Below are 72,089 nucleotides of genomic sequence, written 5' to 3' on the forward strand. Positions count from 1 at the left end.
GGATGCTGAACTTCTTTGCCACTCGTATGGCAAAGATGAGGAAACTGAGGCAAACAGGATTAAATGACTTGCCCAAGGTTTCACAGTTAGATAGTGTCTAAGGCCATATTTGAACTCAGGTCTTCCTGACTCCAGGCCAAGCATCCCATCCACTCTGCCCCCTAGAGTCTAGATTACTTTCTGATGCTGTAAATTTCAGAGATTTTCTGACCTGTACTGGTAGAAAGAGTTACCTCTACCAATGAGATTAAGGGTGCAGTTCCTATTCTTCTCTCAAATTCATCATGAGCTCATCAAAATTACTACTAATGTAATATATATATATATATACACATATATAATTTATATATATGTTACATGCATATATAATTTTTATAAATTATATAGAAATATAATTTGTGTTTATGTATAGATTCTGTGCAACATTTCAAGTGTATCAAGACTCAATATTAAAGAATGATCCAAAAGTACCCTGGGGTATATTTACTATCTTAACTGTGAGTTTGACAATGGTTATCCTACTTGAGCTATGAAGAGCCTTAAGAATGAGCCTTCTGTCCCTCCTATCCCTAAAGGAGAAATGAAGAGAAGGAAAGATCTCCCTTAAGTAATAAGTTACCCTGGAAATGTGGTCACTGAAAAGGTCACTGGCTCAGTGATATCTAGAGGCAAGGAGGCTCGCCCTGGTCCCTGCCAGAGCCTTTGTGCCCAGCAGATTCAGTCAAGGAAATGCTCAGAGGGAAAAGGAGAGAAGAAAGTTCAGTGCTGCTGCTGCTGCTGCTGCCACCATGGTGCACCGCCTCTAGCCTAGACAAGATTTAGAAACAAACAAACAACACTATCACTCAACAATTTGATCATGACAGCAGGCATCAATTCAGAATGGCCACATAATTGGCCCAGTTGGACAAAACAACAGGGGTGACTCTCTTCCACTGTACTCTCCTATTCCTCTTTGGAGAGCATGTTTCCATCCCAATGTTTATTTCTGTTTTCTTAAAGTTTGTTTTACAATTTTGTCCACATTCCTTCTAAAAGCAGATATTAAGATAAAACTGTGGTCAATCCAGGGCAATCCTGGTCTGTGCGTATTTCGTTTGCTCAAAGGCAAATGATGCAATGAGGTGGTATACTACCAGGCCTGGAGTCAGGAAGACCTGCGTTCAAATCTGACATCAGACACTTATTAGCTGTCTGACTCTGGGCAAGTCACTTAACCCTGTTTACCTCAATTTCCTTTTTGGGTTATTTTGAGGATAAAATAAGATAATAATTGTAAATTACTTAACATAGTGTTTAAATGGTTAACCCCAGTTCACACATAGCAAGCATTAAACACATACATACACATATGTGTGTTTACTATATAATTACTATTTTTATCATCAAAGAAGAGGCTATGTTCAGCTACACACACACACACACACACAGAAAGAATATTCTGTTTCCAGATACAGAGTTCCATCTGGGAACTCAAGCTAATAAAAATAATTAGCATTTATATTGATCTTTAAGGTTTGCAAAGCACTTTACATATTATCACATTTATTCTTCACAACTCCATGAGATAAGTACTATTATTATGCCCAATTTCCAAATGGGAGAACTGACAGCTACAGATTAAATGATGAGCCCACAATCACTTATCTAGTGTAGGAGAACAGATTTGAGCTCAGGTCTACTTGACTCTGAGTTTAACTCTGTCCACAGAGCTACCTATCTGACTACAAACCAGGATGATTTTTATTGATAGCATATTTTTGGACTCCCCAAAAGTAGAATTTTAAATGAATCTGAGCCATTCTAAATACTCTTAAGTACATATTTGTCTTGGGGGAGGGGAAGGTTTGGTTAGAAGAACCAGGAGGAAATGTTTCTAGGAGGAAGTGACATTGAGCAACTCACCTCTCTTTGGTTCTCTTCTGAAGCAGATTAAAGAGCTCCATCCTCTCCCCAGTGTGCTCTGGGACAGAATAAAGATGATGAATGAAGGAAAAAGTCCTACCCAGAGGGACATATGAAAGGAAGTGTTGTGAGTATGCTTTACCCACAGCCAAGGTGGCGGGGAGTGGGGGGGGGGGGAGTGGAGGGAGGAAGTTGCTAGTTTCCCTCTTCAGCCAAAAAACTCCCTACCAAACCACTGCTAGATTAGTTTAATTTCTACATAAGGGAAGATGGCCAAGGAAGACAATCACGAAAAACCATAAATATTCCACCTGAATTAAGAAGTAAAGGCTTAGTTCAAAATAGCTTTTTAATGAAGTTTAAAGACTAAATGCACCTTGGGAAATAGCAGTACCTTTTGACACAGCACCATAGTACAAGCATAGTACCAAAAAGGGATTGGAAGGTAAAAAAAAGGGAGTCTGGATGTGATGTTGAAAAGATTTTCTCCCTTTAGAAAGCACACCCTACTTAGGTGAATTGGAGGAAGCTCTCCATACATCCAAGTTCGAAAGTTTTGGCATTGCTACAAGTAGGATGTCTCTTCCACATTAGTTGAGTTTTCTTAAAGTCTTGAGGTTCTGTAACTTATAGCTGAAGGAAAAGGTAGGCAAACTGAAGCCAAGGAATGTTATCCCTTTACCCTTGGGGACGCAGTTCAGTAAATGTTCTGGGGATGGCTCCAAGTAGGTCACAGTTCTTGGAGGAGGTAGAGAACCAAGTTTCAGAGGGAAAAGGTATCTTAGAGACTATCTTATCCAATTCCCTAATCTTAAAAATGATGAAACCCAAAGAAGTTATGGGTCAGGAACATAGCTCACGACTGATCCAGGGCTAGAAATCATGTCTTAGGACACTTATTTTGTTGCCCTGAAAAATGTAACTAGACCACGATACTCAATACTCTGTAGCCTTCTATACTTTCAGGATCAACACACACATGAAAGGTCCTGCTGGGATGGGGTTTGGGTCTGTCCTGGTTCTGGTTCAAATCTGGAAGACGATAATATGTATCCTGTGTATTTTAGAAACACTTTATGGTCATACACTGAAATTGCTTGGAATTGCTTTTCTCTTTCTTTCTTCCATTTACCTGGCTTTCCCTGACTTCCTTCAAGTCCCAACCAAAATCCTCACATTTAGAAAAAGTCTTTCTTTCTCAATCTCCCTTAATACTCATGCCTTCACTGAGCTGATTGTATTGTAGATAGCTTTTTGGTACATAGTTATTTGCATCTTCTCTCCCTGTTAGATTGTAAACTCTTTCAGAGCAGGCACTGTTTGTGTTGATTTTTCCTTTTCTTTGTATTCATCATACTTAGTACTGTTCCTGACACATGGAATGTGCTCAATAAATGATTGTTGATTTGACTTGAGACACTGACCTGCTCATTCAGAATCTGCCACTCCTCTTTCTTCTTTATTTCACCTTCCCTAAGGAATGATTCTCATTTCCTTCAGAAATCTTAATCATATATATTTTCATTACTGGATAGATAAATCCAGGACAGAGAGAGAGAGAGAGAGAGAGAGAAAGAGAGAGAGAGAGAGAGAGAGAGAGACCTTGAGGGCAGAAAACGTATTTTTTCCCACTTTCTTATCCACAGCAGAGAGATAGAACACAGGGTCTGGAGTCAGAACACCTGATTTCAAACCCAGTCTCAGACACTTACCATAATCCTTTGGAAAAGAAAATGACAATCCACTTCAGTATCTTTGCCAAGAAAACCCCATGGACAATTACAGTGTGCTTTGGTCACAAAGAGTGGCACATGACCAAATGACAAAACAATATATTAAAGGAAACTCTTTAAAACATTTAAAAATATGTTCACCACAGTCCCATATGCATATATAAATACATATGTAATATTTACATGTTTATATAAGCACATTTATGTGTATGTGTATATACACATATACGTATATGTGTATATGTGTATATACACATATGTGTATATACACATATGTGTATATACACATATATGTATATGTGTAAACATATATAATATGTGGGTATATGTACCTGTATCTATGTAGTTCTCTATATTGAGGGACAAGACCCAGAGGCTATCTATATGTGTATGCATATGTGTATACACACACATACATGTATATATGAAGCCTATATGAGTGGACACATATGAGGCTTTACCTCATATGAAGAAAAACACTTTAATCTCTAAAGATGATTGGTAGAGAAAATAGAAAGATAGGTAATATAGTTACGTATGCATATATACATATATGTAAATGTATAGGAATATATATGTGTGTGTGTGTGTGTGTGTGTGTGTGTGTGTGTGTGTGTGACTATGGTGAATGTACTAAAAACAATTTAAGGGTTTCCTTCAACGTGGCCTTTTTAACATATGATACAGCAATCAATAGTCAATATACATTAATTAAGAGCATACCAAGTGCTGAGCACTCTGCTGGGGACACACATGTGAAAAAGAAAGATAGTCTCTGCCCTCAAGGAGTTTATAATCTAATGGGGGAAACAATAAACAGAGGAAAGCTCAAAATCTTGGTCAGGGGGAGGCATAGTGGAGAAGTCAAGGAAGTGGAAAATGAGGAAATATCTCTCCTGTCTCCTCTCCTTTAATGGAATTTGAATATTTCCTAGTTCCAGTCTCACACAGAATGCCATATCACATATACTCTCTTGTTCCCAATAGCCATATTTCATAGATACTTAGAGACATTTATAAGATGATAGCTTCAGGGATAGAAAGGAACTTAGAGGCCTCTGAATCCAAGTCTGTCGTGTAACAGATGAGGAAACTGAAACGCAGAGAAAATAAGTGACTTACCCAGGGCCACCCAAAAATCATTGTTCGAGATGGCATTTCCTGACTTCAAATTCTGTGCCCTGTCCACTATAACATGCTTCCTTTCATGGTCTACTTGAAGTTAAAGTACAGCATGGTAGAATGGATAAGTCTGTAGTATTAATGTGATCAAAGATCTTCCCCACCCATTCAATAGGACTCAGGTGGGGCTAGGTGGGAAAGCTTGATTATATCTTTCTTTGTAAATAGGCCTAAAGCCTCTATTTACCAGGTACTAAGCTGATTTGGGCAGGAAGCCCTCAGGGACTTAAGGAGAGTTGCTAAGACCAGAGCCAATGGTATATACACTGAGTTCTAGTCAATCATGAATTCAGCCAATCAGAAACCTGAGTTCTAGTCAATCAGACACCTGCTAAGACTATATATAAGGAGAACCCAGAGTGTGAGGGAACTAGAATTGAAGAGGGACAGAACCGAAGAGAAGCAGAATTGAAAAGCAGACATCAAGAAAACATTGAGGCAATAGACATCAAGAGGGTGCTGAAGAGCAGACATTGACAGAACCAGCATCAGCAGAGCTGCAGAAGAGAGTGCTGAGCAGAGAGTTAGGATTCGTGAGTGATTGTTTACAGGAAGGCCCTAGCAGGGGGAAGGTTAAAGGATGGCTTGGTTCCTTGCTATAATACTGCATTATAATTTCCTTGTTGCAACATTGAGGTGGGCTTACTGGTTTTGGAATATATTTATTGCTATATTGAATTAGGGGTATTGGTCCTAGGATTGGATAGTCTGGTGTCTAAATAAATGTTATACTTTCTCTGCCTTCTACATCCTTGAGGTCATGAATCTTGCCTTACTAATACAAAGTCCCAGACCTTGGAGAAAGCAGGACTGGGGTCCATAACTGACCTCACACATTTGCTAGAAAGATCAGGGGACTCAGGGTTAAAAGCCATGGATTTGAATTATCTTTTTACTATTCATTAACTATGGGACTTCAATCAAATGACCAAATCTTTCTAAACCTGTAGACAAGCTATTTGCTCTATTTAAATACATTCAAAATAATGTGAAGATTAAAAGGAAACAATTGGAATTATTTAAAAATGCAAATTGTTTTAGAGGCTATTTATCTAAAGGAGAGTCAGTTTGAGAACATTTCAGTTTAAATATTACATGAATTGACCTGAGCTTAGAGTGGTAAATACGGAGCATCCAAGGAGCCAAAATGAGATCATTCCCCAGCAATTCTGAAATAGACGTTATTTGTTCTGATAGAAAGGTTAGACATAAGCAACGGTTTCATGGCTGCCATCTTTTTTTTCTTTAAAGAGGCTTTTTCAAGGTTGTCTTAAGGGAAAGGAGGTTAAGAGACAAAAAAATGGAATGAAATTATTCAGTCCCCAGAAGCAATAGAGGGAGGGCCTGTAATATATAGTAGAACTAAGGAGCCTTCTTACCATGAAGCACTTTTCAGAGATGTAAACAGAACAAGATTAGGATTTGCTTTCATCTTTGTACATACAGAAGAAATCTAGCTCAGACATAAGATCTTCCTCCATTTTCAGTTACATATTTCCTGTGCAAAAGTCCCTATGCCTTTTCTTTCACAAAGGCTATGTTAGCCTAATTGGATCTTCACTGTTGCATGGCAATCATTTTATTCCTCCCTGATTGGCTCACTTTCACTTTCTCCTCAGTAACTATTGCAAAGCCTCTTTTCTCTCTCCTCAAACTTACTATGCCAACTTCTACCCTACCTACCTTTTTTTAAAATATAGAACATCATCTATTCTGTTGTTTTTGGAGGAAAATAAGATAGAGGCTATCCAACATGAGCTTGTTCTCTCTACTACTCCATGCTTCAAAATTCCTCTTCATTATCCCCAATTCCTTCTTAGCTTTCAGCTGTGATGAGAAGGTGGTCCTTCTCCTTATCAAGGGTAACTGGTCATTTTGATTTTATCTGCTTCTGTATCCTTTAGCATCTTGCCTCCTGCATAATTTCCTTTCTTTCTCTAATCTTAAATATTTCCTCATGGACTGGATCCTCCCACTGCCTCACCAGATTACACCACCCTTAATCCTCAAAAAAAGCCCAGCAAAAAACATTCACGGGAGCTAGCAACCCCTCTAGCTCTCATTCTAGAAATCTTCACCACGTCCTGGCCAAATTCCTTGAAAGGATGATCTATATCATTGCCTCTGTTTTCCCATTGCCCACTCACCTGGCATGTAAACTGAAACTACTCATGCCAAAGTTAAAGGTTTCATAATGCTAAATCCGATAGTCTCATCAATTTTCATCGTATTTGAACTTTCTGCACTTTCTGATTTTATTGCATATTGTCTCTCCCTTTAGACTGTGAACTCTAAGAGTGCAGGGACTATGTGTTATCTTTCTTTCTATCCCCAGTTCTTAGCACTGTGCTTTGCATTCCATAGACCCTTAAAATAAAAATGTTTATTGACTGGCTGACTCCTGTTATCTGCCCTTGTAGGAAGATAAAATCACAGATTCTTGAATCCTTCAATCCTTCCATCTGCAAGTATTTTTAATCATTTACAATGGGCCAAGCACTATGCTAGGTAATGGAAATACAAGGACCACCCTTAAGGAAGGCTCAGAATGGTATGAATATATGTATTTATTAGTATCTAATTGATTAATATTATTATTTATTAATAAAGCCTAGACTCTCTGATGGTGGGATGTTTTTAAAAATAGCAGCAGGTTGATTAACCACAGACCCTTTCTACTTTCTCCCTCCTACCTTCCTTGGACCCTGAAATTGGTTCTCACAAGTTTCTTATGAACTATGTTAAGATTTTCTTTCTGGTTTTCATTCTAATTCAGTTGACCTATCTCTCCAGGATAAAATTGTTTTTGATGTTTTAAAGAAAACTCATTCAGAATCAATGTATTTGGGAAGTGGGGAAGTCATGAAACTTAGCATTACATTGACTCTACTCATCCAAGTGTTTTTGCTTTGTTTTTATATTGGTCATTGTACAGAGCTGATAGCACTAAATTTGATAATTTAAACTTATGTTTTGGTTGCTTCCATCTTTTATTCAATTCTGGCTTGTTAAAATGAAGCACCTTTTGCTGAAACTCAAAATTTGCTTGCAGAAAAAAAGACAGTATTATTATCACTATTATTGATGGCTAAAATAATTTATATTTCTCTTTGTTCCATGAGATTTATAAAAATGCAGATGTAGTGCCACAAGAAAGATAAATGATGAAAATGTTATCTATCAAGAAGAAAATAAATACATTGTGCAAGGGTATTTCCATGATGTAATATTCACTCTACCAAACATCCCACACATTGTAGATACTAACTAGTACCTCCAGAACAGATTGAAGAATGAGAAAGGAAAACAGGAAAGGAAGCAGACAGCTGGATTAGACAGTGCTATGAGTATTAGTGATGGGCAGACTTCAAAAGATTTGGAGGTTCAGTTTGGACAAGTGCCCAGAGATTCAAGCAAGGGCTTACTCCAAACCTTCCATAACTTCTGATTTTAAAAAGTGGGCTAAGGATCTTATGAGACCAGACTTTTTAGTCTCTAGTATTATGGAGTTTCTTACTACCAATACTATAAACATATATATGCATGAATAAGTAAGGAAAAATCAAAATTTTTGAAAATGAAAAAGTACGGTCAGTTCTATTAACGTAACAATAATAATAATAATAATAAGTATTCTATAATTTAACATTATGGTGTTTTTATGTTTTTACTGAAATCTTATTAGGGTAGCAACATTCCTGTGTGGACAGTCCCTTCACCAATGCACATCTGCCTCTAATTTCTAACTTGCAGATTTAAAAAGTTTTCTGGGACAATGAGAGGTTGCTTGTCTAGAGTCACATAGCTAGTATGTGTTAGAGACAGGACTTGAACACAGTTCTTTAGAACTTTAAGGCCTGACTTCTATCCACTATATCATATTGCTTCTTCTGATAATAATAATTACATAGGATATAACATAAATATTAAATGGAAAAATATGTGACTTTAGTCAGGACCATTTCTTCTAGATAAATGTAAAAAATGAGAAGGATGTGATTAATTCCAATTGTGATGATGATGATGATGATGATGATGATGGTGATGATGATTATGATAAACAGGACAGAACACTAATTAAATGCTCTTGGAACCACCTGAAATCACTTGATTGAAAAAAATAGTGATGGATGATGATAGGTATATACCATTAGAACTGTTGTGTGGAACCAATGGTGGTTTATCTTCAAGTAGGGCGTATGAAATGAACAAGATCTAAGAGTAGAATCATAAGACCCTCTGTGGGCAGCCTTCATAGAAACCTAGCCAACAATTTGTATTCCATTTGTGAAAAAGATAAAATAAGTCTCCATCTATGCATAGAAGGTTAAGAATAAAAGAAAAATGTCAGGACAGTTACTTGTCTCAAGACCATTTGCATCTGAATTTCATAGAAAAAGATGAGCATGAGTTGATGATGATAAAAATAAAGTGTCACAGAAATCAATTACTTCTCAATGACTTGTACATGACATTAACCTAATCAATTAATAAATGGGGCCATACCAAGTACTCATAAACTCTAAGCCATATGGAATAAAAGTTCTAAAAAATATAGAAATGTAGCTGAAGGAAAAAGAGCTATGTGGGAGCATGACAAATTGCGTATAATCTCTGTTCTCCAGACTCCTAGTGTTATCCCAAAATGCTTTTGGTGAGCCTACAGATGGGGGACGGGGCAGGAGTAAGGGGTGTCATATTATTCATTCAACTACAAAAAGCCAGCTGCATAAAAGACTACTGAATATTAACCAGTGAAGGACAGGAGTAGGATAGTGACTTGTCCTAAAAAAAAATTTCATTCCACTGAAAACAAAATGAAAAAAATTAAAATAGTAACAGCAGCAGCAGCAACGGTAGTAATTATAAAAAAGCATAGTATATTGGCTAGACAGCTGACCTTGGAAGAACTAAGTTTGTCATGCTCCTAATACATGCCAGGAGTATGGTTATTGGCAAGTGAATTGACTTCTTAAGGCTCTCATTTACCTTTCTAAGACAATAAGTTATAGAGTGCCTCACTCTGTAATCTATTTCTACCTGTAATATAAAAATGTTATGCTGGGAGCATCCCACGGCAATGAAATCATAGTTGAAGAAGAAGAGTCATGTCTAAATCATATGATTTACAATTAATCTTTCTTTCCTCACAATCACTTTTTGAGGCAGGTCAACAATTCTGTATGTATTAAATACATTTTTTTCTTAAGAAATATTGGAATGATACAAATTTCTTGTTAATACAGCTCTCTACATTGCATCCTGATCCAGATTGAAGGCATTGTTAGTGATAAAGCTGTTGTCATCCTCTCTGAGTATAGGTAAATTGTACATGCTAATTCTAAACTACTTACAAAGGCTTCCTCTCACTAGGAATTCTATATTAGTCTAAAACATGAACCATAGAAACCACATAAAACTTTGTAAATTGGAACCATGGATACAGTTAGTAGATCTAGAAGAGCTAAGAAGAAATCTGCGTGTGATTCTAACACAAAGATACGCTGAAGTCAGTTCTAACTACCTCTCAAAAGCTGATTGTTAAATCTTCAATGTGAGCATTTATACCTTGGAAATCAGCAATTATATAGTCATTTCTTGATTTAGTTTAATTGTCTTTGCTTAAGAAAGTGGAAGATAAGTTGCTAATAATTCACATTAAACTTAAAAGTGCATCCTACATACGTTTTTTCCCAGAGGGCTAGTTATGAAACATTTACTGGCAAAACACTTTCCTAATTCAAAATGCATCCTGGTTTTATTTCTCAAAGAATTCCACCATAAAGTGCCCAAATTCTCAGCCTCCCCATTGCTCTCAGAGGAAGCCCTGGATTTGCCAGCATCAGATTTGTGATCACTGGCAAACTTCTACTATGATATTTTTTCCACTACTGAACCATATTTCTCCTTGTATAACGTTTCTTCTTCATTTTTGAAAAAGACCAATGAAATTATGGGTCATGTCTTGACTTGTGCATGCATTGGATTTAAGTGAAGTAGAATTGCACAAAGCTGTCAGCCTCGCTCTCTCTTTCAGAGTCATGGAAGTCCAGTGGCAAGACAAAGTCAGTAGGACTAGTGATGGCCCGGGATGCAGTGGATCACGTTGGCATCTTCAACATCTAACCAAGTTCTAAGCACTCCACAGTGCCTGCTTCAGCCACCTTCATGGCCATTAGAACAAATTGTTCTCATTCACCCATTCCAATGCAGAAAGTCTTCACATGCTTGGTTGGACACCCCCCGCCCAATTCACTGGCAGATTTGTAGCCCATTCATTACCTTCAACCTGATTTAGCCTATTTTGCCAAGAGGGATTTATTGGGTGTGGCTGCTGCTTATGGTACACTTTCTTGGAGCCACAGGTGACAGTTGAGTAAAAGGGGGACTCTAAAGGTGAATGAGTAGCCCTGAAAAGGGTTTAGCAAGCCCTCACTCCAGGGGTATTAGTTTTCTGTGCACATCCATGGATGTTCATTGCATAGGTGATAACAGAAGTGGTCATATTTAGACTATGATCTTTTTCCTTACTCCCCACAAAAATTAGAGAATCTATGTTTTCTCAGTATTTTTCTAGGCAAGGCATGGTTCTATTACCCTTTAGAAAAGATGAAATGGGGTATTGACTGATTAATGACATACAGTAATCATGAAATACACAAGATAATGTTTTTCAGTGTGGTCCCTACAAGGCTGTCTCCTGACAGACTGTAATCTGTGATCATAGAGGAAGGGCTCAACTCAGAGCAATTTGATTTATGGATGTGTAGTTCCAGATAGTCCCCACAGCAGGACAGGTGCACAACTAAAATTCAAGCTATGTGCTATCACAGTGGGTTCTCTACAGCAGAGACACTGACTGGGGATAGCCCATCTGAGTTGTGTAAACAAACCCCTGTGGGGCCCTTTAAATGAACAACAGAACTTTCACACACACACACACTCACACACACACACACCCCTTTACCTTTAACAAAGAGTCTTGCCAATAAATAATGATATGTAACAACTATTGGCTCCGGGTGCACAGAAAATTGACCTTCAAGTTATCCTGACTCATTATATCCAAAATGGCACAAAGCTGCTTAACCTCCAGAAGACACCCATCACCTTATTATTGTTCACTGAAAATTTCAACATACACTTTGAACGAATCTTAAATGGCATTTTGGAAATATGCATGGACAATATCTTTTTTTTTCTTTTTTGGCACATTGGTCATGATTATTGCCAGAACAATTTTTCCCTTCTCAAAGTCAAAAGGGACTAAGTTAATAGAAGATTAAAAATTAAGAAGTTTCCCTATGACAATGCAAAACCAAAGGGATAGACTTTTTTTATGGTTCAGCTCTGGGACTTTCTATGGTGAGCCTTATTAGATATTTGAAAACTCATCTAATTATGGGTCTCCATACTCTCATTTATTTTTCAAATTTGTTAAAGTGAGCTTTTCTCTTTACTACTTGTTGAGTTTAGGCGATTTCCTAATAATACAATAACACTTTTAGAAATAAAAGCCCCAAAATGCATCCCCCCTGCAGTGGAAAGAGCGTTGAATTTAGAGGTCATGGGACCTGGATTTGAATCTTCACATACAGTGCTTGAATCTCAGACAAGAAAGAGCCTTGGTTCTTAGGCAAGTCACTCACCATCACTAAGACTTAGTTTTCTCATTCATAAAATGAAGGTGTGAGACTAGCTGTCCTTTGACGAGGTCCCTTCTAGATCTTTCTCTATGATCCTATATTCTGAGTTTATCTCTCTCCATCTCAGTTTTTCCATTACAAAGTATAAAAAACAATAGTGAACTAGATGATGTGTCCCTATCTTTCCTTCTACATAGAAATTCTGTAATTATATCATCTTACTATTTCAGCTAATGCTAGAGAATCTACACTAACAAGCAAGATGAATTCAATTTCAATTCAATTCAACAGGTGTTTCTTTCATTTGTTTGTTTTTTGTTTCGGCAGGGCGATTGGGGTTAAGTGACTTGCCCAAGGTCGCGCAGCTAGCACATGTGTCAAGTGTCTCAGGCCGGATTTGAACTCAGGTCCTCCTGACTCCAGGGCCAGTACTCTACTCACTGCATCACCTAGCTGCCCCTCAACAGGTGTTTCTTAAGCAACTACTATGTTGACTCACTCCTTTAAGATACTTATTCACTGAATGGGCATTACCTCAAAGTGAGAACCTGAAAAAACCTTAGCCCCAAAGGGCCAGGGTCTCCCATTGCATCCTAGGCCATGTCAACTTGTCCTGATGGATATCGGGCCCTGGAGGAGACAGTGAGGCTGTTGACCTTGTACAGCCCTCCCTCGCTCAAATCAAAATCAACTGCAAGTCAGGTCATCATCTCTCTGATGTCATGGTCCTCTTCAAGAACGAAGGATGAACACAACTATGTGAACTTCAGCTTGCTATACAACTGTGATAATACAGAGAAAACTGAAGCAAACTTTACTCTCCAAGTTACATTCCCTTTGGGGTGGGAGGGGAGGGAAAGAAAGTATATATACACAAATAAGTAAATTGCAAATGCCTACAATGTAAATATAAAGAAGTTTCAGAGGATCAGAAAAGGTCTTGTATCGGAGGTAGCTCTTGAGCTAAGCCTTGAGGGGGGCTATGGTGGAGGTGAGGATGGAATATTCTCCTTGAATGGTGGACAGTCTGCACAAAGGCACTGACATGGGAAACATATACATTATGCATAGGAAAGAAAAGAAACTAAGGTTAGCACATGCTTAAAGTTTTGCAAAGCATGTTGTAAATACTATCTCATTTGGCCTTCAGAATAACTTTGGAAGGAAGATTCTACTATTATCTCCATTATGTAGATGTGAAACTGAGGTTAGTTAACTTTATCAGGGTCAAATAGCTAGTAAGTGTCTGAGGATGGATTTGAAATTGGGTGTTCCTGACTTCAGGTCCAGAATTCCATTGATTGCGCCACCTAGTTTCCTAATATATACAGGTAATATGCATGCACAAACACATATGTGCACATAAGTATTCCATTAATGTAGTTATACAAAGCATACATATTCATATGCATGAATATGTAATGTATATATGTGTGTATATTGCATGTGTATATGTATTATATGTATGTGTGTTTGATATATACACATATGTGTGTATAAACACACACACACAGAATAACAAAGCAGGCCTCTGTAGAGTATGTGACAGAGAGCAATACAAAACTAATTTGGAAACGTAGGCTGGATCCAAAGCATCAGAGAACTTGATGTCTTATCCCAGAAGCACCAGAAACATATTAAAGACTTTTTGAGCAGGAGGTAATAGTGTTAGATGCTACAGCAATGTCATTTGGGTAGCTATATGGAAGATAGGTTGTAGAAGGAAGGAAGTGAAGTCCAGAAGAATCAGAAAGTTGTTGACATGGGCTAAGGAAGAGGTGCTGAGCATATGGACTAAGTTAGAGGTTGTGTCGATGGACAGCAGGGGGCAACTGTGAGTGATGCAGAGAAAGGACAGGTTAGACTTAGTCGCTGATTGGATACAGGGGCCTATGGGGAGGAACAGTTCATGTAACTTTCAGGTTACAAACCTGGGCGATCAGAAGGATCATGGTGCAAACAATACAAACAGGTCAATTTGGAGACTGGGAACAACATTGCCTTTTTTTAGACTACACTTAAAGTTTAATTAGCATAAGGACACCCTCAACCCCTCACCCCCATGAACAGACTTCTTCTACCAAAGTATGCAGTTTATACTGTTCAGAGGTACTTGGGAACAACAAGTGTTAAAGCACTGCTCTAGGCTCACATGGTCCATTTCTGTAAGAACAGAACTGGAAAACAGGTATTCCTGATCAGCCCTCTATGTATGTGAAATACACACAAGTTCCCTCAGGTAGGAGATTATATCTTCTATCATATGTTCTTACTTTCCTGAGCACCTAGCGTAATGCATCGAACAGTTGCACAAAGTGCTCAGTATATAACCTCTTAATTTAATTAAATTAATTCCTTTCAATCTTTCATTTTTTTTAAAAAAAAGTCTGAAATAGTAACATTTTCTCCATCACTTTATCTTTGTTTGTATTTATTTAGTATTTAAGTTTTCCCCATTCACAGCATGCCATCTTTATTGAGAAGCAACCATGGGATAATTGCTAAGAGAGTCGGCCTCAGAGTCAAGAAGACCCGAGGTCAGTTCTTGATGCTCATTGTCTTTGTGAAGCTGTGTGAGCTATTTAACCTCAGTGTTCCTGGCAACTCTCTAACACTAACCTGCTTAGTAGGTGCCCAGCTGTATCAGTGGAGGGAATTTCTTCACAGGGCATCCTCCATACAGATACAATCACAGGTCTGGTTCAAAAAACAAATAAACCTTTTGTCAAATCAACTAATACTTGAGGAATTCTTATTTTCTTTCATTTAGAGGTTTGCTCCCTATTATCATTTTTATTGCCATTGTTCAGTTTATTGCGTCCAAATCTTCGTGACCCCATGGACCATACTGTAAATGGGGCTTTCTTGGCAAAGAGACTGGAGTGATTTGCCGTTTTCCTCCTTCAGTGGAATAAGGAAAACAGAAGTTAAGTGACTTGGTCAGAGTCACAAGTCCAGTGTCTATGGCTGGATTTGAAATCAGGTCTTCCTGACTCCAGGCCCAGCACTCTATCCACTGAGCTACCTAGCTGCCTCCATCATCACTCTTACCCCTCCCTATTCTTGTTAGAAAGTCAAACAAGTAGAGAAGTACCCTAAAAGTAGGTGATTAGAATGGAAAAAGAGAAAAGAAGAATTGGTGGTCCACAAACTGGGTTATCATTCCCCTGAACAGCAGTGGGAAATGATTGTGCAGATCATCCATCCACTCATTCAATAAACATAATTCAATGCTAACTACATGGAATGCACAAAGACTGTGGTACTAAGGGGCCCTTCCAATTCTAAATCGTATGACTATAGGATTCCATGGTGGAAAGTGCAAATTATACTGTATTCATGCATCTTAACACCAGAGGAGATAGCCAAACAGTTGGTAACAAGGACAGTAATTCTGCCACATTTGTTTCTCTTTTCCTTTATTCTAACCTCTTTTATCTCCTTCTAAAGTTTAACATATTGAGAAACAAACCTTATCACAGAATAGTTTAGGCTTGTTTGGTTTCTTCAGTACCACATATTAACTAGTCAACAGGATTTAGATGCTTGAGGAAAATTCCCTACCCCACTCTTCAAATAGGAAATTACTTTGAAACAGGACCACCACGCTGGAATGCTCAGTTTTGCCAAAGACCAATAGCAATAGAATTACGGGTAATGCATTTTACCAAAATTTGAGCCATTACTTACACAGCAGCTTCAAATTTAGCAAGCAACAAAAAATTTCATACATAATGTTCTTATTAAATAAAGTATACAAACAGTATGAATAGCTTTGACAATTAGTATTAACAGGGTTGTAATTTCTGATTCCATATATTTTAATTAAGACACCAATAAATAAACCAGCAAGTGCATTTATTATTAGAACAAATTTCTCTTAAATTCCAATCTTAGCTTATTAAAAATATAATAAAAGACTTTTTTTTAGTTTAGTATGCAAGAATTAGATTGTTTGACCTCTCTTTTAATGACTTAATTAGCTGTACTAAAGCCCAGCTGGGCCTCTGCTGACAACATAGCTAGATATTTCAATCAGACTGTGTTATGGAGAATAAGTAATAAATGCTACCTTGTCGCCATCCAGTCCCAAACCAGAATGCATGCTGGTAATGCTAAATTTGATCAGTATGCCTCATATTTCAATTAGTCGTGGTCTGAATCACGAAAACTGTGTAATGTGTATGAATTCCTGATATCAGATACAGAGTTACAGGCTCCCACAGTTAGGACCCATTGAATTTGCTTTTATTAGCAGCCAATTAATGGCCAAAATCTGCATCGCTTTTAAAATTTATAACCCCTCTTCCAGCTGCATCCATGGCTTCTACTATACTATACACAATCAGATCCATATCACTGTCGCAAGGCAAACAGCTGCAAACTGTATTCTGTCTGCAGAAGTAAAAAATCCTTCCATACAGAAGCTTTTTTTAACCTCTTAGAAGTTCTTTTCAAAGCCCAGCAGCACCAGTCACTTTGCGACAATGAGCGATTTAATACAGAAAGAAAGAAATCTACACCAAGGTAACCTCTTGGGATGTGCTAGGTTTTCAAACGAATGAAACCCTATCACTTTGGCATCGCACAAGGGCAAGAAAAGCCACTTCTCCTGACCAAGGCTAAGAAAATATAAACATATAAAATCTGACCCTCATCCAAAGTTAACTCATTCAGGTCTAGGTAGTCATGAAACCAACATGCATGGCGTGACATGAGTTTAATATTCCAAGGAATGTATACAGATGAGCGGAACTTGAACTTGCATGTAAAAGCCATAGAGGGGTCCTTACCAAAAGGGGGTAAAATACTACACTGCTGCATCCCCCATAAAAGAAGGTTTTAACATGTACTGCAAGATTTCTAGACAATATTTTTAGGAACCAGACTCTCTGCTACGTGATATGGCAGGAAATTTTGGTGTGATCAGATTTGGTCTGAAAACATAGCAGCTTTCTGTACTGTTATTATCATGACTAAGAGCCTGCTCAAGGCATACAGGGCCTCGCATTATAATTTTAAGTCCCTTATCAAGTACAAAGTGCTTAGATTTTGTGCTAAAGTAGTTTTATTTTGGACACTGAATCATAAAACTGTTAAATCAGAAAGATGTGAAATGTTTTAAATTCTTCCTCTTTTTGTCCACTGGGTAGATGGGTGGGGGAGAGCAAAAGTTTATTTTCTTATCTTTTTAATTTAATAATAATAGTGGGCAAGATTGAGTAATACAGGTCAAAATAATTCACCTTCCTAAATGATGACAATCTGTCCACAGTACTGCAAGAGAAAAAAAAATCAAACAGAAACATTTACCCAATTGCCATAGATGTCAGTTTAAAAAATGTCAGAGAAAATGCTTCCATGTCTATTCAAAGACAATAAAATCTTTTCTTTCTTTGTTTTTTTTTTTTTACAAAATTCAACTGCTAATAACCAGCATTCTTTCTAACTGCTTAAATACTGCAGTAAGACTGGTAATACCACTGTGAAATCATAAACGAGTACTTCAAAGGTATTGTATCTGTTACAAATTTAATCTTCCTTGCTTTGTCACAACTGATTTCATCCCCGCAACTCTGAGATGTGGCATAACAACATTTTTGTTGTCCCAGACAACCTGAACCAAACTGTTAAATACCTGTCTGATGCCCCAGAATGATCCCTACAAGAGATGCCTGTGGAATCTCCAGCACTGGTCTGAAAAATCTGCAATTACTCTGTTCCACTTAGTAAAGAGAGAAACAAGTTGGTTTTACAATGTTGATGAAGCAATGGCATTTTAATGACAGAAACAGAAAACCTGGGCTACAATGCATAGATGGCCTACCCATAGAAACTCTTATTTTCCATGGAATAGAATATCAAACTTTTACTTTACATTAATTTATATATTAATTAGATTTCATGTTATATACTTATTTTCCATATCTGCAGAAATAGGGAATTCATTTGTATCACAACTCTAGGACAGAATAGGAAGTTGGAAGATGTGTGATAATTTCTCTCCAGATGCTAAAATATGTTTTCTTATTTTCCTGTGTAATAGCAGGTCCTGAAAATTACTTGGAAACCATTATTTTCCTCCCCCTCAGCTCTACTTGTAATTTATTATATAATATTTATATATGAAAATATTTAAAAAAGTTTTATTTTATCAGCACAGGAATGTTGCCAATAATTGCCTAATTGGCAAAGTTGTTGAAATGAGTGACTGATACAGATCACTGAAGTTTCAACGCAGCTTAGAGTTTAATCAGAAATACTAAGATAAAAGTCAATCTCTCAGGGCCGTTTTATTTTCACCTCTCGTAGAAGGATTTGGGGTCCATAAACTAATGCCTTATAATATACAATTAGTGCACACTGCACAACAGTTCAACCTTCCTTTTATGATGAATATGAAATTTCCTACCTGAGGTTTTTTGAAATATGTTTTGCATGAAGTAGTTTATCATAAACATATGACTAGTGTGTGATCGATTGGGTATGGCTGAAATTTTTTAATAGACAGTATTTAATTTGTAGATTTTATTTATAGAAAGACCAATCCTATACACACACACACACACACACACACACACACACACACACACACATATATATATATATATATATATATATATTTCTTGTGGAACTTGTAGCCTAAGCCAAAGATTGATATTCCTACTATGATACGTCACTATTATAAATGTCTGTGCTATGTGAAAATGTAAGCTGTAAATCTACAGGGAGATAAGCAGCTTAAAAGATGGTACAAAATCACTTCCAAAATATCTCCCAATAATTCCATTCAGGTTACTCTATTGAGTTAAACATGGATCTTGTTTATCAGAATCAGATGCAAAAACTCCACTTAGGGGGATATTAGAAAATAAAATGTTAGATTATCGAGATAGATTATCAAAGCAGGAAAGTAGCCTTATTTGAAAACACTTTGTATTTTTTTTCTTTAATATGCCATTCAGCTATTCACGTTCAAAGCTCAAATTAGTATAAGTTTTAATACATTGTGAAACTTGCATGGCAAACAGGCCATTACACTTGTATTAGAGATGCCCATATGCAATTCACTCATGTGACTTTTCTCTGCCATTCATGAATTATGCAGTTATCCCTAACTCATGAAAATGAAAGTGCATTAACTGCCCACTGCCATGTATTGTCTCTCCTGTGTCCTTGTGCGTACATTTCTATGGTCCATTATTCATTTTGTTTCTATGAGTGTGTAAATGTATGTGTGTAATACAAAAATTTTCACATGAAGGTGAATACAAACTGAATACTAGTTTGTGAATGTGCTTAGGTTTCATTATAAAGAATCAATTTTTAAAAATATACATGCATTGTTGATGCCACAATGGGAAAAAAAAATCTGATAAGGCTGATTTGAACAATAGAGTAAAATGTAACCTACATCTGAAGATGTTGGTCTATAAATTTGAAACAAAGCCCTAGTCAAATAAAAGCCATATAACCAACCACCTGCAGCCACTTAAATATTTGAGGGTTCTTTTTCTAAGCTTTGTGGCTAGTTAAAAATCATTCTATACAGCATTGATCGAAATCTAACTTGAAGGCAATTATGAAAATTTCTCACCTTTAATTTTATAAGCTTTTGTCTTTTCTCTATGGTACTTAAAAGACATTTAGATGACAGCAAATTACAACTTCAGAATAAAAGTAGGGCCATAACATACAATAGATTTTCCTGATGAAGATTTGAAAAATATATAATTTTATTTTATCAATGACTGGATTATTACAAGTTTTAAATGAGCTGAAAATTCTAAAAAAAAATATATACAACAATTTGTCAAATATCTGGATATTTCTTCAAATAGGCCTTGTTATTTTGTTTATGAGGTATGCATAATGATTTCTGATATAGGATACAGTAGGGATTTCTAGCATTTTATGTTGTGCCTAACATAGAGAGAATTGTACTTTTTGAAGTAATCCTTTGTAATAAAAAGGAATGAATTTTGTCAGATATATGGGTTTTTAACAGTGTGTAATAAAGGTTCTTAAAATGTTGCCTCAGGCAATGAAAGCAGGATTTGACTTCTTGAAGAAAACCAAAGTAAAATATTTTTTCCCACACTATAGAATCTAGTCATTATTTTTATTATAAATAATCATATTCTCATACTTGGCTTTTCTGGGAATAAATATGTGAGTTCAAAATTTCCAGTTCAACATCTCCATTTTAAAGTCACCCCTACACAAAATATGTTTAACCATTATATTTATAGAAAATGAGATATAGCTATTTTGTATCTCTGATCTTGAAATGTATTTGATAATTCCAATTAAATTTGTTATATTTTCTTTCCATATACAAGAAATCAATTGGCATCATTAATACACAGTACATATGAATAAAACATTTTGATACATTATATCTACGTAGGCATGTGTAAGTTCAAACAGAACATTCCTTCATATTTTCCTATTTCTTCTTTCTTTTTTTTTTGGTCTTTAAATCCTTTTTTTAAAAAATACTTTAACCTGTAAAAAGTATACCCAACAATTTTGAGGAAATCATTTTATGTTACATGTTTACACAATTGGTTTTAATTTAGTTAATTATCTTTTGTTATTTGCTTTATTTCTGTAGATAATAATTTTACATTGTCTAAATAGAGATTTCTAAAATGATGCCATTTCTAAAGAATGCTATTGAATTCTATATACTTGTGGCTTGTAATGGTTTATCTTTTTTCTATGGAAAAGCAATACATCTGAAAAGCTAAGGGGAAAATGACAGTTTGGGTGTTATTTTCAAATTCAGTGAGAATAAAAAACACAGAGGGGGGAAAATGTTCAAAAATCTCATTTATATTACTCAACAGATGCTATTTTTCCTGCCAAATGAATCTTAAAAATCAGTTCATTAGCTGCTGAAGTATAGCAGAGATATAATGTGTTAATCTCTGACACATAACATCTTTTATGCATATAAGCTTTCTTTAACAAAAAGCCTTTTGCCCAAGGAAATAAATACACTCAAGAATAATTTAAGATAAATGTAAGATTGCATTACCATCTAGTACATTCACTTAAATCACAAATGAGGTGTGACCAGCAGAAGGCACTGTTACAATAAATATATGTAGATACTACTCTCATTTACAAACTGGTTCAAAATTGAGATTAAAGTTCTGCTAACTTTTCTCAGTATTATTCTTGTTTCCCCTAGACACTCAACTCCTAAGTGTTCCTTGGATATAAAGCAGTTTACACAAGTGGCTAACATTTTTGGGAGGCTCCCTCCTTTGAATCAATTTCTTCAATAAATTAGCACATCTGAACTGTAATATTTCACTTTTGACCTATTCATTTCAAAAGAGAATTACATATTGGCACTTACCAGGTTTAATACTGCGTTTAGTGATCAATATTGTCAGGACCCTAGACTTCCACTGTTAGGTAGCTAGGTATTTCCTCCACAATAGGTCAGCCTACATAATTCACTTCCAAACAAGCTGCTAAGATCAGGCTGATTAACCTTTAGTGGTCTGATCATCATTCGGTAAATGGATGCCACCCTATTCTTTAAATGGAGCTATCCTAGATACCTTAAAATACCCATAATTAAATCTCTGCCCAACATACACTTAACAATGTTATTTAGCTTGTGTCAGTACACAAAATATCTTGAATGCCTCTCCAAGTTTACAAAATCCATGTTAAAGGGACCAGCATTGAAAAAAAATGTTACAGCATGTTTGGATTTTTGTATTTCAGAGTCCTGACTACTTTATCTGAATTACAGATTTAGAGCTTTGTTATGTGTGGTAGTTATGATAATATGATCACTAAAGGCACAGAGACAGGGAGACTCAAATCCCTTTGAAAATCCCTTTCTCTATTTCCTACAGCTGCTGCAGGAGTTTAATATCTGATCGAATGATGAAAAAGTACAGGCCAAACTCCAGTTTTAATAAAATTTTAACAGGTCTACATATAGTTATGAAAAATGTTATTTGCAATGCCAATTTTTAATAAAATTTTCTTAAACCAAAGAAAAAATCCCCAAGGGGAACCTGATATGAATGTGTTTTTTCATATGTACTATTTAAGGCTCTTTAAAGGTTATGAAAGTGACTGGTAAAGTAAGTTCTTTTATATACAAAAAACCTGAATGCACTCGCACTTTTGCATTTTAATCAAATAAATAAGCAAGGCTTTCAGTTTTGTATATGGGCTCAAAAACAAATATTATCACTTTACATAGATAGCTTTTATTGTTAGCAGTAATAATTCACATATTAAATAATAACCCCATTTTAAACAAGTCATAACCCTACTAACACATTTCATGCATTTCCTAGTCTGACTGCTCTGCTCTCAGAAATAACTCAGTTTAATACAAATTTTTGCATTTGGTAAATCACCTTTCATGTGACAAACAACAAATAATTTTGAAGTATCATTTAGTGTAATTTATTTATTTTTAAAAAGGGAGAAAGGATTACAGATAGGAATCATTCTACTATTCACCCTAAAAAATAACACCGTGTCATTTAATCCAAAATTTCACTTCAAAATTTTCTAGGAGTTTCCCTGTATGGTGTTTGAAGTTTAAAATAAATCACATGTCAAGTGTGGGTTATAATAGTCAGGACCGTCATATGTATACAGAACTGTAAATCCCTGTTTATCCTAATAATACTGCCTAGAAATAAAATCACAAGATAACAAGGCCTCCCCACCAAAGTAGTTCTATTTACAGGGTTTGTTCTTGACCAAAGAAATTTAGAAGCAACATGTTTACGATACAGTAGAAAGTTATATGTTTACTTTAATTTCCCAATAATAGCAAATGAAAAATGGAAAATATGCTAAACAGAAACAACAGATTCTACTATAATTTCTAAGATATGTAGATTGACTTTATTGTTAGAAACTTCGGGCAGGGCAACATTTGAGGATATTATATCCTCTCAATTATTTTCCAACCTCTTCTATTACTTCTGTGTGTTTCAGCATGTCTGATTGAAAATGTTGATGCTGGAATGTGCTTCTAGATATTACTGCTTAAACAGACGAAACACCAGTGAAAAATCAAGTTGAAAACTGATGGGCAAGGATCAATGATAGAGTGCCTATAATAAAAGTTAATATCCCTAAAATATACATATGTATGGGTTTTTCCCTAACATACTTAATTTGTTATAAAACAAAATAGATATAAGAACTATGCTTTTCTCTAAGGGTGAGGTTGTAGATTTTGCTTTACTCAAAACTTTTTGTCACCATAATGAATCTTGAAAGGGAACTGGAAATGTGTGAGTCTCTTGGTTCAAAATTCACTGTATTATTATTCTCTCACTTATAGACATAAAAATAAATTGCTGTTGTGCCAAAGTTGGTTGACCTGATTTTGTCACCTTACTTTTTCTTCTTTAGTTCCATTTTAAAGGATGTTTTGGGATGGGGGTGGGGAGGTCAAATTTCCAGTGACCCTAATCAGGGGATTTGAAAAATTTTGGAGGAATCAAGGTAACAAGAATGGATGAAAGAATAATTTATTGCTATGACTATCCCCCCCCTTGATTTCTGCATTGGGATTACTGTGGATTATCTCTATCCAAACCCTTTTTCCATATCCCTGGGGATACTAAGTGACAAGTATAAGAATTTAACTTTGAGTTGCAATTCAAAATCCTACTGTAAGGTCCATAAATTGCAGGTGCAATAAAGAATAAGCAATCATCCTAATTGTGACAGGGTATTGCCAAACATATTTTAAATTCACAAGCAAAGCACATTTTATATGCTTTGGGATATGTGTGTATACATACGTGTACATATATGTGAGTATATGTGTATATACACGTATGTATATATGTATACACATATATCAATATTTCAGAAATAAATATGTTTGTTTCCAAACAAGCAATCTTGCCTCCCAAAAGAGGCAGTTTTGACACACATTTAATTTCTCACATTTTGTAACATATTTCATAAATAAAAAGGGAAATCTGATTTTTTCTGGCAAAGATATAACATCTATCTCTTCAACAAATAATGTCTCTATAAGAAAGCATAAATCAATAATTTGATTTGAAAATAGATCAAGTACACAATGAAAACACTTTCTGTAACAAAAAAACCAACCCTGTGTCCTGTACATGCAGGATTCCAATAAGTATGCCAATAAGTATAGTAATTAATAAATATAATAAGGTATCCAATAAATGTAATTCCAACAATAAAAAAGAGAGTTTATGGGAATTACAATTATACTTTTTAATGAATAAAACTTTTTTTTTCCTTTTGTTGAAATAGAAATTGAGGTCTATAGAATTTAGTTTCCTTCCCTACTATCAGATGCTGAGAAATGTAATAATTCTATCATGGGAGTGTTACAAAATATAAGTATATAGATTAATGGCTACATAAAATAGCATTTATAAAATAAAGTCTGTGAGTAGATGTTGGAATGAATGTAAAAGTACCTTTTTTCAAAATTTATTTGTATAAATCATTTTGAAAAGTGATTTATAAGTGACTCTAACTAACATTGTCTCTCCTCTCCAATCTCCCAGCTACTAAAATACGGACTCGTTTTTTGAAGTTTATGCAAGGTACTCAAATTTGAGAATTTTTTAGCCACAAGCGGATCTTCATCTTCAAAATGCATTTAATATCCAAAATTTCAAATTCTTAGCTTAGCTTGAAAAATAGTATTTAATGATGCAAGGTAAAAAAAGGTAATTATATTAGAAAAAAACATAACACCACCAAACAGCAAAATAACATTTAGAATGAAAGATAAATATTCTATATTATATATATATATATATATATATATATATATATATATATATATATACACAGTATATTTGATTAGCTTAATGCTTGAAATGAACATCTCTAACTTTCATATCTCACCATAAACTTTTGGTAAGCAGTGGAAAATATAGAATTTTTAAAATCCATTTTTGATGGTTAAACCTTTTAAAGTTTATCTGCTAAAATTTTGAAATGGTGACCAAGAAAATACCAAACTCAGTTTGGGTTTCAGGTTCATGCATTTAACAGCTCACTGTCTCCTGTGAAAAATCAAACTTAATATGGTAAAACGTGTGAAGTGAGTAATATGATGTGCCTTTTATTCATGGGTATAGTATTTTGCCATTTTAGTGCATTTGCCCCCCCCAATCTATCATTGTTTCAGATGATTAATAATGCAAGAAGCTAGTAAAAGCCATGGTTACAGACTTCTGCTTTTATTGTTAATAAACTGGCCTTATTTAAAATTTAGCGAAAACATCGCATTTGCCAAATTGTATGTATTCTATAGTTTGTATGGAAACCACCTATCATATTTTTCAACCACAACTATGAGAGAAATGCAAGTCTGTTACTATTATTTTTTCCACAACTCGATAATAGGATGGGTCAAAATATTTACATTTTTTAACTTGGCATAAAAGATTCAACTAGAAAATATTTTAAAAATTAAGCTAACATATGAACACAAGAGAAAAAATTAATGCACCAAATAAGGTATATTTTGATTTTATTCATTAAAATCACACTCATTTTTTCTTGTATATATAGGAAAAATTTTAGAACAAATTATTCACAGGCATCAAAGACTTGCTGTAGGTACAAGGCACTGAAAAGTTCGTTAAGTAAAATTGTGCCCATGTACAGTTCTGTTCTTTTCCCTAACTTTGAATTACCTCCATTAACACTGATTTTCCCAGCCTTTGAGAGATTCAGTTTGGGGATTCAATTAGTGTTTCTTTCCCCATAACATTTTTTTTGTAGCAAGTATAACTTTTTCATGGCTACAAAATTTCCAAAAGTTTTATACTGTGTCTTCATTGTTCAAAAATAATTGCACCTGGCTGCTCTGATTTCAGAAAGTCAGTGCATTTATACACAAAGAAACAAATTCAGATGTGGCTATTCAGATCACAAAAGAATTCACAGATGATTTCTTGTAAACAAAGTGTTCTCTATTTAAGTGTTTGTTTATAGCTCTTTTGACAGAGAGGCTAGGACGGCAAAGAAAGTTGGAGCTCAAGTGCTTGGAGCCACAGCCAAATGAAGATTAATCAGAAAGAAAGATAAATCATCCACGGCATTAGAATGCAAGTTAAAGGTAATAAATGACTCAATTAGCAAAAATTTAATTTGCCATTAATTTTTCAGGGCAACATCAAAAATGTAAGAGGAACACCTGTAGACTGTCTTGTCTATAGAATTCCTTTAAGTCTTACATTTTAAATATGGATTCTTAGATGCTGAAGGATTCCAGGCTCTTCAGGTATGTACATATGGATTGCTTTAAAATGGAAGTAGTGGCAGAATGATTTCTCTTTACATCTGAGTATATATTTCCTGCTCCCAAGCTTAGTATCATACTAATTTAGACACCCTAGATCAAAGTTTCTTGGTCAGAATCTCTGGCATTTAGTTGTAAAATAACATGCAGAGCAGCAATGAGATGGAAAATAAAATTTATCATTGTTCATTATACAGCACATATATATATATGTATATATATATTTATATATACAGCAATAGAACCTATTACTCTACTATTAAAACACATATAAGTCTCTTACAAAATACAATCATTTACCCCTTTATGTTCAGATGCAGGATGAATAGCACTGGTGGCAGGCAGTGAAAGAGAGAGAGAGAGAGAGAGAGAGAGAGAGAGAGAGAGAGAGAGAGAGAGAGAGAGAATCTGTAGGAAACTTTGTCTTCAGTAGATGTCCCAGCTGTTACTAAATTCTAACTTCATAAGTTTGAAAAAAAAAGAACTCAGATGAAAAGGAGAACTGAACTTATAATAACAATAATCCGCTTAACCAGTTAGTTATTATAATGAGCAAAGTCCTATATTTTAGTCATTAGCCACTAATGACAACCTTTTTTAAAAAGGATTATTGGGTGAGTTTTTTGAATTTCAGTTTACTGAAATATAATATAGAAAACATGATTCAAATGGTAAGCAACTCCTAAGGTGATTGAAAAGAGGATAGTAGAGTTAATTGCCTTTAGTCATGAGGAACTTTTAAATACATGAATATCTCTATGCATCAATGTGCTTGTGAATATTTAATCTTCAGCTCCATTCAACAGAACAACAGTGTGGCTAGCCCTGTACTAGAAACAATGGGGGATAAAAAATATATTTCCACACCAGAGTCACTACCCTTCTGTAATTTATAATTTTATCTCTACATGCTGCTATTAACATGGGTAACTGGAAATGTATGGAATGCTGAAGCACAATGGGTCTTTTGATATTATCCAGTCCAATACTAGTTTTACAGATTAGGAAGCCAACATCCAGAGAGTTTTAGTGATTTGCCCATAGTCCCATGGTTAGTAGCATCCCATTAATTTTTTCAACTGAATCCAAATGATCATGCTCCTTTTTTGATCACCCGAAATGTAGCTTACATAAATAAAAGTAAATTCTAATGCAATATTTAATTTTTCACCTAAATATTTTGAAAAATAATTTAAAGCTCTGGAGTATCCTCTATATGTTGTATACGCAAAGAAGATCAGAATAGGTACCCCAAAAGACATCATTATTCTTTGTTAGACATTTGTCTTATTTTTTAGGAAGCTTTGAAATATAAATCTTTATACTTGTGAAATAAACACTGACAGTTTCATAATAAAGGAAAGTAGTTCAAAAGGGGAGAAATCTAAAAGGAAGGAGAAAAATGAATTTCTTATTTCAGCTCAATCATTTTTTAAAATGAAAGGTGGATTTAAATGTAGCCTTTAAATCAAGGCATAATACACCAAAAGAATGATATAAGACAAACACATGCATTAAAGGTGGCACACTTCAAAGTCAGAAGACAATTCATACCATTCTAAATCTTCCTTACTCCTCTGTTAGGACAGTTTCTTTTATTTCAACACCATTCCATCCCAACATTCCATCCCAAGGCTGAACATTCCATCAAGAGTGGTGATATGTGACACTATATTCAAGGTAAGACATTAGATTCACAGCCACATACACAAATAATATGAAAGCCACCCACTCTGTGAAGCAAAATGACAATTCAGATTTTTCTATGAAATTTTATTTTCTTGAAGAAGAATACAATGTTTTAAGACATACAAATCATTTTATAGCCTCTGTGTCCATTTGTCTCTGATCTTAATACTTAATTTACACATGTAGAGTTTTAATACATCCCGAATATTTGGAAAGTGACATACAGCCTGATTAGGAATGTTATAAATTATATGACAGGTGTCAAGATAGCAGCTTTGTTGTTGTTGTTGTTTGAAATGGTAGGACGCTATCCTAGATCTTTAAGTGAGGTTAAAAACACTATCCATCATAGGATTTGCAATTCATCACAAATGAAGCAACATGAAAAAAAAAACACATCAGTTTCTGTTTGATTTTAAATATCTGTTTATGATTGCTATTTCACATAATATCCCACTCTGGAATTTCAAACTTCCTTCCAGTAGATCTGGGTTTGAAAGAAGAATGTAGAACTAAATGACATATATACTTTTCCCTTGCATACGGCCTAGAGCTTTTGAAGGCAAAGAATTTTGCAAATCTAATCTAGTACATCTATATTTCCATATTAAGTAAAATTATCATAGGAATCATTACAATAACTTCATGATGCAAAAATGACAATTTTATGGTGAGACCTGGAGACATTCAGCTCTCATTTAAATTGACAATACACAATGACATGAAATCTTAGAAACTTTTTTGACCTCCAAATATATGCATGTTATTATGATTTGCAACCAAGCATTCCCTCTTTGCAATGAAAAGGGTCTTTTTTCCAATCAAAAGGATAATTTTGCTTTCCTATGGCATATGTGTGAGAAAAGTTTAAACAAAACTTGCCAAAAGTTGGATATTGTATAATTTTTTTAATATTTTGAACTGAATTTCAAAATTATGTGACATGTAAAAAGTCAAGATTAGAATGGATGTTTTTAATAAAAGCACGCACAATAGGTTTATGGGTTCTCTCATTTAAGTATATAAAATAAATTGTATATGACAATATTTCAAACGACGAATTATTTCATCAGTGTACTTACTCCCTCCACACCTTAATCACCCAAATGCTTGATTTTTGGTGGCCAAAAAAATCACTTGGTGGCCAACTTTCAGTGATGAGCTAAATGTATTAAACTTAATTAACAAATTAAAGTTATTATTTCATTTATAAATATATTAAGATGAGAACTCACTCCCCAATATAATGGTATAAAATAGTATTACATACAATTATGAATTACACTAACCATGCATTAACCATTTGCCAAGTCATGACTGAAGTGTTCTTGAGTGCCTCATAAGAGAGATGCTTATTCTTCTATCTATCAGTCAATAAGCAGCCAGTCACCTAGAATTTATTAAGCACCTACAATATACCAGGCACTTTGCTAAGCTCTGGAGATATAAAGAAAGGAAAAGACCATGCACTCAAGGAACTCATAATCTAAGGTGGGGTGTGGGGGGGTGGTGACAGGATTAGCAATCTGAAAACATCTATTTTCCAAAAAAATATATACAGAATAAATTGGGGATAATGAACAGAGAGAAGGCATTAGAATTAAGGTGAAGAATTAAGAAAGGCTTCTCATAGAAGTTTTAGCTGATGTAGGTTGTTTGTATGTTAAGTAGTTAAAAGGATTAGATTCCCCATCACCTAATTAACAAATATGAAAATACTTAGGCATTGAATTTAACAGAAATTTCTAGATCTGCAACATGGAGAGTTTGAACTAGATTGAGTCTGGTATTTCTTCTAGCTCTCATTCTAGAATCCTTTAAGATCTTCTGACCTATAATGTCCCTTAAAAATCTAGGATAGTACAAGCTGAAGTGCTTTATTATTAAGTTTAATGATTTCTGATTAGAGGAGCTTGCATAATTAGTTAAAACAGTGGTGGCTAAATGAAACACACACACGCAGAGCTAAAATCCTTTAGTTACTTTGGCCAATTAATTCATCTTAAGGAAGCAACTTCTTGATGTTGGTATTTTAGTTTATTCAGAGACATATAATTTGAAAAAAGTGATAATTTTTGGAATTAGAAAATACTTCCTACATTTTCAGTAATCTAGAACCTAACAAAGTTTTACCTGAATACTCTTTGCAAATCTATGCAAAAATTAATTTTGCTTAAAATATTACATTTTCATTTTCTACAAATTAAGAAGGCTAACATCAGACTCAACTAAATCAGATAATTTCCAGAGCATTTATAGATAAAATGAAAAGGAAGAAAACATAGACATGAAGTGAGCAAATTGGTAACCATATCCATATCTATTCTCATATTTAAAAACAATGGACTTAATAACTCAATACTGTGTTGTTTAAGAAAAAGCAGAGATGACACTTAAGAAAAACAAGACACTAAGAGGAGTTATACCAAACCAAATATCAACAGAAATCCACACCCTAGACCATATAGTTTCAGAGATATTGGGTATCTCTGCAAAGGTATTTCTAAGAGGGGAAAATCCCAAAAGAGAAGGGGAAAGATCAAAGACCACATCTTATCATAAAAAAACTGAAAGGAAAGGTATTAGCAACTATCAGTTCACTGGCCTACTTTCATATCTATTAAAAAACATTAATAGTTCCTCTTCATTCTCTTTCCTTTGCATGTGTTAAGAGCATCCAAGATTCCTCCATAAGATGTAGCAAGTGCAACATGTTAGCCAAAGATATGAAGTCAGTGTCATAGAAGATGGCTTGCACAGAATACATATAAAAAAGAATGGATAGGTTCTCTAGATTCTCCTGTAGGCTGATGATCTTGTGCTGATTTCTTCAAGCCCCAGTTCACAGAGTGGGATTCATCATCCCTCAAAACAGCAGTCCTTAAAAATGCTAAGCAATGCATATATGAAAAACAAAGTGGAGGAATAATTTACATTGCCTGATTATGCGGCATTCAGTTGGATAGAGAGGACATTGAGGTAAAACATCACATCAGTACACATAACCTAGATAGCTCCTGCAGATAACAACGAGGGGGCCCCAAAATTGAAGAGAAAAGCAGATTATATTTTGTTTAGAAACCTAGTTGTGGGGTCCTTTTAATCATTTCAACTTCTACTTCCCATAAAACAAAACAAGAGAATCTTTCTTTTCTTATACCTTCATATTTTTTCTTCCAGTGATGAACTCACTGCAGGTCACTAAAAATCATGGAAAACCACAAGCTCTGAAAAATTAAAACTGCAGAATAGCCAAAATGCAATAGAAAGATAACTTCTGAGGTTATGTCAGCATATGTAAGCACAATGAAACTAGGTTTTGGCATAATATGAGCTAGGTGGCACCTTGAATAGAGCACTGGTTTTGAAGTTAGTAAGAACTGAATCCAAATCCAGCCTCAGACACTTGATTGCTGTGTGACCCTGGGCAAATTATTTAACCTCCAACTTCCCTCAGACTCAGTTTTCCCATTTATAAAATAGGGATCTTAATAGCACCTCTGTCCCAGAGTTGTTGAGAAAACAAAATGAGATAACATTTGTCAACTGTTTTGCAAACCTTTACAGCTATATAAATGCTAGCCATTAGTATTATGGTATCTCCAACCTGAGACTGAGTAAAATACATTATAAAATACATGCCCACCTGATAAGGGAGGTAAATTAATCAGGAAGAAAGACTGAAGAATAATGATCCAAGTGTAATGTCTGAATCCACAAAAGATCAGAAGATCTAGAACAAGGCTTCTACTGCATTGAGTGGTTTCTCTGGGGGCAGTTTCTGGAAGGACAGAGGCAATAATTGCGCAGAATGGGAAGTATAACTAAGTTGTTAGCAGTAATATTTGGAAAAGTGCCCATATGGATGAAATCATAGCTCAGTTCAGATCCTGAAGCAAAAGCTCTAAGAAAATCAGATACCTGACACCTATTTTGAAAGAAAAAAAATGATGTTACTTTTATTGAGAATTAAAATCCCAGAGCATTATAAACCTTAGGGCATTATCAAATTTTGCTTTTATTATATTTTAGTTTTAAATGTAGAAAATATTACAATATATCTATGAGTGGATAGCTAATTGGAATCTATTTCTTCATTATTGTTATTACTATGAAATTAACAAGTGTTCTTTTTTCTCCTTCCTGCTCCCTTATCCATTGTGGGGTGGAGTTAGAGAAAGAACTATCAATATACTTGTAACAAATATTCACCTATTTTTAATCAAAATATTTTCTGGCTGAATTAATAGCTCACTTATTTCAAAGTATATTAAATATTTTGGCATATTTCATGTACTTAATATATCAAAGCATGGAGAGAACACTAAGCTTGTAACCCAAAGATCTGAGTTTGAAATATCAGCTCCTTATCACTAAAGTCAGGGTAGTACTTGCACCCCCATACTAAGGCATGTTATATCACAACAGAAAGTTGTATTTGGAGTTAGAGAATCAGATTTCAAATCCTAATCTTGTGTAAATCAAAACCTCTCTGGGCCTACATTTCTTCACCCATAAAAATAGACTAAATGAACTCAGCTCCAAAGTTATTATCCAAAGACTGTTGAAAATTAAGCATTTTGTAAACCCTTAAATTCTAGATGTGTAAGTTATTCCAATAAGACAATGGATCTGCAGTCTTAACAATGTGGGTATTCCTCCTAATGACATAAGTTACAAGTCATCTAGATTTGTCCATCCTACATGATGACTCTTTTCCATGCCTGACCATAAGTTTGGCACAATGCCTCCCCAAACATGCTAGGGATCTTCCTTAAGTTCTCCTGACATCACCAGTTTATAAATGGAGCATATGGCTTTCCACTGCTTAACACTTTCTCTTTTTCCCTTTGTTTTTGCAAAGGGCTTTCAATGATGCCAGATTACTTTCTAATGTCCTCCATTGTCTTGACAGCCTTAGCAAAATGAAGATGAAGCCACCTTAAGATAGCAGTACACCATCATTAACAGCTATCTGGCATCATCAGAAGATTAGTGTTGCAGAGATGAACTTTTATGGATGCAAGCAATGTGGGAATGTTGTGCAATTTCCCAAATGCAATTAACTTAGCTCCTATTCTCTCTCCTCCATCCTGACCATAACTCATTGTCCATCAGCACACCTGTTCAAAAACTGTAGATTCATAGACTACCTCAACATGCTGTTTTTTCTAAATATATATCACATTTTGGACAATGTGTTTTTTCATCTATTTTGTTTCTTCAATACTGATAGCTAGACTAATCTCTGCTGTGTTACCATGGACAAAATGGCACAATTATTCAACAAGTTGGCTATATTCACAAAACCACCCTCTGGAAAAATACAGATATTAGAATCATTCCTTTGGGTTCCATTTCTATTGACATAGCTATGTAAGTCCATTTCAGGCTGGGAAGTTTGTTTTTTTTTTTTTATTTAATTCAATAAGCATTTATTAAGTGTCTACTACATACCAAGGTTCAAATACGTGTTGGGAATACAAAGACAAAAATGAAAATAGAATCTTCCATAAAAGATTAGATTCTATTCTGATGAACACAATCATCGTTTCAAATTTAAATGGGAAGTAATTTATTCAACTAAATATCTTTAGAAATATACCTATACTTAATGGTAATGTATATAATTAGTTGCATACTTTTTTAAGGCACATAGGAAATTTTATAGTTTTTATAGATTTTTACGGATTCTTAATTTTATCAAGAATCCCTTTTCTATGTTCTGTGTGTATGAAAATAATCTTTAGGGAGAAAGAAACTAAACTCAGAATAAACAAAAATAAATTTATTTTTTAAAAAGATATCTAAAGCATTTCAGTCTGTAATACTTAGGAAAGGGCAAAATTATTCAATAAATAATTATGACAAAAACCTCCACTGATTTTTTTTAATTTTGCATAATAATTTTAAAATAAAAGTATTCACAATTGATTGTGCTAAAGGACCATACTAATAGCAGTGTGTGTGTGTGTGTGTGTGTGTGTGTGTGTGAAAGAGAGAGAGAGAAAGAGAAAGAGAGAGAGAGACAGAAAGAGAGAGAGAGAGAAAGAGAGAGAGAGAGAAAGAGAGAGAGAGAGAGAGAGAGAGAGAGAGAGAGAGAGAGAAATATAGGAGGATTTCTGTAGGTAGGGGATAGAAGACAGAGACTAAATCTCTGATTTCATTGATAGAAGTAACTCCCAGATGAGGAAATTTTCTCCTCTATCAGCACCAAGTTGCCCAGAAATTAAGTGACTTGCCTAAGGTCATATAGATAATATATGTTATATGTGGGTCATATAGATAATATATGTTAGATGTGGATCCTCAGCGCTCCAAAACCAACTCACTATCTACTAAACTATTCTGCCTCTATTAATGTATGTGAAATAAATAAAATCTTCCATATTATCATATACATAAATACAGGGCCACTGGACTAGAGACATGCTATAGGAAGTTGTGACTGCCTAAAAGAATATAGTAAAATATTTATACAAGTTATATTCTGCCTTCTTGGTTTTAAACTAATTTTTGTTTTTATCATCATCATCACCATCATCATCATCATTGAGACTGAGTGTCCCTATCTTGATCAGTCTAGAAATAAGGTGCCCACTCATAGGTCTAATCCCATTAGTTATGGGAACAATGCTATAGTCTGCTTCATTTCCAACCTGAACAGCCAGTTAACTCTGTCTTAGGCAACTTGGTGGTTCTAGGCTCTCTGGAGTTCACCATATTTTTGTCAGACTGAGTGAGGATACTCAATCAGCTTGAGTCCTGTTGCAGCTCATACATAATTCCTGAGGTCAAGCAATTCACCAGCCTCATCCTCCTAGCCTGAGGTATGTGTTAATAATCATTTCCATCAAAAATATTTTTAGTAGCAAATTGGTAATAATTCACTTAAAATGGACATGGTTCCAATGGTTCCAACATTTAAGATAAAGGGAAATTTGGCTTAACTGAGTAATGATTTTCCAGAAATGACAATTAATACAATTATGGAATTATTAGAATTTATGTCTGGGGGAAAAATATATCCTATATTATTATATGTCAGGTTGTCCATCTATATAAAAATGATAAAACTTGTAAACAGATATGTAACCTGTGAGAACTCAACTAACTTGGCATTAATTAATCATATTTGTTTGCTAAAAGGCAAAGGAGAAAGGAAATTAATTCTACTTATCTTCTTACTTTCAGAGAAACATTAAAATATTCTGAATTTTTATGTAAAGAAATTCTTGATTCTGACTATATGATACAATTCTAAATATTGAGAAATAGAATGTGTTTAACTTCTTGACTTGTATGATGCATAAAACAGTGTGTTTAGGTGTCTTTTTTTTTCAAAATTTTCTCAAAAAGCCTTCTTTTGCAAAGGTTTTTTCTTCAGTTTCTTATTTAGAATGAAATATTTTCTTGAACATGTTTTGCTATTTAATTCATTAAATGTGTTAAGAAACAATGGACTTTTAGAGTGTGATAAATAAAATACTATAAGACAATTGTTTACAGTATGCCCATATAGATACCTGGAATACTACTTATTATTATTCCATACATGTACACATGTATAGAAAATGATTGAATCAAAATGAGAACTTTATATTTCATAAATTTCTGTAAAAAGGTATCATATTGTTCCATTTAACGTGACTCATCATTATACAAATTCAGACATATAGATAATACATATAGATAAGATACAACTACTAAAGACAGAGACAGAAAGAGATATGAGCTGGAGGTAGAGTAGTTTTTCACCTGGAGTCCACAGATTCCTTGGGGATCTCAAGAGATCCATAAACTTGAATAGGAAAATGTTACATCTACTTTCAAATACCTGGTTTCCTTTGTAACCCTACAGATTAGATTTTATGCATTTAAAAAAAAATTCTGAAGAAGTTTCATAGGCTTTGATTGGCTGCCAAGGGGACACACACACACACACACACACACACACACACACACACAGTTAAGAATGCCTGAGGTAGAGACAGAGACAGAGAGATGGAGAGCAGAGACACAAAAAGAGAGACAAATACAGACAGGGGAGGCTGGGGTTGGTGTTGGAGGGAATATAATTAATCCTGTTTTATATGTGTTGATTTGGACATGACTATATGACATCTAGTTGAAAATACCTAATTAATCTATAAATTACATGTGTGCCAATAGTTATAGCACAAAAGGAATATTTATAGGCCATAAGAAAATGAAAGTTTGCATCATGCATTTTATTTATAATCTATTTTATGTATGTAAGGAATGTGTCCATAGGATTTCATTTTAAACAAAGCTTGGGGCCAAGAACATATTTCCCAAAGAGTGGTATATAAACATGTAGCGTAGTGAAACCAAAAGATGAGGGCTTGAGGGAAACGGCTCTAGGAGGGATGTCTGAAAAGCTACCACAGAGTTGAGTAGAGGGGAGTCACAAAAATGCTGATTAAAGATGATTAAATGCTGCATTGGCCTGGTGTGCCAAAACAACATCAGAGCCATGATGAGTACAGACAGAGACAGAGACAGAGAAAGATGAGAAAGAGACAGAGAAAGATAGAGACAGAGGGATACAGAGATGGAAACAGATGGTGTCAGAGACAGACAGAAATAAAGAGAAAGACAAAGAGAAATTAGAAAGAGGTAGAGACAGAGAAACAAAGAGACAGGCAGAGAGGCGCAGAGAGAGACAGAGAGATTTGAACCTTTGATTTCATTAATGTAGGTTAACTACAGCTTTGGAGATTCTGTCAACTCCTCTGAAACTTTCAGTCTTAGAGGGCTCTCCTGGGGCAATCATAGGTTTAGTGATTTTAGCATAGTCATTCAGAATGGTTTTGTTAGGGGTAAATTCAATTCATATCTCCACATTACAAGCAGGCTCCTACACCACTAAAAATATATATTATATATGTATAATATATGTGTGTATGTATGCTAAAAAAATTATTAAATAAATAATAAAAATATAAATATATAATATAAAAACTATACAAATTATACACTTGATAAACTTGAGTTAGCCTATAAAGAATACTGAATACCTACCCAAGAATACAAATAGAATATTATGTCCCTGAGGGCAGATTCTGGTTTGATTGTTGCCTTTGAATCACCATTGGTTAGTAGTTCCTGTCACATAGTAGGTACCTAACAATTGCTTATTTGTTGATTGTTCAATACCCATAAGATGCATGCAAGGTGATTAGAAAATAGATTAATGGTACATCTTTTATATTTAAAATAGCTGTTTTTCAAACATTAGAAACTACCATATTTCAGTAACTATGTTTTGTTCAAGAAACTTCCTATGAGCAAGCTCTCAGATAGATGACTTATCACTGAAATCATTCACAAAATGTAAACTTTTCATGCAAAATGGCTTTTATGAGCATGTTACAGTGTAATTTTATGTAAACTTTCTAAATTCAGATAAGCTGTTTGGACAGTTCTTTGGTGTTATTACTAATTGTGGCTCAAATTTATTCTCAGCAATAAATTCTGGCAATGTATGATGGCAATGTTGAACTTGCACTCCTCAGACAGCAGAGTGTATGGAAGATGACACTAATCACCATTTATATGATACTTTCCCTCTGCAAAGTTCTTTATAAAAATTAATTAATGGGAGACTATTATATTCCCAGGAAGAGAGAGCCTGCACACTTCTGTGAGTGACTACATGAAGAATAGTCAAAATATGTTATATAAGAAATAGTGGTGTAGTATCATAGTTTTTCAAGTACATGACCATGAATGAGATTCACTTATGGTATGTTACAGAATAAAATTTTAGGTTCTTATCTATGAGATAGTTTATAGTTCATCTTACATAGAATTAGAATTTGGCAGTCTTAAAGTTCAGGTAGGATAATTCATTTTATCCTAAAATGAGGAAACTGAGGCCCAGAGAGAGATTGAGACTTGCCTGCTCAAGGCAACATCAATGTTCACCACCACCACCACCACCACCATCATCATCATCATCATCATCATCATCATCATCATCATCATCATCATCATATAGAGGACTATAGAGGAGGAATTTATTTTCAAAGAAACAATAATGAATATGTATTTGCCTATTCTCTCACCACATTTTAGGATGTAATTATTGCATTTTTATTGTTTTAAAACAAATATAGCACCTACTTAGTTTCTGATGGAGTAATCATATAAATATCCTTTTTTAGTGAACATCGATAGCATTTATTAAGTGCCAGCTGTATTTCAGATCATAGGCTAGATGCTGAGGATACAAAAACAAAAAAAAAGTAGTCCATGAGCTTAAGGAGGTTACATTTAATCAGGGGAAATAATACACACACACACATAACTATATACAAGAAGTCATTTGGGGGCAGGCAGCTAGTTGGAACAGCAGGTATGGCACTGGGCTTAGAGTCCAAAAGACCTGAGTTCAAATGCATCTTCACACACTTATTAGCTGTGTAATCCTGAACAAGTCATCTGTAAAACAAGCTGGACAAAGGTATTTCAAACCACTGAAATATTTTTGCCAAGAAAACCCCAAATATGGTCACAAAGAGTTGGACATTGCTGAAACAGCTGAACAACACAACAGTTTGGGGACGAAGGAGACACTGTCAGCTGGGGAAATCCTTTAACAACAAAGCTACTTGCCATGACTGTGGCTGTGTAAGGTCAATAACACCAGCACCCAGGAAGGCTGCTAGCACAAGTTCTTTGATCTGCTTTTCTAAGGAAAGTAACTTTAAGGGGTTAACAATCTTACTTTAATTAAACACACATATGGCATTCACTTAGTTCAGGGGGAAAAGTCAGCACCCTGAATTTCTGAGCGAATACAAACAGAATTACAAGCAGAAATTATAAACATAGCAAAATAACACAAATCAACAGACAGGCTTCTATCTGTCTAACCATAGTAACACATACGCATTTACCAGAGAGAGAAGTACCAACATCTGGGTTTTCAAAGCCGGGGGTTCCTTAATGGCTACCCAGAGTCTCATCTGGTCAAATTACACTACTCTCTTCCAGTGAGTGAGCCCCAAACAAAATGCTAACCTCAGAGTATATATACACTTCTTTGGGGTCAGAGTGCTTCACACCTCTTGAGGATTTCCCACCTCTCATGACCTAACTAGCAAAAGGGTGTGAGCCTTCCTACAAACAAAGGCAAAACTCAATCAAAGACATTTAATTGCCTTAGTGCTGAGAAGCACTCCAAAACAAAAGACAACAAAAAGTCCCACTCTGCTTGTCCTTACATATCTGTAAGTGGCTTGTGAGCTGAGCTTTAAAGGATGTAAGAGGAAACTAATAGGTGGAGTTGATGAAGTAGATTCCAGATCTAGGAGAAAAACTGTACATAGTTGTTTTCAGGTTGTCTCCACCCATTAAACTGGGAGCCCCTTGAGAGTAAAGGTTGTCTTTTTGCCTTTCTTTGTATCTTCAGCCCTTGGCACAGTGCCTGTGACATAGTAGGTGATTAATAAATGTTTGTCAACATGACAAAGTCGCAGAGAAGGGATTTCTGGAGACAGAATGGATGTGGAAGGGTTTAAGCGAGAGTGAAGAGTAGATGACTTCAAAGGTCGGAAGTTAGTTGACTAGAAAGAGCTGGCACCAAAGAAAGAAACAGGGGAATTGGGAAGAGGGGTAGGTTGGGGTTGGGGGAATATAATGAGCTCTGTTTTATGTGTTAATTTGGAAGTGACTATAGGAGATTCAGTTGAAAATGGCCAACAAAAATCCAATAAATGATACATGTCAGATAGTTATAATACAAAGGAATATTTGTAAAAATATTGCAAAAATGGAATGGATTTCATCTTTCATTTTACATTTATAATCTATTTTGTGCATATAAGGAATATGTCCACAGGATTTCATTTCATTTCCAACAAAGCTTGGGGACAAGAATGTATTTCCCAAAGAGTGGTGTATAAAAATGGTGTTTTGAAATCAAAAGAGGAGGGCTCTGAGAAAAAGGGTCAACAAGGTGGGATGTAGAAAAAAAACACTACAGGGCTAAGTGGAGGGGAGTCACAAAATAGGTGACTATGGTTGGAATAGAGAAGATGATTATTTGCTTTATTGGCAGGGTGGGCCAAAACTTAACATTGAGGCCGTAATGTGAACTACAGAGACTAGAGTTTTCCACCATGTTCCAGGTTGCCCCAAGAGCCTACCAGGAATAACCCCAAGAAAAAGACAGAACAAAATTGTAAGCTTCTACCACTTAGGCTATGGGACGTAAGGAAACTATGCCTTCTGCTAAATTGGGGAATTAGGAGGATTGAAAGGGACCTTGTTTATAGCTTCCTTGGAAATGTAAGCAATTTATATCCCTTTTGGTGTGGAGAGAATATTTTACTATTTGTTTCCCTTCCTTATTTATTCTGCTTTATATTTAATTAACTTATCACCTTTGGTGTGCCTTGATGAATCTGGGAGTAGCTTAGGAATATTTCACAAAGATTACAAGACCATGATGACTACAGAGGTTGAAATGATAAAGATGTCTATTTTTTCTTTAAAAGAAGAATTGCTGTCAATCTATATAAAATGCATTTGATCATGTTTTAGTCACTGTTTTACTTTATTATATGTTTCTCATGAAGGAACTGCAGGGGAGTAATTTCTCCATGGGGATAGGCACTAAAAGCTAACACACACACATACACACAGTCTTGTTGGCAGGATTCAAGGATGCAAGGGTAGGGAGTGTCTTCCACTTTTTAAAATTTTCCACTCTCCTAGAATGCTTGCAAACTAAAGTTCACCCCAGGGATGAACCCAACTCTCCAGGGAATCCTCACCCAGCCAAAACACCCACAAACTGCTGGAGAGTACCTTAAGCACACCCCCCAATGGCCCAGTAATCTGCACTGGAATCACTTCCACAGACTCATTCACACTCTAAATTTCTATACAGTCATGTCACTTTCTATTAACTGTCTTCCTGACATTCTATTCCTGCTCTATTTAAATATAAATTCCTCCATCTACCATCACAGACTATGGATGACTGTTTTTCTAGCCAAATTCACTCTTCCAATTACTATTATCAAGAGAAGATCCCCAACACTCTTTTCTTTCCCATGGAGTTATCAGCAACTATGAGAATCTATGAGCCCTTCTCAATTTAGGCCAGTGACTTCGGAGTCCCATGTTCTTTTTATATTAAAAAAGTATTCCCTCTGAAATCACATAACCAAAAGCAAGAATCCAAAGTTAATAAAATGGCAATTAAAAAATTGAATTCATAGGTCATAAACATTAAAAAAATCATAATAGTTTTCATTTTATCTGTAAGATAGGTGTGTCCACATAAGTTATTTAAATGTATTCATGTGGCTATTGGATGGCATGGATGAATAGGATCTGAGACCTAGCCCACACCTTTTTGGAGAGGGGAGGCAAATACAATTTTTGTAACACCAGCACAATAGCTGGGGGCCAGGGGTGTGTGCTGAGAAGTCAGTGAGAGCAGCTCCCAAAGTTTCTTCATCATGTGAGAGGGAATTTAAGCTAGAATGTAGGAGGGAGAGAGAGAGAGAGAGAGAGAGAGAGAGAGAGAGAGAGACAGAGAGACAGAGAGAGAGAGAGACAGAGGGGGGGGGAGGGGGAGAGGGAGGGAGGGAGAGACAGAGACAGAGAGAGACAGAGAGACAGAGATGGAGAGAGACAGAGACAGAGAAAGAGAGAGAGAGCGAAGAGAGAGAACTGTCGCACTTCACATATATGTCTAGTCTAGCAGTACGAAGTTCTGGACAAAAGAAGAACTATTCTTGGTCATTTGAGGACCAGGGTAGACCTTAGCTTACATTCACCAGCACAGCTTCTTTACACCAAACACTGGCTACACAAAAGACCACCATGAATGGTGAATATTGAATAAGCCCAATTATCCAAGTGAATAGCAAGCAGAAATGAGAGATATTCTACTGATTATAATATACAAAAGAATAAACAAAGGTCAATAAGTATCTCAGCTGGGAATGAGATAATAACTCAATTTGAAGAAGTTTGAGGTTCATTTTTTCAGCCTCCAGAATTTCAAGCCAGTCCTTCCTATGCATATCCAAAATTCCAAATCTTTCTCTTTCCTCCCTTCAATGTCCTCTGTCCACATATCTCACTGAAACAATTCTGGAACTCATTTAGACCCTTTCAAAGATGCACAGATTCACATTCAGCACTCCATCAAGCGAGAATCATATCACTTTCCATATGTAGAGTAGCATGCAGAAATGTCCCAGTCTTGGGTGGAAGCCAACTTACATTCCATATCAAGAAATGTTAATTTTTTACAGAAACACTTAACTAAAACTACTAAGACATTTTGAACTATCTTTTGCTAGTCTTAAGAATGACATACTGCCCCCCAAAGAAAACAGAGAAAACAACTACTACTACTATAGAATTTATTTTCAAGAGGCTTACCTATTCTGGTAAACAATTAGCTAATTCTAGCAATAAAGTAATTTTCATTATAATTTTAATTTCCTTTCACAGAAGGTGCTATGTGTGATGTTTTCTGCTTTGGAATTATTTTTATTTCTCTTTCAAGAAAGCGGAGAGAGGAAGAGAGACAGAGTGAGAACTCATTGTCTCTAATGCTAGCAATTCCTAATGCTGACATTTCTTGTCATAGCAAAGTGACTGAGATTTTTACATTTTCATTAAGGAATTTGTCAAATTATATAATAAAACTTAGAAAATCCAACTTGGTAGAAACCACACACACTGAACTATGCAACTCTTCATTGTTGTAAGATTTTTTTCACACACATATACATGTATGTATATAATGTGTATATGTAGGTACACATGCATGTATGTGTGTATGTGTATGTGAAAGCGATGCCTGAACCTTGTGGAAAAAATGCATTTGTTCTGTGCCTGCAGAAAATCAAAACCCTGTTGAAATAAAATGTTATGGAAAAAACTAAAGCACTTTATAAGTGAAAATCATTTATACCTATGTTTCATATTATCCCCAGGGAAGGACAACAATAAGTTCTTTTCAAAGCATGCCTTTTTGAATCAATATGTTGACAAAGACCAAAGAAGATAAATATTTTTAATTGGTTTAACAAAGCCCACATTTCTTCTAGCAAATGATTTTTTTCTGATTTGCAATCAAGTAGTTTTGTTTCTCCCTGAATTATTTCTAAGAGATAGTGGTTCGAAAATGGTCCTTTCATCCTAATTCTGCAAAGTCCTTATGATTTAAACAGGAAGCATATCATTTATTATATATATATTTGGGGTCTACAAACCATGTTTATACACCAACTTTGATGTATATTTTTATGTAACTATACATCAGTAGATGGAAATTAACTATTGACTTTGAGAGCTACAAGATGTTTATATTGATATGGACCACATTATTCTGTAGCATGTGAAATTAAAACTAGCATCCCAGTAAAAGAAATCATTCTTTGAAGCCGCAGCTACAAAACCTAATTTAAAGCAACCATTGCAGCCGAGCATTTCTTAAACAAATCGTTTTATATGACAGCAAACTCATCCAGTTAGCTTTCTTTTAGTCAATTCTCTATTTATTTCACCATTTCATATCCATAACATAAATACATCTGTTCTATCCTGTGGAGCAAGATCCAAGACAGTACAAAATTGTTCCCTTTTGCAAAAGTACCAAGGAAAAGGCAATTCTCATTTTGGAAAATATTATAGAGTGTCTAAAACAATCGCTGGACTTGGGGGATTCCCCCAGATGTGCTGTATGTATCTCTGTCTGTATGATAAGCCATTTGGACTATTTGATTCAGTTCAATATTAAGTACCTACTGTGTGTTGGTTACTGAGTATATAAAGACAAAAAGCAAATATCTACTCTCAGAAAGCTTACATGCTATTGAAGGAACACAGAAGGGTATAATGGAGTCTCAGACTTGGAATTGTATAACCCAGATTGGAAATATTACTCTACTGCTTGCTCTCTGTATAGTCTTGGAAAACATTTCTTAGTTTTTTTTTTGTTTTAGTTTTAGTTTTAGCTAAAACTAAGTTTCTTCATCTGTAAAATGAATGGTTGGATAAGATGACCAATACTGTTTTTTTCAGCTCTATAACTATAGGTCTATGTACACATATGTGATGCAAGTGAAAGTGAGGGAGAGGACACTAGATAGGGGTTCATGAGAATCAGGAAAAGCTTCACAGAGGAGGTGGCACCTGAGTTCAAACTTTAGGAATATCAAGAATTTTAAGAATTGGGGATAAGGATAAGGGTGCCTCCCAGGAACAAGGAGCGGTTGGTTGCAAGGATGTCTTGAATGGAGTTCTGTGTCCAGGGTACATCAAGTAGCTTGGTTTGGTAGGGACATCAGCTTTATATAGAGGAATATTATGAGATAAGGTTGGAGATGTAAATAGGAACCAGATTGTGAAGGACCTTCAAAGCCAAAGTGAAGTAGTCTCTATTTTATCTTATAGTCATTAGATAACCACTGAATGCTTTTGAGCAGAGGGGTGACAGTGTAAGTGCTAAGAGGCCAGAGAAACAAGGGAATGAAGGGTAAGAGAAAAATATATCATTGAACTAGGTAACTATCTAGTTGTTCATATGAAGGAAGGAATACAAGACCAGAGCAGAGCTGATAGACTAGGGGAATAGGGATTAGTGGAAAGATTTGAAGTCATAATGAGGTTGTAGGGAAGAGAGTTGGAAGACAATGGACTTGGTGAGAATCTAAAGACATTATCTTCCCTTTCCCCAGCCTAGTGAAATCAAGCATCTTGCTAGCTAAGAAGGGACTTGTTGAAGAAGTCCAGTCATTCTGAATTAGCTGTCTATATGAATGCGTCATTGATTCTTCAATTGAACTGGTTCATTAGCATGAAAATGAAAGTAAAAGCATGATTAGGGGAAAAGATAAAGATGAGAAGACATTGGTAGAAGACCCAACTTGCTTAAGTTATTCCACAAAATGAAAAAAAAATAACACTAAAGATTTTGGCTCCAATCTTTACCATATCTTGAAATAGTACTGTGCTTTGCACATCATAAGCACTTCCTCAATATATAGTATGATTAGAATATGAACTTATTTGCAAAACCACATGGAGGATGATGGAAGATTATGATCAATATTTCATTAAATGAGGAGTAGTGGAGGAAAATAGTCTGCAAGAAGCTAGGCAGGCAATCCACTTACCAATATTATCCCAAGAGTATTTAGAGATATGCCTGGAAAGAACACAACAGCCATGCAAAAGGAAAACAACTGTCAACATTTCAATAATAAACTATTTTCTACCTTGCTGACAGTGAAAGCCCTATATTTAGACCCAAACATCTCAGTCCCTGATGTGCTATATGGGGAAATGGAAATGGAAATTGTACTTAGGATGAAGATGAAAAGACCAGATGGACCAGGTCTAGCATTAAATGCAAGAAAGCCATACTTGAGGAGACACAATTTGGAAAGAATTAGGGAACCAGTTAAAGAAAGAAGATGCAAATGATAATGATTAGAAGAAATTATAGATCGAATCATTATTAGAAAAAAGTGATCAAGAGAAAGTTAATAATTACTGACCCATGCATAATTCCTCATCTCCTTAATATATCTCTCCAGAGTTTCATGATGCTGCTATCTCCTGGTTCTTCTACTTGTCTGGCCTCTCCTTCATTTTCTTTGTTGGATATTCATAAATGTCCCACTAAACTCCCACTAATCATAGGAGTCTCCCACGGCTCTGCCCTGAGCTCTCTTCTCTTCTCCTTCTTTACTCTCTCACTTAATGATCTCAACCTTTCCCATGGTTTCAGATAGTGTCTCGATGCAGATGATCCTCAGTTCTAGTGGTACAGCCTTAACCTCTGGCCAGTATCATATCTCTAACTTCCAATTAAGTAACTTGAACTAGATTTTCCATAGTCATGCTAAACTCAACCTATTCGAAACAGAATTCTTTGTCTTTCCCTCAAAAGTCTCTCTCTTCATAACCTCCCTTTTACTGTGGAGCTACTACCATCTTCCCTGTCATCCAGGCTTACAATTCAGGTGTTATCCTCAATTTCTTACTCTCTCACTCTCCCTCATACCAAATCAGTTATCAAGTCCTCCCATTTCTACTGCAATAATATCTCTATTATAACTCTCCTTCTCTCTTTTGGCAGTATCACTGTCCTGGTGCAGGCCCTCCTCACCTCACACCCGGACTATTGCAATAGCCTTCTGGTTGGTCTCTCTTCCTCAAGTCTCTCCCCACTCTACTCAATCATACACTCAGTTGTCAAAGTGATTTTGAAACACAGATCTGATCATATTCCCCAACTCCTCCTCCCTTTTAATAAGCTAGTATGAATTAAACTTTTGATAAGCTATTATGACCTCTTACCATCTCTAGGATCAAATACAAAATCCTCTATTTGATGTTTTAAGCCTTTCATTACCTGCCTCTGTCCTACCTTTCCAGTCTTCTTATACCTTACTCCCCTCCACATATTCTATGATCTAGTGGCATTGGCCTCCTTTCTGTTCTGACCTCAAGCATGGCATTCTATCTCCTTATTCCAAATGTTTATATCAGCTGTTCCCCAAATCTGGATCTCTTTCCCTCCTCATCTCCTCTTCTTAGCTTCCTTGGCTTCCTTCAAAGTCTTCTTCAAAAAGTCTTTCCCAGTCTTCTATAATCTTAGTGTCTTCCCTCTGAAACTACCCCCAGTTTATCCTGTATATACCCCATTTCTCCATAATTTTTTGCAAGTTGCCTCCCCCATTTGACTGTGAGTTCCTTGATACCAGTGACTTTTTTTTCCCTTTTCTTTGTATCCCCAGTGCTTACCTAAGTGCCTAGCACACAGTTGGTACTTAATAAATGCTAATTGCCTGCCTACCTCTTTTTCATAAAATGTTCATGTGAAAGATTTACATACATATATAAAGAGAATATTTGATAAATATTAAAATGAAATAAGCAATTCTCTACTACAAATCATATCTTTATATTATTACAGTTGAGTGAATAGGTGCAGTGAGTGCAAGATCACACTGTGTTTATTATTCATTCATTTTGAAAAATATATAAATATAAACACATACATGTATATGCATATGCGTATACACATGTGTGTATTGTGTGTATAAATACATGTGTGCATGCATATGTGCACACATGTGTGTACACACATGTGTGCATATATGTGTATATGCATATACATGTACCAATACATATACATGTACCTACATATACATAGATTGTATATGTGTGTATGTGTGTGTATTTAGTAAAGGAAAATGCTGACCTTCTTCCAACATGGTATCGCCCATTGGTATGTGAAGATCATACAAGATTAATTGACACTCTAAACAGGAGAGCAACTTTGCCAGTTGATCATGGGATTATCACCATCAATTGAGGCATGAAACATGGAAATGTGTGATTGCCAGAGGTAGTCATCAGCACAGCCTGTCCAGACCAGAGGCAACAGGGATTTCTTATAGATGAAGGTGATAGCCTCCAGATACTCCTTTTGTGGATGGTGCTGTGCTCAAGGCTTCATTCCAGTCTCTCATTATACAACCAATTTGCTCATAAACTGCCATGCAGAGGGAGAGGGAAGAAAGGGGGAGAGAGAGAGACAGAGAGGGAGACAGACAGAGAGAAAGGGAGGGAGAGAGACAGAGACAGAGAAACAGAGAGACAGAGAGAGACAGAGACAGAGATAGAGACAGAGAGATAGAGACAGAGAGACAGAAAGACAGAGAAAGACAGAAAGACATATAGACACAGAGATCGAGGCAGAGAGACAGAGACAGAGAAAGAGAAAGACAGAGAAGGAGAGAGACACAGAGAGAGAGAGAAAGAGAGAGAGAGACAGACAGACAGAGAGAATTTAGCTTTTTTTTTAATACAACTCAAAAATGTATTAATGACCCTGCCTTAGCTTAGGTTAGTAGCTAAATTATCATCTTCTACTATAATCAGTAAATATGATTTATTTTATAATTATAGAACAGGATTATAGTCTACATATCTATAGTTACTAACGTAACAGTACAAAAGTTATTCAATTCTTTGTATGAAGACATATTGTCCGTTTGCCCCAGTATTCTACAGCTTGTCATATTCAAAGGAGCCCTCAGAACTCTAAGTCTGACAACTTGAACAACTTCTTTTCTTAGAATTCTGAGTGAAACTATGCCCCAAATAAGCAAACTGTCAAGACAGACTTAGCTTAGCAACTGTTTTGTCTGGAGCAGACTTATGCCCCAGGCAAAAGGATTGTCAAAGGTCATTCCCTTATACTTCCAAGACTACAGAGCACATCAAATCAGATCAAATACTGCTCCAAAGAGTTCAGCCTAACTCTCCATATAGGAATCATTATTCGCATAATTAATGCCCTGTTGTCTGGATGAACATGCAGTTGGGTGCACAGCCCATCAGTACTAATATCTAGACACCTGAGTGGTATAAAACATATCATAGGATCATAGATTTAAGAGTTGGAAGGACCTTGTCCCAAGTTATACAGATAGAAAGTTTTAGAGATAATTTTTTTGGCTTCATTTTTTTTAATTAAAATTTATTTATTTAACATATTTGGTTTTCAGCATTGATATTCACAACAGTTTGAATTACAAATTTTCTCCCCATTTCTACCCTCCCCCCACTCCAAGATGGCTTATATTCTGGTTGCCCTGTTCCCCAGTCAGCCCTCCCCTCTATCACCCCCCTCCCCTCTCATCCCCTTTTCCCTTCCTTTCTTGTAGGGCAAGATAATTTAAACCCAGTTTCATTAACTCAGAGCCAGGGTACTTTCCACTTAATGTCACTGTCTCCTACCATACCATGCTGCCTATAATATGTGATTAGAAAATGAAGTGGGCTGTTCATTTATTAAAAGCGAGTAAAAACAGACGGATGGCCCAAGAGTTATACTCCATCATTAGAGGGACTCGGGAGCAATATTACATGAAATTTTAAGGTGTAGGAAGACTGAAGGTAGAATTTAAAATGCTGAACAGCTTTTGTACATTTAAGTGTTTGGATTGCTCCGAGAGCAAGGGTAAGATCCACTTAAGCCTGCAGGTCATGGGAAGGATTCTGATGCATTTGTTTTGGTTTCCTGGGGGAAAATTTCCATGATATAAGCATGTCTTTAAGGTTTCTTCCCTTACAAACAAGTTTCCAGAAAGGAAGCTGGGGGAGAGTGTGAATCTATTTGTCCCTTCTTTTTGTGTGTGTTATCTGAATACTGCCCTCATGTAAGAAAGGGAAAATATTCTAGGATAAAGTCTTTCTTAGACAACTTCAGATGTGTCTCTAATATAGTGCTGTTTTGGAGACTTCACTCTATAACGCCAAAAGGGTACCTTTGAGATATTAGATACAACACATGAATGAGCATCTGGAGAATCTATCTATGGAGAATTTCTCTTCTATTTGGACATTGGGCAGGAAATCCTCCATGTCACTGGAGAACACCTTTGGCAAGCAGGTTTCCCTGTTTTTTACCTTACAAATGTTCATTGAGCAAAGTTTCCCTATGGTTACATCTATCAAGGAATCTAGTATGATTTTAACATATGTATGAGAGACATCTTGTTGGGAAAGAGACTTTGAGACTGTTTTGGTTCATTGATTAATTTATCCTATTTTAAAAAATAATTAATGAATATAGCAGGACCTTGTATGTATACCTTTCAACTGATGCAGAACTATGTCCTGCTAAAGAAACGTCCACAAAGTCTTGTCTGTCCCTTACTAATGAATTCATTAAAGATCCACCATTGACATTTACATAGTAAAAATATCACTTACCAATATATTTTATGGTTCTTAAAGTAGTTTACATGCGTTATCTTATTTGATTCTCAAAATTCTTTGAGATAGCTATTATAGGTATTATTATCTTCATCTTACTGATTAGAAAACTGAGGTTTATCTAATTAGAAGTTAAGTGGCTTGGCTCTGGTCATGATGATATTAGAAAGGAGGATTCACCCAAAATCTCTTTATTGTACTCAAATGCTTTACACTAACTTCATAGACCATTCTCATAAAGATTTTCTTTTTCACTACTTCTTAGTCTTTTGTGAGGTGATGCTATACACTATTATTAATTATATTCCTCCATAATGTTTGGCAGATGAGCTTGCATTTTAAACTTGCATTGCCCAAGGCTGCCATGTCTTTGCATTTCTGTAGGAAATCAGAGTTCACCCATATTAAATTGGGACTCTTCCTTGAGGTGACCCTTACATTGGTTAAATTTCTTTTAGCAATGTTTATAATCATATGTCTTTACTTTTATCAGTTTCTTTTTCTTCCGAATTCAGAACTTATTTAGGTTAGTTTGGATTATTGATCTGATCTCAATCATTTCACATTTATCCCTTCTCCTCCTAGTTTAGTGTTGCTTTTGACCCCTGTTGTACCCAGACGGCATGCACAATTGAATCTGAAATTCTTTCTAGAGTAGTGACAGAGACTGCCAATTTCACTTGTGTGTATGTGTATGTGTTTTCAGGGCCTGCCACACCTAGTGTTTTCAAACTCTCTTTAGGGAAAACAATAACAATATACATGTGTGAATCTTCTTAGTAATAAAGGAAACTTTAGTGGTTTTTTTTCTTAAATTCTTAACCCCAATCCTATTTTTCAACAAATTTTTCACAATCATCCTCTATGTTCAAGTTTGCATCATAATCATTGAGTATCAAGTTATATATGCTGACTTGTTTTGGTGGATGTTATCAAGTTCTTTATAGAATTTCTCTTTCCTTAATCCTGCAACATACACACACAGTTCCTTCATTGTAGACAGTTCAATTATACTCCTCAGAGGATCACAAAGTAAAATGATTATGTGCTTCATGAAATGACTGTCTTGGTTGTTTTATGGTACCAAACATTTACAAAACATATTAAGATTTGAAGATTTTTTTTCCTCAGCAAAAGTGTTGTGATAAGAGTAGTATAAGAATTATTATCCACACTTTAGAGATAAAGAAGATGAGGCTTATCATAGTGAAATAACTCATAGCTAGTAAGTAACAGATATTAGATTCAACAAGTCCCCACAGAAAAAAAGCAATTTCTTTTCTATTGAAGGCCCAAGACTACAGCGAAACATTTTAACCCAAAATAATGGTAAAAATATAATTTTAAAAAATGTTAACAAATACTAGCAAAGGTTGACCTGGGCTCACTAGACATTAAGTATGTCATATTTTCAAAAGACTTTGTTTTCTTGACAGAAGCTCATGGTTGTTTTCTGAGCTTAACTATGAAATACCATATTTTCTGACTTCCAAGAGAGTGCAACATAAGGTTTTGAACCAAAGGTGTTTTTTTTTTCTTTTGGATCATTGATTTAAAGATGAAGGGACATGAGAAACCATCTAGTCCAGAGGTGTCAAACATGTGGAACTCTGGACACATAAGGTCTGCAACACTCCCAAGTATAGTAGAAATAAAATAAAATGTATTTGAGAAATATTTGACAAAATAAATAAAAATACAGTAAGATAGTGATAATGTTAATTTGCAGTTTTCCAAGGAAATGGGATTCCACAAGGATCTTTGTGTAATTTTAGTGGCATCCATTTCTATTTGCATTTGATACCACTGATCTAGTCCAATTCCCACACTGATCAATGAATAAACATTTGTTAAGCACCTAATATGTGCTAGGCATTGTGCTAAAGTCAGGAGATACAAAAATAGGCATGTGACCATCTGTGACCTCAAGAAACTTACAATCAAAAGGGGGAGACAACATGCAAACAAATATATACAAAGCAAACTCTCTACAGCATAAATAGGAAATAATTGGCATAGAGAAGGCACTAGAATTAAGAGAGTTTGTGGAGGGCTTCAAGTAAAAAATGAGATTTTTGGTTTGGACTAAAAGGAAGTCAGAGAATTTAGTAGGTTTTCTTCCTTCACTAGTAGCATTCCAGGTACACAGTAGATAGCTAGAAAAAATTCCTGGAACCAAGAGATGGAGTGCTATATTCATGGAACATCCAGGAGGCCAGAGTCACTAGATCAAAGAGTATGTGTCACCAAGTAAGGCATAGGAAGCCTAAAAAGGTAGGAGGGGGCTACATTGTGCAGGGTTTTAAATGCCAAATAGAGTATTCTGTATTTGCTTCTGAAGGCAATAGGAAGCCACTGCAGTTTATTAAGTATAGGGGGAATATGATTGGACCAGCAGTTTACAAAAATCACTTTAAAGACTATATAGAGGATGGATTGGAGTGGAGAGAAGATTGAGGCAATCAGCCCCACTAGTTATTGCAATAATTCAGGAATGAGGGGACTGTATCAGAGTGGTGGCAATGTCAGAGGAGAGAAGGGGGCATATTTGAGAGATATCACAAAGGTGAGATTTATAAGCTTGGCAACAAATTGGATTAAAGGGGTAAGAGTGAGAGACAATGAGGAATCCAAGATGGCTCCTGGATTGCAACCCTGAGGGACTTGGGAGGATGGTGTTGTTCTCCCTAGGAATAGGGAAGACAGTGAGAAAGGCAGAAGGATTTTGGGGGAAGATACTGAGTTCCATTTTGGACATTTTGAGTTTTAGATAGCTACTGAATATCCAGTTTAAGGTATCAAAAAAGCAATTAGAGAGGTAAGATTGGAGGTCAATAAAGAGTCTGGGGATTTGAGAATCATCAGTGCAGAGCTGGCAATTAAATGCATGGGAGCTGATGAAGATATCGCCAAAGGAAGTAGTATGGAAAGAGAAGAGAAGAGGGCCCTGGACAGTACCCTGAGGAACACTTCTTAGTAGATGGTGTGATCTGGAAGAGGATCCAGCAAAGAAAACAGAAAAGGTACAAAACAGGTAAGTAGAAAGAGAAGCCAGAGCTTGCGGGAAGGGAGTCCTGAAAAACTAGAGAGAAGAAAGTATCAGGGAGGACAGATCAACCAACAGTGTCAAAGGCTTCACAAAGGTCAAGGACAATGAGAACTTAAAAAAGACCATTGGATTTGATGGCCAAAAGCTCATTAGTAACTTTGAGAGGGCAAAGTCTCATTTTGAAGAGGAAGAAACTAAAACAAAGAAGTTAAATAATTCTACCTCTTGTGAAGGCCACTTCTCTGAATAAATATAACATATTTTCGACTGCCAAGTTATACAAAAGTATTAGTTTTCCTGATTGTTATTAATTATAATGTAAACACTTTCTTGACCATAATGGCAGTTCCATTCCAACAGGAATAATTGGCATAGAGAAGGCACTAGAATTAAGAGAGTTTGTGGAGGGCTTCAAGTAAAAAATGAGATTTTTGGTTTGGACTAAAAGGACACAAATAATCAGTGAGTCGACAATAATCCAGCAAGCATCAACTATATGCCAGAATGTGTCCTAAATGCACATGACTAAACAAAAATAACAAATAATGATAGCTAAAGTATATCATATATATATTTATATCTCTTTAAGTTTTTAAAGTACTTCAAATGCATTATTTCATTTGATCCTTACAAAAACCTTGTGTCATTGGTGCTATTACTATCCTATTTACAGATGAGCAAATGGAGAATACAAAGATGAAAATTGAAACTATTCTTGCCCTCATGGATCTTACATGCAATCGAGGAAGAGAAAATCTGCACATATAAATATATACATAATAAATGCAATATCATTTCAAAGGGAGCCACTAGTAGCTGGTCACATCTTGAAAATCATGAAGTAGGAAATGTTAAAAATGAGCATTGAAAGAACCTAGCAATTCCAGAAGCAGAAGTGAGTTTGAAGTACATTGCAGGTATGTGGCATATAAGCATGTACTAAGGCATAATGAGAAGAGATGGAATACTGTGTGATGAAGAGTTAGATGGACAGTTTGGCTGGATTAATGAATATGTATAAGAGAATAATGTATAACAATAATGTATAATTGCCTTAGAGAGGTAGACAGGAGCCTTTAAGGGGCAAATAGATGAGTTTATATTTGATCCTAGAGGCAACAAGAATCTTCTGGAACATCTTGAGTAAGGAAGTGGCATGGTCAGAGTTATGCTTTAGAAATACCATTTTATCATCTGTGTGTAGAATTGAATGGCTAATTTGGAGACTATTGTAATGGTTCATACCAGAGTGAGTGCCAAAAACAGGATGATGGTGTTGTAAATGAAGAGAATGGTTTCCAAAAATGTTGGAGACTTTAAGGCTTGGCCATTGTTTGGATATGCGGAGTGAGGAAATATGAAGAATGGAGGACATCTCTGAGGTAGCATAATTAAGTCATTAGAAGAATGGTAATGTTGTTGCTAGAAATAGGATAGTTCAGAAGAGGGGCTGATTTGGAGGGGAGAAATAATGTAATCAGTTAGTAAGGGCCTACACTTCAGTTGTCTTAAACGTGTGCTCAAACTTGAATCATGTGCAGTAAGTGGTTGAATGTGAGCAGCAAAGTATTCATCTCCAACTGTCTTCATACATCACCCAGCACCAGCAATGGTGTGGGGTAACTGCCAAGCTCCCTCTGATTCTCAAGTGACTATTTCCCTTTTACTCTACCTCTTTGCAAGATAGAATAGACTCCCAGCCCAGGGTCCACCTCTGACACTATTATAATGAACTTATACAAGATTTAGTCTGATGCAAGAATCATTGATCTTTATTGTCTTTTTTTTTTCGAGACAATTGGGGTTAAGTGACTTGCCCAGGATCACACAGCTAGTAAGTATCTGAGACCAGATTTGAATTCAGGTCTTTCTGACTTAAGGACCATGGCTCTATCCACTGAGCCACCTAAGTTCCTCTTTCCTTTTTGTCCTTAACCTTCAACTATAAAATTGTGTTTACTTTAAAATATATTTTGCTGTCATCTGCTTTGAAATATGTTGCTCTCTGGTCTATCATATATACTGAAAGTATAAGAAAATAAAACTTACTTGGACAATCAGAGCACAAGGAAAGACTCTTGCACCACAGTATTCCCTCTATAAACAAAACATTCTTCCTCAAGTTTAACTGGCCTCATCTCAGCAGGTGAATCTTCCCATTAAAACATGTGAGTCACATTGAATCCAGCAAAATTGGACTACAATGGAAATCTGGTAAAGACTACGGGCCCCTTTTCAGAATAAATGTATTATAATTATTTAATACTTTATATTTTATTACATAATTTAATAATTATACATAATTTTAAATGTACCATAGCCTAGCAGATAAGAGTGTGAGGTCTAGAGCCAGGATAGGTCTAAGTTCCACCTCTGATATTAGCTGGGTGACCACAGACAAGTTTTCTTTGCCTCAGATTTCTCACCTGTAAAATGAGTGGTGAATTTGGTCTCTTCCAGCTCTAAACCCATGATCCTAGGAATATTTATCACATGCCTACTATCCTCATGGCCTGATTGTAGGCATTATAATAAAGCTGTAGAATCAAAATTTGGATAGATCACAAGACTAGAAGTCAGAAAATTAAAATTCCACCCCAGATATTTACTAACTATATGACCTGGAAGAAGTCACTTAACCTCTCTCATCTTCAGTTTCCCCATCTATAAAATGGGGACAATTGTAACATCTACCTCCTATTGTTATTGCGAGGAGTGGGATGACATGATATTTGTAAGTGCTTTGCAAACCTTAAAGTGCTATATAAATGGCAGCCATTATTGTTGTTGTTAAATGGATGATATGTATTATTTTCACCTGAGCAGGAAGAGATTTTTCAGAGTTATTATATAAGTGCAAAGGATATTTATTTCTGTAATCTTATATTTAACTAAGAAGTATGCTGCATATAACACTTCTCATATGAATTCAGCAATCGTGCACAGAGCTTTGAATAAGTAGTTAATCATTAATTTTACTGTTGCCTAAACATAAGACAAAATGAGGGGCAGTGTGGTCTGATAGATACAGACCTAGGCTTAGAATCAGGAAGATTTGAGTTCATATCCCACCTCTGTAAGTTGCTGAATGTGTGATTGTGGACAACTTACTTAATCTCTCAGAGCCCATAGGCTACTTTTTGAGGCTCTAAGTGCTAGAAGATATTGGTCTGCACTGGCAGGGGTCAGGGGAAGGGAGTTTCCCACCAGGAGTACCCAACATCAAGGAAATTGTAGGTCTAGTAAAAAACCAATTATTTACAAAAAGATATAATATGAAATGAGGTGTTAACATTTATAAATTCAATTTCATTTTACTCTATTTATCATCACTTAATACATTTCATATTAGTTCTACCATAAAGGAAAGGGCGGAGGGGAAGAGAGAGAGAGAGAAAGAGAGAGAGAGAGAGAGAGAGAGAGGGACAGGGAGAGAGAGAGAGAGGGACAGGGAGAGAGAGAGAGAGATCTGAATAATGATACAGATGATAGAGATACAGAAAGATTATGGTATACATTGACAAACATATATTATATTATTCTTATATTGTAACAACAATGCTACTTGCCGCTACTGTGGCTGTGTAAGGCCAATAACACCAGCACACAGGAGGGCTGCAGGGCTGCTAGCACAGGTTCTTTGATCTGTTTTTCTAAGGAAAGCAACTTTAAGGCATTTAAAATCTCACTTTAATTAAATATACATATATCATTTACTTAGTTCAGGGGGAAAAGTCAGCACCTTGAAATTCAAAGAAAACAGAAACAGAAATTACAAACAGAGATTATATAAACAGAGCAAATAACACAAATCAGCAGACAGAGCTCCTGTCTGTCCATAGCAATACATACATACATAATTACCAGAGAGAAAAGCACCAGCATCTGGGTTTTTCAAAGCCAGGAGGCTCCAATGGCTACCCAGAGTCTAGTCTGGTCAAATCACATGACACTTCCAGTGAGTAAGCCCCAAAGCAAAATGTTAACCTCAGAGTATATATACCCTTCTTCATGGTCAGAGGGTGTTACCACCATGCAAGCCAAACCCATGTGACCTAAGCCTTCCCATGACTTAATCATGTCATCAAACACTGCCAATTGAATCAAAGACTGTTGATTGAAACAAAGGCAAGACTCAAAGACACTTGATTGCCTTAATGCTGAAAAGCACTGCAAAACAAGAGATAACAAAAAAGTCCACTTTGCTTGCCATTACACATATACTTGAAGTGAATGTATGAATACATAGCATTAGTCCGGTATTTGTGCATCTTTATATGTAACGAATGAAAATTTAATGCAATGAAAAAGATTACATTAAGGTACGGCATTTCACTGAGGACTATAAGCAGTATTTGTTCTTGTTGTTTTACGATTCCCTTAATGTATGGCTGACAAAGAACTCATCACTCTAAGATATTTACAATTTTAAAGCTCAGGAAGCAATGAAACTGGATTTGAAGAGCTGAGAAATAACTATACTTTATTCTCTGACAGCATTAACTAAAGCTGATCACCTATGGGGATACTTCTTTTTAAAGAAATCAGATATTTGACCAATAGAAAGATAACTGTAGAACTGCTTCTTTTAGTCTCTAGACTTTGAAAATTGGAAACTAACTCTCTCTCTCTCTCTCTCTCTCTCTCTCTCTCTCTCTCTCTCTCTCTCTCTCTCTCACTCCCACCCACTCTCTCTCTCTCTCTCTCTCTCTCTCTCTCTCTCTCACACACACACACACACACACACACACATCATAAACATTTAAGTCTAATCAGGAGTTTATAACCTTCATTGCATTCGTGGACCACTTTGGCAATCAGGCAAAGCCTCTTACTCAGTTATAGGGATATGGTCAGAAATGTTTTGAAATTAATAAAATAAAATACATAGGATTGCAAAGGAAACTAACCTTACTGAAATAAATATGCATTTTCTCCATGCAAGCTCCTGGACCCTCTGAAATTTAATCATGTACCCCAAGTTAAGAGCTCTTGCTTCTAGAATTTGACAGGCATTGCCTTATACAATCAAATGCTCATTTGTATAAAGGGTAGCTCAGATTCTTGACCTGAATGAGAAAAAGCTATTTATTTGGTAAGTGTGATTTATGTAAAATGTTTTCCTTTCATAAAACTAAAAAAGTCATCCAGATACTAGTAATTCTTTCCCAACTTTTCTAAATGTCTACATATATCTTTCCTGTGTTCCGTATTTATTTCCCTGTGTTTAAGAAGTATTGCTCAAACTTTAAAATGTTTTTTTTTTCTTTTTTGTGAGAACTCTTCAGAAGCACCTAAGAGCCACCACTGATCACCAATCAAGTCTCCTGGTTCTAGCTCATCAACTCTCACTTAGTGTGGTATCTGTCAACCTGAAAATAATTTGTTTTATCTACTCAGGCTTCCAGTTATTTATTTTTTATCCTTGATTTTTCTCTTAGGGCCCACTGCCACCACTGACCCTTATAAAGAGTAGCGAGCATTGGAGAAAGACAAAATTTTGATAGCGTGCTTACTTTGAGCAACTGCAAAAAAGCTTTTCCAGAGTTGGCTGTTGATCCACCAGCTCATGTAGGCTCAGCACTCAGCAGTGCAAGGCAGCTCTAATCTAATTCACACTTCACCCCCCCTTTTCCTCTGGACAGTGGCTTAGGGAGAAAAAAAATAAGATGAAATTCCCATGCCTGGCACGTCATCATACAGAAATGCACGGCTAATTGCCATGACTGGAATTCTTCATTCAGCTAAAACACAGCCATACAATGACTTTTACTGGGGGCAGTCACTGATCAGCCTTGGATTCATTTTACCATGTCTTCAGCAATCCACCTCCTATTCAGATGCCATAATTTTTGAGAGAAATAATTATAATTCCTTCTCTGATGCCTGATGATGGCATGGATGTGACCCTAGGCTCATTTTTGGACAGATCCTACCAAGCTAGAAAGAACTGTAGCAAAGCCCCTCACCAGATTTTATATCCTACAGGGCTCGGCAAAGCTAAGTTTAAAGAGATTTTTTTTCTCTGCCCCTATTCTTCCTTTGATTTTCTTTTCCAAGTTCTAATCCTCATGTTTATAACACTAGTCATCATCATCATTATCATCATCATAATTAAAAATCATATGGCCCTTTAAGTATTGAAAAGTGTTTTATGTATTTTATCCTGTTTGATCTTCATAATCACCCTGGGAGGTAAGGGCTATTATAATCCTCATTTTACAGATGAGGAAACTGAGACTGAGGGAGGTTAAGTGACTTAACTGGGGTTACACAGCTAGTTAGTGGTTAAAGCAGGATTTGAACTCATCTTCCTGAGTCCAGCAATCTAGCCATTGTACCACCTCGTAAGAAATAAGGGACATAATGCATTATTTTTTATAATTTGTTCTCTTCCTTTAGCAAATAGAACACTTCAGGACATAGTTGGTCTTAGAGGTATCACTCCATTTAAACCTCCTTATAAAATTCATGGTGATGAATTCTTTAGGTCAGAGAAACTCTCAAGGGCTTTCTAGAAAGCTACATGGTTCAAGGCAGGAAGAGATTTACAGTCAGAAGAATGTGACTTCAAACAAGATTTCAGATTTCCAGTGCTCAGTGTGACCCTGGGTAACTCACTTAAGCTCTTAGCCCCTATTTCTTCAATTATAAAAAAGGATATAATAGCACCTACATCACAGTATTGTTGGGAGGATGAAATGAGACAATATTTATAAAGCATTTTGTAAATATAAAAGTGCTATATTAATTCTAGTAAATACTCTCACAAAGTTGATAGTTATATATATATATATATATATATATATATATATATATATATGTATGTATATATATATATGTCTTTTGGTGATAAACTCTTAGGGACTATCTATCCAGTTAGATGGTATAGTGCATAGAGTGTTAGAGTTGGGAAGTCTAGAGTTCAAATTCTGCCTCAGGAATTTACTGTGTGAACTTGGATAAATCACTTAACAATTCTCAGCTTGTGTCTTTATACTTTAAGTGTGAATAAAAATAATAACTCCATCCTAGCATTGTGAGGATCATATGAAGTGACCCATGGAACCACTTTGCAAGACTTAAAACTCTACAGTGTCATTTATAATGATGATATGATGATGATGACGATGACGACGATGATGATGCTGATGATGATGATACTCTTGGGTTGAAATCAACACCTGTGGCACACTAATGAAATTGTAGATCTTTGAAGTTTTGAAATAGAACAGTTGAATTACCATTCAGTGGGGAAGAATAATTCTGGGTATTTACAAGCCTGAAACAATGCCTAAGCAAGATTTCTGCTATGCTATTTTGGTTAGACTGACATACGAAGAGAACAGTTCAGAAAAAAAAATGTTTCCCTCTTATTCTTTTAAAGGAATATCACTTGCATTTGTGATGGTGGATTTAAAGAATTGGCACATTAATTACTTGCTGCATATATAATCACTTCTTAAAAAATCTGGAGTGAAACAGAATGATAGACATTTGAGATTCAGGTTTCTAAAGCTTTGCCTTCCATCACTGGGAGTTACTCACATGTGTTCAATACATTTACATATTTATATGAATGATTATTCCATTTACTATGCATTAAAATGGAATGTAGACCAATGCCAACCACAACAAAGTATGATATATGTAATATTCCTACACTGAAAAGTACATATTAGACATAATTTCTACTATGACTTAGGAAGAAAATATATGTTTTTGTGAGCATTTTACTTCTAAATTGAATAGTACATTTTTACAATTAAAATTCTGGCTTTTTCCCCTTTTCTTGGACCTCAGTCTGTCCTAAAGCAGTCTAAACTGCTCTATTTGCAAAAGGAAGAGGATATAGGTATAGATAGATAGATAGATAGATAGATAGACATCACAATTTATTTCTCAAGATTGTTGTTAGAAATATGAAGGTTTTCTTCAAATTTATAACTGGGAAATAAAATGAAAAACAAGATGAGGTGGGTGAGAGGAGAAAAATCCTAGCATGCTCAACACATGAAGAGAAAAGCATCCCAATTCTGTATAATGCCAACATACTTGATAAAGAAAGCAAAAACAGTCACTTGAAGATATTGCACAATTCTGTAATTTCAAATTTTCTAGGAAATCCAGAATTATCTTGCCCCAAAGATAACAGTTACTGAGACATAGAAAAAATTAAAAATGCCTTTTTCATTAATTCATACATACATATATACATTCATCATTCTTTTATTCATTCATTTATTCATAGGATGAACTTAAATTTGGCATACACAAATAAATAGTATCTATTGGGCAAGTGAGCAGAACTGTAACTAGAAAATTGTTTACCTTAGAAAAGTAGCAATGTTGATGGAGGATAGATTCACCTAGGGATATAGTAACCAAGAGAAAGAATAGAATGGCTTAGAATATGATAAATTTCTGAGTTATTGAAGGGGAACAAGAACTCTTTGTATGATACCCCCATGGCCAATGGGATGGAGCATTCCTCAGGATGGTGCTGTCAATGCCCTCTAAATTTTCCACTGTGCAAAGCTCTGAACACTTCACCCTGATTATGACTGCAAAACAACCCTGAGATACTTTGCTCTACCAAAATAAATAAATGCATTGGAAGATAGCTTTGTTATTGTAATGTAATGGAATGTCCCTAGAATATTTATGGTGGAATTTCAGTTCTTTAAAGTGTTAGCCTATGAACAAGTTGTAGTATATGAATTCAATGGAATACTATTGCTCCATAAGAAATGGTGATCAGGCAGAATTTCAGAAAAACCTGGAAATACTTACATGAACTGATGCTGAGTGAAGTGAGCAGAACCAGGAGAACATTGTACACAGTAACAACAATATTGCACCATGACTGACTTTGTTAGACTTAGCTTTTCTCAGCAATGCAATGATCCAAGATAATTCCAAAAGACTCATGATGGAAAATGCTATCTACATCTAGAGAAAGCATCTGGGTGCAGATTGAAACTTTCTATTTTCTCTTTTTTTTTGGTGTTTTTTGTTTTTTTTCTTTCTCATAGTTTTTCCCTTTTGCTCTGATTCTTCTTACACAATGTAACTAATATGGAAATAGGTTTAATATGATTGCACATGGATACATGTACTATATCTATACTTGCACTATATCAAACTGCATTCCATCTAGGGGAGGGGAGATGGAAGGGAGGGGAGAAATTTAGAACTAAAAATCTTATAAAAGTGAATGTTGAAAACTAAAAATTAATTAATCAAAAAAAATTTTAAAGTGTTAGCCTATCTGAAATTATAATATATGATAAGCAATTTGAAGGGATAAATAGCCATATTAGGAAACAATAGGTTACATTTCAAATCATTAAGTATTACCATACTTTCTGAGCAACACAAAGCAAAATTAGGAAGTTTTGGTGTCAGAGAGATGTACTTGTACTTCATTCAAATGATAAACATTTACTAAGATGTTCTAGGCACTGTGCTAAGCACTAAGAATGAAAATCCAAAAATTGAAGAAAGTCCTTCATCTCATGGGGTTATTTGATTAAGAGAGACAACACAAAAAAAGAATCTGGAAAATGGGGTAGGGAAAGAGAAGGAACCCAAGTGTGGGCATGATCATGGTGGAGTCCAGTCTAGAGAAGTACAACCACATGGGAAATGATGACTGGCATGGGAGACCTCTTTAAATGGAATCTTTGAGCAGAGTTCTTCACTTTGCTCTCCAGACTTCCCATCAGAGGGGCTTTTGTAAACAATTTAACCATCTGTTATTCTTTTCATTATCCAACTCACCCAAGTGTTGGTCAATGGCCAATTATTAACAAATTTGAATAAAGAAATAAGTATTTATTAAGCCAATATGTGCAAGGCACTCTTCATGAGTACTATAATCTCCATGGAGGAAAGAAGCATAGCTAAGTAATGTTAACTTGTGTATCTCCCCCATAATCTAGCACACAGTAGGAGCTTATGAATTTCAAAGCAATTGGAATGTTGCGATGAAAAAGGGCCATCTTTGCCCCCAGTGAAATTACTGCCAAGTAGGGGGAATGAGATATGGACACAAATAACTGCAAAGTATTAGTATATGATTAAGTTCATAAGAAGGGTTAGAGTGCCATGAGAAAAAAAATGAAGAAAGAAGAATTTTATCTAATTAAAGTGAATCTCGGAAGGATTCCTGCAGGACGTGCAAGCAGAGCTGGGCCTTAAAGGAAGAGAAGGATTTCAATACATAGAGATGGGCTGAGAGGAGGTGGGATTGGAAGCATCTGGTATGAGCTGGGAGAAGACTGGAAATCTTCAGAAGATCTGGAATTCCACAGAGACAAATGAGTCTATGGTGAGGATGAGATAAAGATGATGAATCTAGTTTTCCTGGAGAATTAAATATACAAATGTTGAATGGTGTATATTATGGCTAAAGAAAGTTAATTGAAACTAGATGAAATTTATTCATTTTTTGAGCAGACGGAGGGCACATTAGAAATTGGACATTAGGAATCATGCAATCGAAAAGCATTTACTTGGCACCTAGCACCTACTATTTTGCCAGGCTCTGTGCTGAGCACCGAGGACTTGCAGATGAAAATGAAGATGGCATTGTCAGCAGCAAGAAGAATACATTGAAATCTAGGAGCCATCCTCGACTCCTCACTAGCTCTCCCCTTCTATATCCAATCTGTTGTTTTCACCTTTGCAGCATTTCTTCAATGCTTTTCCTTCTCTCTTCTGACACTGCAATGCTCCCTGGTGCAGGCCCTCATCACCTCATGCCTGGATTATTGCAAAAGTCTCCCCACTCTCCCCACTCCAATCCATCTTTCATTCAGCCACCGATATGATTTTCTTCATGCTCAAGTCCAACCATGTCAGCCCCCTACTCAATAAATTCCAGCAGCTCCCTGTACTCCAGGATCAAATGCAAAATGTTATTTAGCATTCAAAGCACTTTATATCCCGGCCCCCTCCTACCTTCTCAGTCTTCTTACACATTATTCTCCATCACGTAGTCTTAGATCAGTGACACTGGCCTCCTGGCTATTGCATGAACAAGATACTATCTCTTAGCTCTGGGAAATTTTTCTCACCATCCTCTATGCCTGAAATGCTCTCCACTTCTCTGCTCTGCCTACTGACTTCCTTGGCTTCCTTTAAGTCCCAACTAAAATCAGACTTACTACAGGAAGCCTTTCCTAACCCCTCTTAATTCCAGTGCTTTTCTCTGTGAATTATTTCCTATTCATACTGTATGTAGCTTGCTTTGTATATATTTGTTGGCATGTGGTCTAACCAATTAGATTGTAAGCTTCTTGAAGGTAGGGACTGTCTATTGCCTCTTTTTCTATCCCCAGTACTTAACACAGTGTCTGGTATGTAGTAGGCACTTAAAAATGTTTATTTATTGATTTATTTTTTATTGTTAAGGGGAGTGACTAGAGACAGGAGAGGGGAAAATCTCTTAAAGTGCAATCTAGAATTCTTTCCAGGAAAAGTACGATATTCAATATTAAAATCTTTTGAAAGATTGGAAATCATATGTTAGTAGTTATGTGTTGACAGTAGTCATATGTTGTTCAAACTTCTAAGCCTCTTCAACCCAACTTTCTAGCATGATTATGAGGCAGCTGGGTGGCTCAGTGGATACAGTGCTGGGCCTAGAGTCAAGAAACAGTGTGCTCAAATTCTGCCTTCTACTTGCTATCTATGTGATGCTGGGCAAACCACACAATTCTGCCTGTCTTGGTTTTTTGTTGGTAAAATGGGAATAATGACTGCACTTTCCTCCCAGGGTCATTACAAATATGAAATGAGATGATATTTAGAAAATGTTTTGTAGAGTAATATGTAAAATACTTTAGATGTTTATTTTTTATTTATTTTATTTTTATTATAAAATATATAACATAAATTTTGTACATATAAAATATATATACATTATTTTTCACTATTCCCACTTATATAATGTATTCTCTAGGCAAACTAGCCTACTCACTTTTGCCTGATCTCACCATAGACTGGCTTACTAACTCTGTATACTTGTACGCACCCCTTTCCTTGCCTAGAATAGGCTCACCCAACACCACCTCCTCTCAATTCATCTCTATGTATTGAAATTACTTTTTTGCTTTAAGGCATAGCTCTGGTCCTACTTCCTGTATGAATCTTCCCTCATTCCCTCCAATAAGATTTCCTTGTTTGTTGACTATTATGAACGAATGACATTGGCAATATGAAACATTGGCATCTCTTTAGAGATCTCATTGTCCTTTGTGAGTGTTAAAATAAAAAAAAATCAAGTGTCAATGTAGTAAATCTAGTAAAGATAAATGAGAGGGAGAGTCTTAATGAACCAAAATTGTGCACTCTTCACGCAGAATGTCACTTGGGGCCAATCCATTCATGACTTCAAAATGCTCTCAACAGGTGACCGGATGAGAAGGTCTGAGCAAGAGTCAAACTCTATCGCCCACCTGCTCAGCTGGATCTTAGAGGAAGAAAGAATGTGCTATAAGCCACTCTGACACTTGAAATGTCCGGAATTTATTTTATTTTAACTTTCTCAGTTAATACCACAACAACATGTGTTTCTTTTCCTTTGGGGAGATGTCACTGTGTTTCTTTTAGAAACTCAGAACTATGCTGAAGTGAAAGTTTGTCTCTGAGCAGACTGAAAATGGAGGAATCAGTTCAAGAGACTTCCCTTATTCTTGATAACAGGGCACAGTTACCAAATGGCTCCTTGAAATCTGCAGGAAATATGATCATGTAGTTTTACCCTCACATCCTACCTACAAACCATTCTTAAAACTGCTAGCCAGTGGCAAAATGTCCCAGAATTTAAAACTAAGTGTTCATCTAGTCCAACTACATCAGTTTTCAGGTAATACAACTGAGTTTTAGTTAGAGAAGTTAAGTAATTTGTCAGAGATCACCCAACTTGGAAATAACAAAGGGAGGACTTGGAGTTGGTTTTCTTGAGATCCATTCAAGTGTTTTCATTTTTTTTGCTGTTTTATTTTTTGTTTTTTCATTATACTAAAATACCAGTTTTTGTTTCATACCTTCCCTTCCTTTGGACACTATTTTTGGTGAATGGCATCCAAAATATAGAAGAAGGGAGGCCTGTGGATCATTCTCAAACTACATAATCCATTACTAGATGAATGACAGCTTATACAATGCTGCTTTGATTACATATTCTTTTTTCCTTCCTGTTTCATATGCTTTTATGGAAGAGGGTGCATTGGGTTAGAAACAAATGGGAACTGGTTCTTTAAGTCTTTAAGATTCTAAGGGTAATTAAGTTATTCAAACCCTTGTGAATATGACTGTTTTGTTGCTTTAGAAATCTTTTGAAAATATATTTCATTTGTTACATGGAGGGAGTCAATGGATTCCCCAGATTTCCTGGACTGGAGTGCCTCCCATCGAGCTGAGCATGCATTCGCTGGCTTTGGGGACTTGGATACTTACTCTGCTTCAGTGATTCATGCATGGAGATGAAGAAACTGTCCATCCTCACAGAGCCTGCAGATACATGAAGCCCCCAGCATTAATTTTTGTTTCTTAAAGGGAACAAATATTTATTAAGCACCTACTATGTTCCAGTCACTGTGCTAAGGACTTTCCAAATATAATGTCATTTGATCTCACAATGACCCTCTCAGGGAGGTGTTATCATTACCTCCATTTTCTAATTGAGGAAACAAACAGACAGTGATAAAGTGCTCATACAGATGTCTGAAGTCAAATTTGAACTCAGGTCTTCCTGACTCCCGTCATAGCACTCTATCTATTATGCATGCCACTTAGCTGCTTCTTATGAAGTAACAAGTTCTAGTAACAAGAACCTTGACTCGATCACTTTTAGTAGACTAGACCATGTAGCCTCTGGGGGCCGGGGGGGTGGCGTGGAGAAACTTTCTAGCCATGTATTTCTATAACTATTTTGTGAACTTCTCTAGTCTCCCCAATCAGTGAAACCATCATTTCAAATGTAGGGATCCTCATTTTGGAGAGAAACTATACTTAAGATATCTTCAATTTCAGATGCGAGGGGAAAAAATAAAACTATTTAGAACATTTGAATTTTAGAGCTAGAAAAACCTTAAGTATCATCTAGCCCATAAAATAAAATGCTAAATACCTATTATGCAAAAAAAATCCATTACATGCAAAAGCCTTTCATTGCTATTTGTAGCAGAAAGGGACCTGGGCCATCAAATGGGGACATAATACAGGAGAATCAGAAGATATGAGTTGGAGTCTACTTCTAGGAAAGAAACCTCTTAGTTATAGTTGATCCAGTAATTATACAAGATAGTTCATGTGGGTGTTCATTGGCTGGAGCTATTGTTGACAGAAACTGTCCAGTGTCATTCTATAGTGGCATAGGCTAGGCAAGAGAGTGAAAACGAGAAGAGTTTATGAAGCAGGGAGTCAATACATCCACCACGTTCTTAAGCTTTCTTAATTATCAGGTGCCAAGAGGAAGTTGGTCTTGCGCTTTGGCCTCATTTATGTGGTTTCTGGGGCTCTGCTAGCAGACAGAACTGCCATTTCAGCAGTAATGTCACATCAAGAGCAATCAGTGGTGACACAAGTTGCCCTTTGGTTCAGCTTTTTGCTTCACGCATGAAGCCTTCCTTCTTTCCCCAAGGGAGGCACCTGAAACAAAGGCTTCCCTTTGTGGAGCATGCTCCCCTTCTTAATGCATCAATCCAATTCAACACCAAAAATAACAAAAAATATTAAGTACCTACTATGGGCAAGGCATGAGAAGGAGCATAAAACAATGGATAAGAGCTGACCAAAGAGTGGGAAAGACCTGGTTTATGTCTTGACTGCAAAACATGCTAGCTGTATGGCCCTGGGCAAGTCACTTAACTTCTTATTGTTTCCAAGGCTCTCTCTAAAATTGTAGGTTCAGTGAGTCCTTAGACTAATAAAATCACAGATCTAAACCAAAAGGGGAAACACACAAAACACTGGGCTAAGCATTATGGTTAGAGAAACCATATATGGTTCTTGCCCTCAAGGAGCTTACTTTATACTAGAGTTGGGAAAGAAAATAAAGGAAGACCTATGTGCAGATAAGTACTGTATAATACAAGATAACTCAAAGAGGAAGAGGGCACTACTAGTAACTGGGAGAAATAAGGAAATCTTCCTTGAAAAATTAACTGCAAGAAAATAGGAATTATGATCACTCTAGAGTTGCCCTCTTCCCCTTATCTCTATATTGCTTTTCCCTTTTTACTCATTTAAGAAAGTAGCAAATAGGTTTCTCTGGAACACTATAATTTCCTAGTATTCAGAAAATGTTAATGTCTCTTCTTTTATATCCAAGAAATGATGTAAGTACCACATCTACCCTACTCTAAGCCCTGTCATGTTCCCATCCCCAACTCCAGGTATTTAATTTTTGATGAAAGAGTTAATTTTAGATATACACTTTTTCCGTACATAACACCCATCCTCTTTCATTTCCCTTGCCCTTATTCTCTTTATTACAATGCATTCTCTTTCTCTATCCCCTCTCTACTTCCTCCTCTTTTTCAGACCATGCATGACCCTAATCACAACTAATAAGCATAACTCATAATAGTAATGATACATCGATATCTCAGAAAAAGAAAGCCATATGATTAGAAGGAAAATTAAACATAATAAAGAACTACTGTCATAGACTTATAAGGTCCTTGAAAGTTACTTTCAGAAGCTCCACAAAAGTCTGCACCTAATTTCTCATCCTTATTTAATTAAACCCTTTATTCCCTAAACACCACTACTTAGATACTTAGATGGATCTGTGGCCTCATCTGCATAGTCCTGAACGCTTGCGTACTTTCTTATCCTGTGTGATTCTTGTCTGTATCTTTGCATAAAAAAATGTGGAAGATCCAACCAACACTCTGGAGGCCATCTTCTTTTTCTTTTAATAACATAAGACTATGTAACATTCAAGCTATCCATCTATTGTCTCTTATTCTTCCTACAAGATCAGTTCTCTGATCATCTGGAACAATCCACCAATCTAAATATAAAAGAGATCATTTAAAAAAAATTAGAGAAGGATGAAAGGTCTTGTTTGTATTTTACAAGTATGGTTAGAGAAATAACTCATGACCCATGAAGGGACAGAGATGATTAGAAGAAGAAAATAGATTAATACAGCTAAAATGTGAAGAAAATGTATGGATTGGTATCATTAGATGATTTACTCAATCAGGAAATCCCTCATAACCATAGCTGGGGTCTAACTCTCAACCAAACAAAAACTTGAGGAAATCACAGAAAATAAAAAAAAGATGATGTTGATATTAAATTAAAGAAGTTTTGTGCAAATAAAACTGATGAAGACAAAATTAGAAAAGAAATAATGGTAGTGGGAAAAGTGTTTGCATCAAATTCATATCACCATTAAAAAGTCCAAGACTGGATTTCTATCACAGACCACAAGTTTATAGTCAATTCACTACAAATGACATAGAATAAGGCATTATTGTAGTGCATTTACTGTTTGTTGATTATAAAAAAAAATTAAGTATTCAACTTAAAATTGTAGCTTTAAAGGATTTTCTCTAATCATGAGTTTGCCACATACAAACTACAGTCATTAGAGATCTCCTGATTATAGGATATAGAATTATAGAATAATAGATTCTATTGTTAAATTTGAAAGGATATTATAAAATGTGTTGTTCAACCCCCTAACTTTATAGATTAGGAAACTGAGGCACAAAGAGGTATAGTTGCTGGCCCTAGGTCACATGGGTAGGGACAGGAGAATCTGAACCCAAGTCCTCTGATTCCAAAGCCAGACTACTTTCCACAGGAAAAGAAAAAAAATGCTCTGTTCATTTACATGCTGGTTATGAAAATTAGGCATATGAGACAGAAAGATGCATACCTACTAAAAGTGCCCCCATGGAGGTTGTGAGGATACTAGGAGGCATAGTGGATAGAATATTAGCCTTGCAGTCAAGAAGACCTGATTTTAAGCAATTACCTGATGTGTGACCCTGGAAAGTTCAGTTAACCTCTCTTAATCTCAGTTTCCTCATCTGCACAATGGGGATAATTGTTACAAGAATCAAATGAAATAGCACATAAAGCACATTGCAAATCTTAAAACAGTACATAAATCTTAGTTATTATTATGGTATAATTATTATTTACTTAACAAAGTCCAGAGAATGAATTTCCTGAAATGATGAGATCTTCCAGATGTTATAGGTAACATTGTGGTCCTACTTATTTCAATCCCCAGAATTTGAGAAGCCTTACATGAGATAGGTCCGTTATTATATAAGAGATCAAATTACAATCCATGTGTGAAAAGCCAAGTGGATGAAAAATGGCTCTTGTCCAGACACTGACATACAATTGAATAGTCAATCCTTTGAGTCAAAGCATCAGTGCCATGCATAGAGTATATGCTTAAGAACAGTGAATTGGGCCTAAACATGAATAAGAAAAGGAAGACTTCAGGTTGAACTGAATTTAGGAAATTGCACAATGTTTTTAATGAGCCCAACCTGCTCCTTGGTTCAATAAGTAATCTTTTTAACCCAAATATTTTCCCAGTGATGTGATGCTATTGCAAACATTAGAAAAGAGTGCAATCCTTGAAGAATCAATGTTTTCACCAACCCATAGGCCAATGTACAGTGGGAGAAGGGAGTATATTTTCATGAATGTCCCATTTACAACAAATGGCATTAAGGGACATCATCCAGGCAACATAAGAAGAGAGGAGAAGGAAATCCAGTCATGTAGCAAATGTCAAGAATAACATATCAAGCCTGAGTATGGCTCATTGGTATGCTCAAGATGTGAAAGACACACAGAAAAATCCCTCAAGAATTATATGGCACCTCAGGAGGATCTGTGGTAAATATGGAAAGAATTGCCTATGAAGAAAGGATATAAAAAGTTTGTTACCTACACTGGCTAGAAGGAAAACATGCATTGATGAAATCATGGGTTACATTCACTTTTTGACTATCATATTTTGCTTCTTTTGACTCACTGAGCTTTTCAAACAATTAACAAACATGTAAGGGCCTACTTGTCAGAGGCAGCTAGGTTGCACAGTGGTTAGAATGGTGGGCCTAGAGTCAAGAAGACATTATTCCATATCTGGCCGTAGATATTTACTGACTGTATGACCTTGGGCAAGTCACTTAACCTTTGTCTGCCTCAGTTTCTTCATCTGGGGATATTAATAGCACCCACCTCACAGGGTTATTGTAAATATCAAAAGAAATAAAATGGGTTAAAATGCTTACCACAGTGCCTGGCACAGAGTAGCTGCTTGATAAATGTCTTTTTTTTTCTTTCTTTTCTCCCCTTCTTATGTGCCAGGCACTGTGCTAAGCCTAGAAAACACAAAGAAAGGCAAAACACAGAACACAGTCCTTACTCGCAAGGATCTTACAGCATAATGAAAGAGACAACTGCAAATAACTAAGTATAAACAAGATATAAACAGAATAGGAGAAGGAGCCAAGGTGATGGAGTAAAAGCAGAGACATGCTTGAGCTCTCCCCCAAACCTCTCCAAATTCCTTTAAATAATGACTATAAACACCTTCAAGAGCAGCAGAACCCACAAAAAGACAGAGTGAAATAATTATCCAGCCCAAGACAACTTAGAAGGTCTTTAGGAAAAGATTTTTGCACCATGTTAAGAGAGGAGCTCAGTCCAGCTCAGGCCATACCAGTACAGACCAAGCCCCAACAAAACAGGAGCAGGCCTCAGGGTGAATGAATCAGTGGCAC

The sequence above is a fragment of the Trichosurus vulpecula genome, chromosome 6 (assembly GCF_011100635.1).
Source record: "Trichosurus vulpecula isolate mTriVul1 chromosome 6, mTriVul1.pri, whole genome shotgun sequence".
Classification (NCBI taxonomy): domain Eukaryota; kingdom Metazoa; phylum Chordata; class Mammalia; order Diprotodontia; family Phalangeridae; genus Trichosurus; species Trichosurus vulpecula.